Raw genomic sequence first — 72,089 nt, 5'->3', positions numbered from 1 at the left:
ACACACACACACACAGACACACACACACACACACACACACACACACACACACAGACAGACACACACACACACACACACACAGACACACACACACACACACACACACACACACACACACAGACAGACACACACACACACACACAGACAGACAGACACACACACACACACAGACAGACACACACACACACACACACACAGACACACACACACACACACACACACACACAGACAGACAGACACACACACACACACACACACACACACACAGACACACACACACACACACAGACAGACACACACACACACACACACAGACAGACACACACACACACACACACACACACACACACACACTAAAGGGAACAAGCAGTAGAAGATTAATGAATGAATGAATGAGCCTGCCGTGATTGTAGCATGCCTGCTGCACATCGAGGACCTGAGAGAGCTGCAGACCAAGATCAACGAAGCCATCGTCGCCGTCCAGGCCATTATCGCCGACCCCAAGACCGACCACCGGCTGGGCAAAGTGGGCAGATGAGAACAAGCGGCCCAAGCAGGTGTTTGATGTGGCAAAAGGACTCAAAATTAAGCTTGATTGCTTGAAGCTTCCGTTTTTGTTCTCACCAAATTGTTTTGTAAAGGGACTATTTCAATCGAGCATGCTGTAGCACTGTATTTTTGCATTACATTTTTTATATAATAATGTCATGTTGCATGCTTGATATTAATATTAATATCAATTGTTCATGAACAATGAATAATGTGTCCTCCTGTGGCTTTTAGGTTATTTGTATCCCTACCAAAGACATTAACCTGGGAGTCCTCTTCCCAGTATGTGTGCAGTCCACATGAGTGTGACCACGCCACAGACCACAGACCACACCACAGACCACGCCACAGACCACAGACCACACCACAGACCAAAGACCACGCCACAGACCACAGACCACACCACAGACCACAGACCACACCACAGACCAAAGACCACGCCACAGACCACAGACCACACCACAGACCAAAGACCACATCACAGACCAAAGACCACACCACTGACCAAAGACCACACCACAGACCAAAGACCACGCCACAGACCACAGACCACGCCACAGACCACAGACCACACCACAGACCACAGACCACACCACAGACCAAAGACCACGCCACAGACCACAGACCACACCACAGACCAAAGACCACATCACAGACCAAAGACCACACCACTGACCAAAGACCACACCACAGACCAAAGACCACGCCACAGACCACAGACCACACCACAGACCACGCCACAGACCACAGACCACACCACAGACCAAAGACCACGCCACAGACCACAGACCACACCACAGACCACAGACCACACCACAGACCAAAGACCACGCCACAGACCACAGACCACACCACAGACCAAAGACCACATCACAGACCAAAGACCACACCACTGACCAAAGACCACACCACAGACCAAAGACCACGCCACAGACCACAGACCACGCCACAGACCACAGACCACACCACAGACCACAGACCACACCACAGACCAAAGACCACGCCACAGACCACAGACCACACCACAGACCAAAGACCACATCACAGACCAAAGACCACACCACTGACCAAAGACCACGCCACAGACCACAGACCACACCACAGACCACAGACCACACCACAGACCAAAGACCACACCACAGACCAAAGACCACGCCACAGACCACAGACCACACCACAGACCACAGACCACACCACAGACCAAAGACCACGCCACAGACCACAGACCACACCACAGACCACAGACCACACCACAGACCAAAGACCACGCCACAGACCAAAGACCACACCACAGACCAAAGACCACATCACAGACCAAAGACCACACCACAGACCAAAGACCACACCACAGACCAAAGACCACACCACAGACCAAAGACCACATCACAGACCAAAGACCACACCACAGACCACAGACCACACCACAGACCAAAGACCACATCACAGACCAAAGACCACACCACAGACCAAAGACCACGCCACAGACCACAGACCACACCACAGACCACAGACCACACCACAGACCACAGACCACACCACAGACCAAAGACCACATCACAGACCAAAGACCACACCACAGACCACAGACCACACCACAGACCAAAGACCACATCACAGACCAAAGACCACACCACTGACCAAAGACCACACCACAGACCAAAGACCACGCCACAGACCACAGACCACACCACAGACCACAGACCACACCACAGACCACAGACCACACCACAGACCACAGACCACACCACAGACCAAAGACCACATCACAGACCAAAGACCACACCACAGACCACAGACCACACCACAGACCAAAGACCACATCACAGACCAAAGACCACACCACTGACCAAAGACCACACCACAGACCAAAGACCACGCCACAGACCACAGACCACACCACAGACCACAGACCACACCACAGACCACAGACCACACCACAGACCACAGACCACACCACAGACCAAAGACCACACCACAGACCAAAGACCACGCCACAGACCACAGACCACACCACAGACCAAAGACCACATCACAGACCAAAGACCACACCACAGACCACAGACCACACCACAGACCAAAGACCACGCCACAGACCACAGACCACACCACAGACCAAAGACCACATCACAGACCAAAGACCACACCACAGACCAAAGACCACACCACAGACCAAAGACCACACCACAGACCAAAGACCACGCCACAGACCACAGACCACACCACAGACCAAAGACCACATCACAGACCAAAGACCACACCACAGACCACGCCACACACCACAGACCACAGACCACACCACAGACCAAAGACCACACCACAGACAACGCCACACACTACAGACCACAGACCACACCACAGACCAAAGACCACATCACAGACCACAGACCACACCACAGACCAAAGACCACACCACAGACCAAAGACCACACCACAGACCAAAGACCACACCACAGAACACAGACCACACCACAGACCACACCACAGACCACACACCACACCACAGACCAAAGACCACACCACAGACCAAAGACCAAACCACAGACCAAAGACCACATCACAGACCAAAGACCACACCACAGACCAAAGACCACAGACCAAAGACCACACCACAGACCAAAGACCACACCACAGAACACAGACCACACCACAGACCACAGACCACACCACAGAACACAGACCACACCACAGACCACACCACAGACCACAGACCACACCACAGACCAAAGACCACACCACAGACCAAAGACCACATCACAGACCAAAGACCACACCACAGACCAAAGACCACATCACAGAGCAAAGACCACACCACAGACCAAAGACCACACCAAAGACCACACCACAGACCACACCACAGACCAAAGACCACACCACAGACCAAAGGCCAGATCAAAGACCACACCACAGACCAAAGACCACACCACAGACCACAGACCACACCACAGACCAAAGACCACACCACAGACCACAGACCACACCACAGACCAAAGACCACAGACCACACCACAGACCAAAGACCACACCACAGACCACAGACCACACCACAGACCACAGACCACAACACAGACCGCAGACCACACCACAGACCACACCACAGACCACAGACCACACCACAGACCAAAGACCACACCACAGACCAAAGACCACACCACAGACCAAAGACCACATCACAGACCACACCACAGACCACACCACAGACCAAAGACCACATCACAGACGAAAGACCACACCACAGACCAAAGACCACACCACAGACCACACCACAGACCACACCACAGACCACACCACAGACCACAGACCACACCACAGACCAAAGACCACACCACAGACCACAGACCACACCACAGACCAAAGACCACAGACCACACCACAGACCAAAGACCACACCACAGACCACAGACCACACCACAGACCACAGACCACACCACAGACCACACCACAGACCACAGACCACAACACAGACCGCAGACCACACCACAGACCACACCACAGACCACAGACCACACCACAGACCAAAGACCACACCACAGACCAAAGACCACACCACAGACCAAAGACCACATCACAGACCACACCACAGACCACACCACAGACCAAAGACCACACCACAGACCAAAGACCACATCACAGAACACAGACCACACCACAGACCACACCACAGAACACAGACCACACCACAGACCACACCACAGACCACAGACCACACCACAGACCAAAGACCACACCACAGACCAAAGACCACATCACAGACCACAGACCACAGACCACACCACAGACCAAAGACCACACCACAGACCAAAGACCACACCACAGACCAAAGACCACATCACAGACCAAAGACCAGACCAAAGACCACGCCACAGACCAAAGACCACAGACCACACCACAGACCAAAGACCACAGACCAAAGACCACACCACAGACCACACCACAGACCACACCACAGACCAAAGACCACACCACAGACCAAAGACCACAGACCAAAGACCAGACCACAGACCAAAGACCACACCACAGACCACACCACAGACCAAAGACAGGACCACAGACCACACCACAGACCAAAGACCAGACCACAGACCACAGACCAAAGACCAGACCACAGACCACACCACAGACCAAAGACCACACAACAGACCACGCCACAGACCAAAGACCACATCACAGACCACAGACCACACCACAGACCACAGACCACACCACAGACCAAAGACCACATCACAGACCACAGACCACACCACAGACCACAGACCACACCACAGACCAAAGACCACACCACAGACCAAAGACCACACCACAGACCAAAGACCACATCACAGACCAAAGACCAGACCAAAGACCACACCACAGACCACACCACAGACCAAAGACCACAGACCACACCACAGACCAAAGACCACACCACAGACCAAAGACCACACCACAGACTAAAGACCACAGACCAAAGACCAGACCACAGACCAAAGACCACACCACAGACCACACCACAGACCAAAGACCACACCACAGACCAAAGACCACAGACCAAAGACCAGACCACAGACCAAAGACCACACCACAGACCACACCACAGACCAAAGACCAGACCACAGACCACACCACAGACCAAAGACCACACCACAGACCACACCACAGACCACAGACCACAACACAGACCGCAGACCACACCACAGACCACACCACAGACCACAGACCACACCACAGACCAAAGACCACACCACAGACCAAAGACCACACCACAGACCAAAGACCACATCACAGACCACACCACAGACCACACCACAGACCAAAGACCACATCACAGACCAAAGACCACACCACAGACCAAAGACCACATCACAGAACACAGACCACACCACAGACCACACCACAGACCAAAGACCACATCACAGAACACAGACCACACCACAGACCACACCACAGACCACAGACCACACCACAGACCAAAGACCACACCACAGACCAAAGACCACACCACAGACCAAAGACCACATCACAGACCAAAGACCAGACCAAAGACCACACCAAAGACCACACCACAGAACAAAGACCACAGACCACACCACAGACCAAAGACCACACCACAGACCAAAGACCACACCACAGACCACGCCACACACCACAGACCACAGACCACAGACCACACCACAGACCAAAGACCACACCACAGACCACGCCACACACCACAGACCACAGACCACACCACAGACCAAAGACCACACCACAGACCACGCCACACACTACAGACCACAGACCACACCACAGACCAAAGACCACACCACAGACCAAAGACCACGCCACAGACCACAGACCACACCACAGACCAAAGACCACGCCACAGACCACAGACCACACCACAGACCAAAGACCACATCACAGACCAAAGACCACACCACAGACCAAAGACCACGCCACAGACCACAGACCACACCACAGACCAAAGACCACACCACAGACCAAAGACCACACCACAGACCAAAGACCACACCACAGACCAAAGACCACATCACAGACCAAAGACCACACCACAGACCAAAGACCACACCACAGACCACAGACCACACCACAGACCACAGACCACACCACAGACCACACCACAGACCACACCACAGACCACAGACCACACCACAGACCAAAGACCACACCACAGACCAAAGACCACACCACAGACCAAAGACCACATCACAGACCACACCACAGACCACACCACAGACCAAAGACCACACCACAGACCAAAGACCACATCACAGAACACAGACCACACCACAGACCACACCACAGAACACAGACCACACCACAGACCACACCACAGACCACAGACCACAACACAGACCGCAGACCACACCACAGACCACACCACAGACCACAGACCACACCACAGACCAAAGACCACACCACAGACCAAAGACCACACCACAGACCAAAGACCACATCACAGACCACACCACAGACCACACCACAGACCAAAGACCACATCACAGAACACAGACCACACCACAGACCACACCACAGAACACAGACCACACCACAGACCACACCACAGACCACAGACCACACCACAGACCAAAGACCACACCACAGACCAAAGACCACATCACAGACCACAGACCACAGACCACACCACAGACCAAAGACCACACCACAGACCAAAGACCACACCACAGACCAAAGACCACATCACAGACCAAAGACCAGACCAAAGACCACGCCACAGACCAAAGACCACAGACCACACCACAGACCAAAGACCACAGACCAAAGACCAGACCACAGACCAAAGACCACACCACAGACCACACCACAGACCAAAGACCACACCACAGACCAAAGACCACAGACCAAAGACCAGACCACAGACCAAAGACCACACCACAGACCACACCACAGACCAAAGACCAGACCACAGACCACACCACAGACCAAAGACCAGACCACAGACCACAGACCAAAGACCAGACCACAGACCACACCACAGACCAAAGACCACACAACAGACCACGCCACAGACCAAAGACCACATCACAGACCACAGACCACACCACAGACCACAGACCACACCACAGACCAAAGACCACATCACAGACCACAGACCACACCACAGACCACAGACCACACCACAGACCAAAGACCACACCACAGACCAAAGACCACACCACAGACCAAAGACCACATCACAGACCAAAGACCAGACCAAAGACCACACCAAAGACCACACCACAGACCACACCACAGACCAAAGACCACAGACCACACCACAGACCAAAGACCACACCACAGACCAAAGACCACACCACAGACCAAAGACCACAGACCAAAGACCAGACCACAGACCAAAGACCACACCACAGACCACACCACAGACCAAAGACCACACCACAGACCAAAGACCACAGACCAAAGACCAGACCACAGACCAAAGACCACACCACAGACCACACCACAGACCAAAGACCAGACCACAGACCACACCACAGACCAAAGACCACACCACAGACCACAGACCACACCACAGACCACAGACCACAACACAGACCGCAGACCACACCACAGACCACACCACAGACCACAGACCACACCACAGACCAAAGACCACACCACAGACCAAAGACCACACCACAGACCAAAGACCATATCACAGACCACACCACAGACCACACCACAGACCACAGACCACACCACAGACCAAAGACCACATCACAGACCAAAGACCACACCACAGACCAAAGACCACATCACAGAACACAGACCACACCACAGACCACACCACAGACCAAAGACCACACCACAGACCAAAGACCACACCACAGACCAAAGACCACATCACAGACCAAAGACCAGACCAAAGACCACACCAAAGACCACACCACAGACCACACCACAGACCAAAGACCACAGACCACACCACAGACCAAAGACCACACCACAGACCAAAGACCACACCACAGACCACGCCACACACCACAGACCACAGACCACAGACCACACCACAGACCAAAGACCACACCACACCACAGACCACGCCACACACCACAGACCACAGACCACACCACAGACCAAAGACCACACCACAGACCACGCCACACACTACAGACCACAGACCACACCACAGACCAAAGACCACACCACAGACCAAAGACCACGCCACAGACCACAGACCACACCACAGACCAAAAACCACGCCACAGACCACAGACCACACCACAGACCAAAGACCACATCACAGACCAAAGACCACACCACAGACCAAAGACCACGCCACAGACCACAGACCACACCACAGACCAAAGACCACACCACAGACCAAAGACCACACCACAGACCAAAGACCACACCACAGACCAAAGACCACATCACAGACCAAAGACCACACCACAGACCAAAGACCACACCACAGACCAAAGACCACACCACAGAACACAGACCACACCACAGACCACAGACCACACCACAGAACACAGACCACACCACAGACCACACCACAGACCACAGACCACACCACAGACCAAAGACCACACCACAGACCAAAGACCACATCACAGACCAAAGACCACACCACAGACCAAAGACCACATCACAGAGCAAAGACCACACCACAGACCAAAGACCACACCAAAGACCACACCACAGACCACACCACAGACCAAAGACCACACCACAGACCAAAGGCCAGATCAAAGACCACACCACAGACCAAAGACCACACCACAGACCACAGACCACACCACAGACCAAAGACCACACCACAGACCACAGACCACACCACAGACCAAAGACCACAGACCACACCACAGACCAAAGACCACACCACAGACCACAGACCACACCACAGACCACAGACCACAACACAGACCGCAGACCACACCACAGACCACACCACAGACCAAAGACCACACCACAGACCAAAGACCACACCACAGACCAAAGACCACACCACAGACCAAAGACCACATCACAGACCAAAGACCACACCACAGACCACGCCACACACCACAGACCACAGACCACACCACAGACCAAAGACCACACCACAGACCAAAGACCACACCACAGACCAAAGACCACACCACAGACCAAAGACCACACCACAGAACACAGACCACACCACAGACCACAGACCACACCACAGAACACAGACCACACCACAGACCACACCACAGACCACAGACCACACCACAGACCAAAGACCACACCACAGACCAAAGACCACATCACAGACCAAAGACCACACCACAGACCAAAGACCACATCACAGAGCAAAGACCACACCACAGACCAAAGACCACACCAAAGACCACACCACAGACCACACCACAGACCAAAGACCACACCACAGACCAAAGGCCAGATCAAAGACCACACCACAGACCAAAGACCACACCACAGACCACAGACCACACCACAGACCAAAGACCACACCACAGACCACAGACCACACCACAGACCAAAGACCACAGACCACACCACAGACCAAAGACCACACCACAGACCACAGACCACACCACAGACCACAGACCACAACACAGACCGCAGACCACACCACAGACCACACCACAGACCACAGACCACACCACAGACCAAAGACCACACCACAGACCAAAGACCACACCACAGACCAAAGACCACATCACAGAACACAGACCACACCACAGACCACACCACAGAACACAGACCACACCACAGACCACACCACAGACCACAGACCACACCACAGACCAAAGACCACACCACAGACCACAGACCACACCACAGACCAAAGACCACAGACCACACCACAGACCAAAGACCACACCACAGACCACAGACCACACCACAGACCACAGACCACACCACAGACCACACCACAGACCACAGACCACAACACAGACCGCAGACCACACCACAGACCACACCACAGACCACAGACCACACCACAGACCAAAGACCACACCACAGACCAAAGACCACACCACAGACCAAAGACCACATCACAGACCACACCACAGACCAAAGACCACACCACAGACCAAAGACCACATCACAGAACACAGACCACACCACAGACCACACCACAGAACACAGACCACACCACAGACCACACCACAGACCACAGACCACACCACAGACCAAAGACCACACCACAGACCAAAGACCACATCACAGACCACAGACCACAGACCACACCACAGACCAAAGACCACACCACAGACCAAAGACCACACCACAGACCAAAGACCACATCACAGACCAAAGACCAGACCAAAGACCACGCCACAGACCAAAGACCACAGACCACACCACAGACCAAAGACCACAGACCAAAGACCACACCACAGACCACACCACAGACCAAAGACCACACCACAGACCAAAGACCACAGACCAAAGACCAGACCACAGACCAAAGACCACACCACAGACCACACCACAGACCAAAGACCAGACCACAGACCACACCACAGACCAAAGACCAGACCACAGACCACAGACCAAAGACCAGACCACAGACCACACCACAGACCAAAGACCACACAACAGACCACGCCACAGACCAAAGACCACATCACAGACCACAGACCACACCACAGACCACAGACCACACCACAGACCAAAGACCACATCACAGACCACAGACCACACCACAGACCACAGACCACACCACAGACCAAAGACCACACCACAGACCAAAGACCACACCACAGACCAAAGACCACATCACAGACCAAAGACCACAGACCACACCACAGACCAAAGACCACACCACAGACCAAAGACCACACCACAGACCAAAGACCACAGACGAAAGACCAGACCACAGACCAAAGACCACACCACAGACCACACCACAGACCAAAGACCACACCACAGACCAAAGACCACAGACCAAAGACCAGACCACAGACCAAAGACCACACCACAGACCACACCACAGACCAAAGACCAGACCACAGACCACACCACAGACCAAAGACCACACCACAGACCAAAGACCAGACCACAGACCACACCACAGACCTGTGATGGAAAAATGTCATGTCATTAGGTTGTTGCGATGCTAAGTAACCATCTGGTAACTTGGTAACTTACCATCAGTAAGTTACCGTCCACCTATTTTGCCCTGTGCCCAATGGTTGGACCCAAATGGCATTGCTTATTAAAAGAGGATCTTACAACCCACATGCAAGTGTGATGCATCATTAGAAAGCTTAGGCCTTCTAGTTTCTGCAGATGTTCATATGAACAAACATAAACAAAACATATTTTTTTTAGTCTCGCCTGAATATTGTCAATTTGTAATGGTCCTGAGCATGACATACTTCATTGTACATGCTTTTTATCTTATTGACAACAACTGTGTAAAGTTTCAGATCTCTAGGAACAGGCATTTTGGTGCTGTTGACCTTTTTGCATCAAAAAGTATATTCGGAACAAGTGATCCAAATATGTGCCAACTGTGCCAAACTGTTTTATAACAATTTTAGCTCCTCTATGATCATAAAACATACATGTTGATGTTTTGTAGGCCACTAATACCTATTATAACTGCTAAAAACAATGTATATGAAAATGCAGTGGTGGGCCGTCAGGGCAAGCAAGGCCTTCTCTGCTAGCCTAAACAAAATCAGAATATAATTTTAAAAAATATATATTTTCCCACAAATATTTATTACATTATTCCCCAGAGTAAGAGTTTTACTCTTCATTTCATGGCTTTCCTCTTGTTGCACTGCTTCTGCCTCAGGTTGAGATTTGGAGGGCTGGTCTTTATGTTAGATCTTTTATCCAATCATATTCAGCCATCATGTGTTGCCAGGGTCTAAAATCTGCCCTCAGGCCTTCAGACTCAACAGTGAGGGTGCTTATGGCTTAAAGTGAATGGAAATGAAAATGATGTGTCAACCAATCAGCTTCAGAGTTGGCTCTTGTACGTCTGCTGCTGTTGCTCAGGAGCCAGCAGCAGGTGCATCACATGCACGTCTTTTGATTGGATCACCAATATTGAGAGGCAGGTCCTATGGGCGGAGCTATGGAACCTCAGAAACTCTGAATGAGGGAACTGCATTTGACAGACACATTCATCCGCTTACTACTAAGTTGTTTTTTCAACCCACAACGGGCGGAAGGAGGAAAATATATCGATTTGGTCGAGGATATAATTATAACGCCTTTCTCAAGACAAACTTTTCAAGAAAAGTTAGACATTGTAAGAAGAGGTTGTCTAACACCGACGCTGTAAAGCCTTTTACAGGCGGGTTAGTTCCCCACTTTCAAAGCTTGGACATCGGCGCGTTGAAAACGCGTTTTCAAAGAGTGGAGAACGGCGTGGAGAACGCGCGGACATCTGCTGGAAAACGCACGGACACCGGCGTGAAGAACGCATGGAGCGGACACCGGAGCGGAGAACATCATAATGATGGTAATATGATGGTAATAAGAGGTGGATTCATTCGGGTGGGACTGTTTATGACCTCACTGAAGGCCAAAGCCCTAGACCCACGGCCCGCCACTGTGAAAATGTGTAAATATGAGTTTACCCATGAATTTCCTATATGGAGGTGAAAGAAAATAATATAATAATACATATATCTAACAAACTAAGCGTCCAAAAGGCTAATAAAATCAGAAAACGTGATGCGTAAAATCTAGTCGCCTCCTGCCAAAAAATCAGTTTTTTGACTGCTTTACGCATCTGAATAGAGACGATTCTGTGTGAAGAAGCCCTATGTCCCACCCAGCGTTCGAAAGCTATACTCATTGGTTAGAATAATATGTCAATCAAAGTCATCGTTAGCTCGCCCATTCTCAATGTAAACAAAGAAACCGCGTGCGTCGGAAGCGGAGCATTTTTTTTTAGCAGAGGCTGTAAAAAAACAAACCTGTGGACAGAACAATTCGTGGAGGATCTCTGTAGCTAACAGTCTGAAGAAAAGATCGATGCCAAACACCATCTTATAAGTCAAACAGGTCATTTGTTATGGACGGAGAAATGCGCCGGACGAGCTTTCATCGAAAATATTTTCACAGAAGAAAACTTTGTTTACTTGACAATATCTCAAAATCGGATAACTTCAGGAAAAATATAAGTAGATATTGTTTTTCTATGGATTCTTACGGACAGACTGAGCACAAGAATGTACAGATTGAAAGCCGTTTCATCCGTCATAAACAGCAAACAGGTAGGACATGCGTTTGTAAAAGTTGAGACTTTCTCACAAACTATTGGCAATTGATTCTTGGGGCATATTATTCACTGTAAATCAATGACATATTCGTTTTGTTGAGACAATAAGCTTTAAAATGATGTATAACTTGCTGGTATTGACCACGAAAATGAAAGTGATGATGTAACTTTTGTAATTTGGTAAATGCGCGCCGGCGCGCAGGTGCATGGTAACAGGTTAACATGGTCAGCTTAGTAACCTTTGTCCTGTGCTTTGGTCAGTTGACACTTGCCAAGGTGAAGGACAGAAAGCTCTGCCATAAACTGCTAATGTGTGTGGAGGATTAGGAAGGTGCCTTTGTGAGGGCCCCGATAACTCACACCCAGGGATGAAACAATGGCCTCTACTAATCATTACATTCTGACACCATGTTTTGACTGTTGTGCCTTTTTAAGCTGGAGTTTGTGAGATTCATTCAGTCAGACCAGGGAGGGAGAGACAACTCTATCAGGGAAAGCATTTTGGCTTGTGCACGGCTGAAATAAAGACCCACATTTGAACAAGACAACTTAGTTCTATTCTGCCTCATTTCTCTGGCACCATGTGTATAGTATATTGTATATAGTATATATATAACTGGTATATATATAACCGGTGCTTCGTCTTCGTGGGCCGTGACGTGGTGTTTTGGCCACCTGGAACAACACGTTTTCAGCCATATTCCTCATCAGTTCAGAGGAGAGAGGACCGTCACATTTGACATTTTAAACACTAAAAGACGGAGTTGGGATTATTTCGAAGTAGTACCATGCACCTTTAAATTTTAGCCAAAAATAGAACCTTTAATTTATTTAAATTAAAAGTCTTTCTTTACAAATGGTAAAATTACTGTCTAGACATAATCACAATTGAATGTGTAAATAATTCTGCTGGACACAAAAGCCCATTGTGCTGGTGTCCAAGCACAATGGGGTCAGCAGAGTCAGATAATATAATAGGAACAGGCCTTAGTGCCGATTGTCAGTCGGCACTAAGGCCACTGTAAAGGTCCAGGAAGAGCCTGGTGCGCCTACCCCAGGGGTGGGCAATTATTTTCCTCCGAGGGCCATATTCGAATCCAGGCAAGTAGCGGAGGGCCGGCCCGCGATCATTCGTGTGGAAAAAAAAATCAAAAAAATTAAATATCAAATAAAATATCGCTTTTCTGTCAAATATAGGCTATTGAATCTATTATTTAATTCATTTCAAGTCATATGTATTAAGGATACAAGTGCAGACAGATGCCTGAGGGCAAAAAAGGAAAAAAATAAAATAAAATTTAAAGGCCCGGCGGGCCGGAGTTTGCCCACCCCTGGCCTACCCACTGATCAAGAGCAAGTTTTGAAGACGAGAAGCTTTGGTACAGTTTTGTCCGGAACAATTAGTGTGGCGCAGACGAGAGAACGTGGTTAAAGATAGAAAAAGCGTCACCATGCATACAAGGTGGAGGCGTCGACAAGAGAGTTGTCGTAAAAGATACATATGCACTGCGTATGTAAATGTAAATGTGAGAGAAACGTGAAACATGTGAGAGGAAGAGATTGTGTATGGCTCCTGCCAGTGTGTGTGAGAAACAGAGAGTAACTATGTGCAAAAGAGAGAATGAGAAACTTCCCGCTTACTCAAACATTTTGATTAACACACGCTGACATACGCACAGGGACGCAGGCCCCCAGTGTGCACGCACATGCACCCGCACCACCAAGCAAACAGACACCTTTAAATGAACAATTTACCTCTCCACACAGATCGAACCTGCCTTTCTGCGGCGCGGCTGCACCCAGACCTTGACTCGTGCCCGCCCCGTCAGCTGGTACCAAAGTAATAAATTATATTGCTATTGCATTGGATAATATGCGGAAAATATACTATACACACGGTGCCAGAGAGATAAGGCAGAATAGAACGAAGTTGTCTTGTTCAAATGTGTGTCTTTATTTCAGCCGTGCACAAGCCAACCCCTCTTATGATCATTATAAAACCTTGTTTTATCATTAATCATACCATTAAGCAAAAATGTCAGCAATAGAGAGTGAAACAGAATTCTACAGTCCAGTAGTAGATCTCCTGTCGATGAGACACCATCCCGTGGTCTTAGGCTCCGGAGAACTCCTCTCTCGAATAAGAAGAACCTGGTATGACTTTGGAGCCATGAAGACTGTGTTCATGTAGATGTGATTATCAAACAGTGCCAATGCTTTTATCTGCACTGGGTTTTAGAGGAGTGCCTCGTGCTCGGAGCACGGATCAGTGGGCTCTAGTGAGGCTTTACGATCTTCTCTCACACGTTTGAGATTGCTGCAATTCAATGGTCCCTCGATGTCAAAATTGAAGTGTAGGGACTTGTAGGGACTTTCACTGCAGTCTGTTGTTGTTGTTTACCCTGTGAAGATAAAGAAAACACATACACAAAGAACAACTCTGGATCCAATCTCCAGTCCACTAGTTCCTGAAAATGAAAAATTATAAAACATGTCCCAATGTTTTTTGACAATTCAGAAAACATAAATAAACGAGTCCATAGACATAGACAAGACAATTTCATTCATTCACATTCACACACAACATATAGACAGTAACAGGTTAAGTCCAAAAAGATAGGTTTGTCAAGTCCAAAAATAAAACAAAAAATAAAATAAGAATAAAATTCAAAATATAGCTTTTGGCGTGTGCACACACAAAAAGACAATCCTGTATAAACACATCTTTTGTGACTATGTTGGGAACAGGAAGTGTCCTGTCTGTGATCACATTCCCCAAAATATTGACCATATTTAAAAATCTGAATTAATCTTTGTTAGCAAGTTTAATAAAATCTTTAGATATTTGATTGTTGTCAATCAAAACAGAAACTCTTCATTTTTGTTCTACTGAGCTCTCAAAGATAAAATTTAAACCAGCTGGGTTTAGTTAGCCTGATTCATTTTTCATCAGTGTCTTTTATGTTAGGTGAAACCTTCACGATGTCCTCCTTCTTCGGCCTTCTTGACCTCCTCATCTCCCCCCTCTGCCACGTCCTCTGAGCATACTGGACAAGTTTCCATCCACATCCTCTCTGACCACAATGGCACGTTAGATTCTTTCTGAAAAGATCTCAGGACAAAATGCACAAAACTTTAAAATAATTTGAAAGTATATTCGATACTTCCCATTGTTCCGTGGTCAGAGGCAGTGGCAGAATGTGGGAGAGAGGTCAAGTATGGGAGCAGCAGGAGCCTGTACAGGTGACAGTACTTTCAAACAGAATCAATTGATTTGATTTGATGAAACAGAATTAGTTCTACAGGCTGAGAAATAGTTGGAGGTTTAAGTTTTTTTTAACATCCCAAAATCTTTTCTTTTCAGAGTGACATGGCACAGCAGAGAACAGATTTTTACAAATAAATGTAGTCTGTAGGCAATAAGCCCTCACAACTTTCACACCATTGCATATCATTTTTGTGTTCTCTTTCTGTGGACAAACAAGGAATGTTTTGCAGCTCTCCTGCATCTCTAAAAAACAGTATCAGTTTGCTTTACTTTTTCCTGAGCTAAAGAAATCAATTCATTTGAGGAGTTATGAAGCCTGCGTAAATTCAGCCTGGAAGACCTAACTCCTTCCTACATCAAGGCCACCATGGAAGGACCCTGCTCCCCAGCGCCATCATCGCACTCAAGCGGGCGTGGCCTGTCCGTCTGTGAGAGTCAGATCCCTCCTTCACCATGGACTCTCCCAGGTTTCTGCGTCGGGACGTCTCCTTCACGTGGCTCCTCCCGCGCACAGCGTCTCTCCACCGGATCACGCTGACACCGGGTCCAGCTTCATCGCTCAGCAGCTCCAGAACACGCTCCTCTCCACGTCAGGCTCCAACACGCAGCAGCGCTCTGTCCTCGACTCCAGGGGGCCTGTCCCAGGCCCGCCGCTGGCCTTACGGGGCCCCCAGGCCGAACGCCCAGCAATGTCCCCAGTCGAAATTAAGTATTTTTTAAATTGTCTTCATCTCGTGAATATTGCTTGAATCACAATCTTAAGCAAGTTTCTCAACTACGGTGTCTCCAACAATGTAACTTTTCGTCTTTTCATTCCTAACATCCTTGCCCCGCCCTCTCACCTCACGCAGGCTGCTCCTGTGGAGCAGATCGAGGCAGCTCCATGCATTGTACATATCGTGCCATTCATTCCTTTTAGGGCTTTTATTCAGCTCGGTCCAATCTCATTCATCGGAAAAGGTATCCGCTCCTCAGCTTTCCCAAACACTCTGTGGGTTTATTAATAAATAAATATATAATCAAACAATAAAATAAAATGCGCTGCATGTCTCAGACTCATATTCACGAGAAATGGGTCCATGCGCCCAGTCCGCGGGCACAGCACAATCCCCGGTCCAAAGACAACCGTTACGTCGCATCTTGTACTATATATTCACGTTTAAAATATCCCACGTTACACCGTGGGCTCATGACGGCGCGGCCAGCTATGTACAAACTTCCCAAATTTCAGGGCAGCTTCCATTCTGGAGCACCGTTCTATAGCCCGAAAGTACGGTAATTCTAGTCATGCTACACTCACTGTCGCTAAGTGATCAGCGCAAGCACTGCACAAAAAGGCACGCTTCCAGACGGCGCTTCCAGGTCTACGCTCCGCCGCCTGCCGGCGCTTCCAGGTCTACGCTCCGCCGCCTGCCGGCGCTTCCAGGTCTACGCTCCGCCGCCTGCCGGCGCTTCCAGGTCTACGCTCCGCCGCCTGCCGGCGCTTCCAGGTCTACGCTCCGCCGCCTGCCGGCACTTCCAGGTCTACGCTCTGCCGCCTGCCGGCGCTTCCACGTCTACGCTCTGCCGGCGTTTCCAGGTCTACGCTCTGCCGCCTGCCGGCGCTTCCCGGTCTACGCTCTGCCGGCGCTTCTAGGTCTACGCTCTGCCGCCTCCCGGCGCTTTCAGGTCTACGCCCTGCCGCCTCCCGGCGCTTTCAGGTCTACGCCCTGCCGTCTGCCGCCTGCCGGCGCTTCCAGGTCTACGCCCTGCCGCCTGCTGGCACTCTCCTGTCCACTCTCTGCCGCCTGCTGGCGCTCGCCTGCTGGCGCTCTCCCGTCCACGCTCTGCCGCCTGCCGGCGCTCTCAGGTCCACACTCTGTCGCCTGCCGGCGCTCTCAGTCCACGCTCTGCCGTCTACCGGCACTCTCAGTCCACGTTCTGCCGTCTACCGGCACTGTCAGTCCACGTTCTCCCGTCTACCCCGGCTCTTCCCCGGCGCACTGCGTGCACGCTTCGCCGTCTGCCCCGGCGCACTGCATGAACGCTCCGCCGTCTGCCCCGGCGCACTGCGTGCACGCTCCGCCGTCTGCCCCGGCGCACTGCGTGCACGCTCCGCCGTCTGCCCCGGCGCACTGCGTGCACGCTCCGCCATCTGCCCCGGCGCACTGCGTGCACGCTCCGCCATCTGCCCCGGCGCACTGCGTGCGGGCTTCGCCGTCTGCTCCGGCGCACTGCGTGCATGCTCTGCCGTTCTGCCGGCGCTTTCAGGTCTACATCCTGCCGTTCTTTCCAGGTTTTCGTTCTGCCGGCGCTTTCAGGTCTACGTTCTGCCGTTGGAGCCGTGGAGCTGTCTGCCTGTCGGCAGACAGCTCCACAACCTCCACTCTCTGTCATCTGCCGCCTCCTTTGCTTTTGCGGGGAATCAGAATTCTATTATAATTTAACTTTCAAGGTAAAGCCCCTGCATCATCACAGCACACACACGTGGCTCTCAGGGCATCGGTTAAATTCCCAATCGGGTCAAACCACGTCGCACTTCATTCCCCGCTGTTCCTAACTCCAGAGGCAGCCCATGACAGCAGCCCCCTGGTTTCGGAAATACCCGAGGGTAACATCGATCCTATGCAATCCGCCCCCTCGTTGTCTCACCGGGCACCGGTTTAGAATAGCAGCCGCTATATCCGTGGCCACTCAGGGCATATCCTCCACAGCCCTCTAACAACTCGGGCGACAGTCCCTTTCGCCCATGCCCGTACGTTCGTCCCTACCTGCCTCCAATCTTGGTGGCTCAACGCTCCTCGCATCTCTAGTAAGTCTCGTCTCGCAACAAATACTGGTGGTGGTTCATATTTCCTCATTACCTGTTCCTTAGCAGCATCCTCTAGCTCTCCCCTGACCAGTCTACTCTATATTAAGTATCTGCTGTCATGTTCTTTCTGAGTATCAGTAATAACCTTGGCAACGCCCGAGGGCCAACGAACGCCCGAGGGCCAACCTGCATGCTTCGGTGCGCACCGCCTTAAAACACAGCGTTTTAAGCAATTGGAGTAAAAGTACCTCAGTTCCGTTGCAATGTAGTCCAGGTAATCATCTCTGGAGAAAGTCTGGAGAGTAAATAATGTCTCTGAGAGGAGAGAACAAGGTCTCTCCCCAACCGCATGTGAAGAGGCACGTAGCTGTAGCCATGGGGTTAGCAACTGATTGGTCGAAATATGTAAACAGTACGTGGCTGAAAAAAGGGTAACGCCCCCCGCCCGGCACACGAAAACTACCCATTTTTAACAGCTTAATGTGTACTTTTAAGGTAATGAATACTGATATCTGAAGCACGGAGGGGCTCCTTTATAACTTCAACTTTCACATAATGCAAAAAAACGAAAATCACAAATTTGGGGGGAAAAAACTAAAACACAGTTTTTCTTAGTTTCACTGAGGCCGACATGTGCCGGAAATTAGCCTGCTCCGACACAAATGATGAATAATGTGTAGTTTGAAGGTAGCATGAGAGCAGCCTGAGCTCCGTCTGTGGCAAAGACAAACTACAATCAGAACTGAGATTCCAGCGCCGAAAACAACCGGCACAAAGGTCTCAACCAAACAGTCATTTTGGTCAATAAGACGAGCAGATGAACCCACATCTCCTCCTGAGACGCTCCTTCTCTGTGAGGAAAAGCTACAAAACCCAGTGGGAAAACGTAGAAACCTGGAGGACAAGCAGAGTGAAGAGAGCTTTCCTCCCACAGACTTCACATGTGACAGAGACCGTTTCATCAAACTCTCTCTTTGTGAACTCGGCTCTTCAAACGGCCAAGGTTTTAGATCAGATGAATGGAATTTAAACTTTATTTGCCGACATGATTATAATTGTCAGTTTTGTTGGTTTATTACAGTAATACATAATAATAGTAAGTATACAACATGCACATGGGCCTGTGTTTTTCACCACAGACATCTTACTTTAGTCATTCATCGTTCAATTCATGAAGTTTAGTTTCTTTGGTCCAAAAAGAACCAAAACACTAATATTAGAATAAAAACTTTCCAATGATTAAAAAACAGATAAGTCATGATTATTGAATTTTTTGAAGTAAGCAAATGCCGATAAAACTAGGGACCGACTTTTCTCGTGTCAGAGCAGATCAGAAACGCTCGATCGTCCAAAACTTTCTTTGAAATCGGTGGAAAACGAACAAAGTCGCGCGACGTGGACACGATCTCTGCTGTGAATTGCTTGCGTTTTCTTTGCGACCTTCACGTTTTGAAACTTTCGGCTTCCGTTGTTTTTCTGCACAAACTCCAAGAAGTTGTTGGTGTGGATCCAGCCGCCCGTCGGCGAGCTGATGACGCCGCTCTTCATGACGGAGAACGAGTTCTGGTGAGAACAAACCCGTACGAGTCCTTTCTGCTCTGGGCCTTTCCATCAGCACCAGCTCTGCAGCGTTACCGGGGCGACGATGTACGCGACGTGACTCGTGAGGGCTCCAGGAACCGCTGACTTCAAATGAAAGAAGAGTTAAACGTAACTTGTATTAATCCAACAGGAAGTTGAAGTGCGTGTGACAGGTGTTTAAGATTGACTAATTTTGACTTTATGTGATGTATTTATACTTGTTGTACATATATATTATAGTTTTACACTGTTCGAGCTGGTATTTGTGGAGAAAATGTTGAAAAATCTGTAGAAAATGACAGGAAGTGACATCACACCAGGGACACTCATTCCAGTCAAAGTTTATGCAGATTTTACACAAAGACAAACAACTTTTTTGACTCTCTAAACATTAATTCAACAAAATAAAGTCACTCTCATGTATTTTTATTCATCAAATTTAAAGAAATTGTGACATTAGATGATTTCCTAGTGTGATGTCATCAATTACAAACAGGAAGTGGAAGTATAAACCTAAAACATGTTCTATTCTGTGATAACATTTTAATAATTTTTAGCTACATTTAAATAAATAAAACGTAAGTGTATTTGAGTTCAATGAGTGCTCCGACCTGTAGGGGGCGCTTTAAACACGGGCTGTATTTACACGCAGGCAACAGAAGATCCTTGTCTGATTTCCGGCGTAATCTGATTATTGCGTTTCCACGTGAACAGCTGATGCGAGTGATTTGTCTGGATATAATATGTGAAACAAAGTGTAAAAGACATAAATGTCAGAGAAAATGTTACAGATTGAAAAGGTTTTGTTAGAATCTGTTGTGCTTTGTCTTCTGCACAAAAGTCACTGGAAACGTCCACAAACGAGGCGTTGCCGAGCGCTTTGGATGATCACAAACCAGAGCAACTGACGACCAAACAAAGGTGCAAATATAAGGACTTATGTCAGTTATTGATGAAAAGTTTCAATGCTTTAGTATTTTTTTGACATAATGCCACTGTTTTTGTGATAAAATGGTCTTTTCATGCGTGTTTATCAGAATCAGAAAAGGTTTATTGTCGTTGTCAATGAATTCACAAACATAAAACTTGTCCTGGTGATCGATGCAACATAAAACAATGAATAAGTCAAAAGAGAAACAATTTAAATCTGTTATGGGATAAGAATAACAATAAGCTATAGATAAAAAATAAGAATAAAAATAAAAAGAGTGGCCTCCTGCCTGAGGGGAGTGGCCTCCTGCCTGAGGGGAGTGGCCTCCTGCCTGAGGGGAGTGGCCTCCTGCATGAGGGGAGTGGCCTCCTGCATGAGGGGAGTGGCCTCCTGCCTGAGGGGAGTGGCCTCTCAGCCGATCATGGGATAGAAAGAGCAGTGACACTTTCAGAGCCGTTTGAGGTTTGTCAAGACGAGAGATTATTTACTGTGTTGCCATGGACATGTCAGTTATTTTAGATGGAATAACTTCATTTGCACAGATAAATCTTTTAACCTTAAACAATATTCCTCTTCAAATACACACATAGTCATGCAGTACTACAAAGTATTTGGCTCAACATTGGATTAAACTAATGATTATTGGTCTGAACCCCAGAGTCACTTCTTCACTGTGGTGAGGACCAGAGGAGCAGAGTTAAGATCATAAGAGTTATGACGAGGATTTAAAAATGGAAACAGTTTCTCTTTGAAGCAGCAGCCGGTGAAGGAGTAGATGAGATCTGCAGAATCAGCATCATAAAAGGAGACCAGACCTTTGTCATAGTCCACAAACACACCGACCTTCTGAGGAGGACACTTCAGAGACAGAGGGACTGGAGGATCAGTACAGGCCTCGTACTTATCTGTGTTCTTCATAAAAAGGCACCAGTATCCATATTTACTGTTCAGAGCCTTATAGTTCTTTCTTTCTACAGACTCTTTGGCCACTCCTAAAGTCCATGCAGTCTTCCTTTTGACTTGAACCTCAAAGTAGAACTTCCCTGAAGAAAAACTTGGTTTTGTTAAAACATTGAAAAAAGAAAATCTCTGAGGACTGTCTGTGAAGATTCTGTCATCCGTGTGATGAACCTGCTTCAAATCTCTGGACACAAACAGTTTAACATGTGCAGTGTCTGGATCCAGAGTGAGATCCACAGCAAACTGTTTGATTGTCTTCAGTTTGGCCTTAGACACCTTCTTACGTTCTTCAGTGAAAGTCTCCTTTAGACTCTCCTCCAGCTCAGACAGAGCTCGGGCTGCAGTTCCCTCATACGTCTCTGTCTTCAGTGTCACACTGCTCCAGTCCTTCAGGCCTGTAGGGGGCGTCAGTTTAGTGCAGTGGTGGAGGAAGTGCAGGTGGTCTTCAGAGCGTTGGAGCTGCTCTGCCTCAGTGCTTCTCTGCTCCAGCTCACAGATCTCCTGCTGCAGCTGTAGGACCAGAGCTTCAGCCTGTTTCTGGCTCTGTCTCTGTCTCTCCTGGAGCTCTTGTATGAAGCGCTCTCGGCTCCTCTGAACAGACTCTTATCAGAGCGGTGAAGGCCTGCAGCCCTGTGGCCGTCTCTGTGTCGACTGCTCTCTGACTGAGCTGCACTGAGCTCTGGACCTCCTGGATCTTCAGCCTCCTCTGCTCCACCATGTCCCTGCTCTGCTCCTGAGTCTGCTGCAGCGAGGCCTTTTTCCGGTCGAACTCTTCCTTCAGAGACACAAACTTATGAGACTGGTGCTCTAAAACAGTGCACATGGTACAGACGCAGCTGCGGTCGGTGCTGCAGAAGAGCTCCAGAGGTTTGTGGTGTTGGGGACACATCCTCTCCTCTATGTTCTCCACAGGCTGGGTCAGCTGGTGGCTCCTCAGCCTGGGCACGCTCAGATGAGGCTGAAGGTGCGTCTCACAGTACGAGGACAGACAGACCAGGCAGGACTTCAGAGCCTTCAGTTTGGGACTGGTGCAGTAATCACAGGACACTTCTCCAGGTCTGGACTCTGGTTCAGACCTACTTCCTGCTTCCTGTTTGAACTGAGAGACCATCTCTGAGAACAGCGTGTTCACTTTGAACTCTGGTTCGATGTGGAACAGCTCTTTACACAGAGGACACCTGCAGGGGGCGCTGGTGTCCCAGTGCTGGGAGAGGCAGCGTTTGCAGAAGTTGTGTCCACATGGAGTGGACACTGGTTCAGTGAAGAGATCCAGACAGATGGAGCACAGGAACTGGTCCTCAGACCTCAGAGCCGCCATTCTGACCCTGAGGACAGAGACATATTGGGTGAAAAAGTCATATGAAGCTGATAAACCTGTAAAACAGTCACTCAGTACGTTTACATGCAAAGGAAAAAACTGAATAGTTGCTTTTATCCGATACAATCCGACATCTTCGTGTCATGTAAACACCTTCAAATTCTCCGATTGAGAAACCCAGATCATGCGATTGCGTAATCGCAATGAAACTACACAAGGCTTGTGCGCATGCTCCACGACCCACGCTGAGGTATGACCTCGGAACAAAATCATTACAAGGAAGAACACAACACCAGGGTTAGCGTGAAATTTATCTGCACAATAACTAACGCGGACGTTACATACAAGATGAACAAAACTATCCATCTTGCTGTTCGAAAAATGTGCATGATAGTTATATATAGTAGTAGTTTCGTCAAGATGTCAAAGCCGAATGTTATAATAGATGTTTTTTTCGTAATCATGTAAACGCATGAGTGTCTCGGAGCAGCTCAGATAATGAACAGAACGTAATGATGAGGGTTTGTAGTAAAAAGAAGGATGAATCCAAGAGTTCGATGATGGAACTCTCCACCTGTTTGTAGTCGGTTTGAGCTGACAGAGAAGTGGGCGGGGCCACTGTTCTGACCCTGGAAAAGCCAAAGTGAAACTAAACTCAACATGTTTTATGGACTGAACAGAACTTTTAGGTGCTGCCTGTGATTTACTCATGTCCTTAAAGTAAATACAGCGACACAAATGCATAACTCAGTAAAGAGTCGTAAGGGAAAAATCTATAAGATTTATTTGAAACAACTAAACATTTCTAACACAATTCTATCTTGATGATTGAAAACGTCACTTTAAAACTCCTGCATGTTGTTTCCAGTGTCAGTGTGAAACTGGCAAAGTGACGAGACCAGCAGAGCCTTAAAGTGACAGCGCCTGATATAAGAAAATGTCATGGAATCAGACATACACCGATGCTATTTCTTAACACATCGAGAACACAATTCAACTTAGAACATGAAACGACACAGAAATATCAGACATTTGTATGGCATGCATGGGAGAAAACGCCGGGACTGATCACACAGGCTGCGTAATCCTCCTGCGTCTCACCTCGTTTTTTCCCATGCTGGTTGGTTTTATTAGATATTCTGGAATAGGCGGGTCACATTTCTCATTGGTCAGCTTCACATCAAGGCACTTGTTTTACAGCTGGTATTTTTCCTAGAGATCAAGCCTTGGGTAAACATTACCCAAACTCCTCTGGGCTGTCACACCCCCCGTGGGGCAATTCTTTGCGACACCTTCACAAACAAATGCTGTCACACACCCGTTTTTCTCTGAGACTAATGATGTAGATAAAATATCACTATTATGCAGATAAAATACATCACAGAAATATAATCATATATTCACATTTTATCACAGAGAGAGAGAAAGGAAAGCTGTACTTTCAAAAGACTGACAAAAGAAGTATCATATTCTATCTTTGCATTGATAAAGTGGAGACACTTTTTACACCTGCATACAGTATGTGAGTGTAAAGACAGTAGCCTCCTCCATGTTCATGCATGTTTGAGAATGTCCTGACACTGAAGTCTTAACCTAATACAAGAATCATTTCAGAACGTGTAGAAAAAGGTTCAGTTGCATCATCTGGACTCAGTTTAGAAAAAGGCAGTGTCTACAGAGCCGCGAAACTGCCATGTTATTTTGTGCGGCGGCTCCTCCTCCTCCTCCTCGCTGGGTTAAGGTTAGGTCTTGGGGTTAGGGTTAGCCATGAGGCTATATGGTCATGTCGCGGCTCCTGAAACTGCTGGGCTATGTGACCGCGCTGCGGCTCTGCAGCCACTGCCTTAAGAGGCCGAAGCCGCCAGTTTACATTCAAAGTCTAACGCGTCGAGCGCGTAGTGCGTTTCACGCGGCGCGATTTCTTCGTTTTCTTCGCTCTCGCATGTGAGGCAGCCGAGGCGACGAAAGCGGCTAGCGTGACGTGCTCAGATATGTTCTCTGCAGCAGATGCGCAGCAGCCAATCAGAGCTGACGCTCCAGTGACGTACGTAAATGGTAAATGGTCACATTTATATACTCAAAGCGCTTTACATCAAGGAACCAGTCACCCATTCACACACACATTCACACCCCAGATGTTCGCAGACACTGGGGGGCGAGTTGGGTTAAGTGTCTTGCAACGGCAGTATTTACATGAGGCAGCTGCGCCAACCTGCGGGCCAGTGGATCTGACCGCTCTGACCGAGCGGGGAGTCGAACCGCCGACCTTTGGATCAGAGGACGAGCACTCTACCACTGAGCTACTGCCGCCCCCGACGTACGTGCCCCCCGTACGTACGTGCGTATTTCCCCTCGGATTTTCAGTATTCCCCGTGGAATTCCCCAAGAAGAGCCACTTCTTCGTCAACAATGGCAGACGAAAGACTGATTGTGGCCGTGTGTGGGAGAAAGCAGCTGTACGATGTATTCACGGTGGAAAACAGAGACAGAAACAAACCAAAAATGCGAAAACAACACTCTCGATATCCGCCATTTTACACAATGAAAGGCCACACCATCAACAACTCCACTGCTCATGCGACAACACCTCTACTGCACATGTGCGCAGACAGCTCGAGCACGTCGTGCGCGCGCCTGTGTATAGTGCCCGGGGCGTCGAGAGCGCGTGTCCAGTGCGTAAACCTTTCAAATGTACACGCGCTCAAATTCTGCGTCGGGCGCCATTAGGCCGCAGCGGTCTGTACGTAGCTTAAGGAAAAAACTAGACGTTTCGACTCTCATCCAAGAGTCGTTGTCAATAGGCGAATTTAGGCCGGGAACTCAGATATTTATTCTATTCTATGGTAAGTCCAGCCCATGGGGCGGGCCCTTCTGAAGTAGAAAAAGTTGTTTGTTTCAACAGAAACTTACCCTCTTTGTTTACTATCAGCCCTTTAATGGGCTATTAGTCCCCCCTTTTTTCTAAACTGAGTCCAGATGAAACAACTGAACCTTTTTCTACAATGGAACACTCCTGGACGAATGAGGGATTACACCGACACATTTCAGAACATGTTTGTGGAGGTTTGAACTAAACAGAAAGCAGTTTGATTTATTATTTCATGGTTTTACACTAAAGGGCAGCAAGCATGCCCAGTGTTGGGAAAGTTCACTTTTTACATGAACTAGTTCAGTTCATAGTTCATAATTCAAATTTTGAACTAAGTTCACTGCTCCAAAAAATGAACTAGTTCAGTTATTTTTTTCAATATTATGCAATAATTGTTCTGAATTATTTCCACAGCCCAAATACAACCACAGGCAGCAATTATTGTATTAGTTTATTACTGAAAATATGTGTCAGATTTCATCTTCATATCCCATTTTTAATCCTTACACAACCAGGATACGTTCACATTGAGGGGACAGACTTCCCCCATGTGTTGCTGTCCATTCAACACCACACTAGCAGCAGCAGCAGCTTTCAGCCCCACAGAATATTCTCAACAACATGAGGGAAAACTTGCTGGGCAAAGTTTGCACATAAACGTTAGATTGTTCCCATCCTCACCGACCTTATCATAAACTCACGTAACTGGTCGTAGGGCGACTCCTGCTGCTCTGTTGACCACACGCTGCTGTCACGTCAATGTTGCTTTTTGTTTTGATGTGCATGCGCAGTGTGGTGCAACACGCGAAATCTCTGTCTCTGCGATCTATCGCCTCTACAACTGGAGCTCTCACTCTTGCCAGACATCGGCTCTTTTTGGGCAACTTATCGGTGTTTTTCGCCCGGAAGTCTCTAGAAATCTGACACTTTATTGAACGAAAATAAAAAGAACGAAGGTGCCGTTCACGGACACCAGAATGAACGCGTTCATATTATCGTTCGTCGGCAGTAATAGTGCGTTCAGTTCACGTTCACCAAAATTATGAACGTTCAGGTACAACACTGAGCATGCCTTTCTCTAACGCTCATACGCACTAATGGATCATAGAAATGTAGAAGAACGACATCATCTAAACACTTTTGTGACTTTCTTGCGCTCATTCATGTTGTGTCCATGACGACGGCTGTACTCACCACAGTCACTGCACTCGTGAGGGTCCAGTCTGTTCTGAGCCGCTCGTGTGTCGACCTCTTGAGCTGACACGTCGTCTGTGTTTGAGGAAGTGTCGACACAGGATGTGGTGCAGTGGAAAGATCAGAGTTTAAAAAGCCAGAGCAAAGCTAGTGTTACTTTCTTCCCCTGCCTAAGGCTGAGCAGACATACTTGTTGCAACACGATTTTATTTGGATTCATCAAAAGGCGCTGGTACAGCTGGCAGCCCGGTGTAAACGCTCTCTCTTCTTTCTCACACTTATTGTGCTTTATCTCCTATATTTTGTAAATATAGTTAGTATATTTTTTCTATTTTACTGTACGATAGGGACACGCGCTGGAATAGTTTTTTAATTCAACTGTTTTTGACTTTTTTCGGCTGGATTTGAGCGTTTTTCGTTGCGTTCGTTGTGTTGTTGTGACGTGAGCTAGCTCCGAGCGAGCCCACCAGCCCCTCCCCGCGCCCTCCGGCCGCGCTAAAGTACGGCGTGTCGTCGGTACACGTTTATATACACGTTTATATACACGTTTATATACACGTTTATATGAAAGAGGAACTCCACGAACGATCGGGACACGCACTGGAATCGCTTTAAATTAACTTGTTTTGACTTTATTCGGCTGGATTGAGTTGTTGTTGTTGTTGTTGTTGTTTTATGGCGGTTGGCATCCGAGTGTTGCATTACCGCCAGACTTTATTCCTCAGACGTTTCGTAGTCCTCAGACTCTGTCGTAGTCCGTAAAAGTACTCCTCCCATTGCTTTGGTGTTACAAAGCCCATGAGGTCATGATGTGTTTTTGTGACTAGAATAGTTGTTGTGTCAGAGACCAACCGGCTTTATTCCAGGGAGACTCTTCTTCACCTTCCTCGCCCTCTTTGACGTTCGGTGCTTTGGAAGTACAAAGCCCATGAGGTCATGGGACGTCTTTGTCGTTTTATCCTTTAGAAGTCCTTCTTCCATCACTTTGGCGTTTCTAGGCCCATGAAGTCCAAGCGCGTTAGAACATCCTCTTGCTCCTCATCCTCGGCTCAGTCTCCAACACCCCCCACCTCTATAAACGTTTACCCAGCCCTGTGCTACATAAGTAAGCAACCACAGCCTGACACAAACCCTGTGACTGGATCGCCAGAACGTTCCGCAGATTGAACTCCCGCCCATTATTCCGAAACCACAAGGCCAACCCGGCCCTTTCCCTATCATAAGCCTCACAGCAAATCAGCACATGCTCGACAGTCTCTGGCACCCGACAGTGACCACACAGACCGGTCGGATGTTTGCCTATCCTACTTAGTGACCAATTGAGTCCAGTATGGCCAATCCTCATGCGGGCGAAGGCCCTTTCCTCCCACGCGTTCCTGCCCATAGACCCGCAAGGACCCACACTACCCTGTATGTGATAGAAATGCCGTCCAGTAACACAGTGGCTCCAAAATTCCTGCCAAAGGCCGACCACATGACTCTTGATAACAGGCTTGATTTCAGATTTGCTTAACTCAACCGCCACATCAATTGATGGCCGCCGAAGGGAACGTTTAGCCAGTGCATCAGCCATTTCGTTACCATCCACCCCCACATGCGCAGGGACCCAAATGAAGGAAACCCTCACATCCTTCCTGGACAGGGAGAGCATCAGACAGAAGATGCCATTCAACACATCCTGTCTGCAATCCGATTTCCCAGATTTAATGCTTTGCAATGCAGAAAGGCTGTCAGAGGCCACCACAATGCCGCAACACTGCAAAGCAGATTCCGCCCATTCCAACGCTAACCGTATCGCTATAAGTTCCGACGTGAAAACAGAAAGGCGATCTGTTAACCTCTTCTTGACCGCTAGCCCCAGGTCAGGCACAAAATAAGCGGCGCCAGTACGCCCACTCTCAGGATCCCTAGACCCGTCGGTATAAATAAACACATCACCTGAGTGCTTATCGATGAGCGCTTGAACGGCAAACTGCGGTGCCCTCCCAGCGACTCCTCTAAGCTTGCCATGCAAGCTAACATAAACAGGAGCCGGGACAAACTTCCACGGAGCTATAGCAGACAAAGCCACCGACGGGCTCACACGCAGATCACCAACCCCCGCAAGCCGCGCCTTCGCATTTCCTACCTGGCTGAAAATCATACCGCCAGCCTCACTCTGCCCCCCATCAACCCTGAGAAAGTCCCTCACCGGGTGAGAGCTCGTATGACCTTGCACATTCACCCAGTAAGCCAACAGAAGTTCTAGCCTCCGGAGCCGTAACGGCAATTCCCCCAACTCAACCTGCAGCGCCGAGACAGGGGAGGTCCTAAAAGCCCTACAGCAGATGCGCAAGGCCTGGGCTTGCTCCACATAAAGCTTCTTTAAGTTAGTCTCAGCCGCAGACATGTAGGCTATACAGCCATAATCAATAGCCGCCCTCATGACGGCCCGATAAATACCCAGGAGCGACCTTCTGCTGGCCCCCCAGTCCTGGCCGGATAGACAACGAAGCAAGTTATTCACCCTTTTGCATTTACCACTGACCTCATCAATGTGCCGACGCCAACTAAGCCTCTCGTCAAAGGTGACCCCCAAGAACCTCACCTCCCTGACCTGTTCGAGCACCTGCCCATGCAGTCGAAGGGAGACGTCCCTATGTCCATTGAAGAAACAGATCACTTGAGACTTCCGTACGGACAGTTTAAACCCCCACTTCAGGGTCCACTGCTCCACCTGCTGTATTGCCCTTTGCAGTTTCGCCTCGTAAAACCGGAGATTCCTCCCTCTCACCCATAGAGCGCCATCGTCAGCATAAAGGCTCCTCCCAACAGACCCATCCACGTCGTCAAAGATGTCCTTAATCATAACATTGAACAAGATAGGGCTACACACACTCCCCTGCGGGATCTCATTCTCCACCCCATAGACCCCAGAGTAAGCAGCGCCCACTCTGGTTTGGATACGCCGGCCAGACAGAAAGCTCCGGACCCAGTTAAACAGTTTACCCTTCACACCACACTTCCGCAGCTTAATGAGGAGCCCATCCTTCCAAACCATATCGTACGCCTTCTCCACATCGAAGAGCACCGCAATAACCTTTTCTTTCTGAGCCCTGGCCAGCTGGATATCAGATTCCAAACACAACACGGAATCCATGGTGTTCCTGCCCCTACGGAAACCACTCTGGTGCGCGGGAAGCAAACCCTGACTCTCCAAGAAGTAATCCAACCGCTCGGTAACCATGCGCTCCATCGTTTTCCCGAGCTGCGACGTCAAGGCAATCGGCCTATAACTTGAAGGGTCAGACGCTGGCCTACCCGGCTTCAGAACCGGCACCACCGTAGACTGTTTCCACGCAGATGGAACACAACTTGAATCCCAAACACGGTTGAAAAGACCCAGGACTAGCCCAAGCGTGTCATCAGTCAAATGAGAGAGCATGTCATAGCACACCTCATCTTTACCCGGGGCTGTCTGTTTCGCCTTAGAAAGTGCTCTCCTTAGCTCAAACAAACTAAACGGAAGGTCAAGGTCATCTTGAGTCGAAGGCTGGTGCCCAATCAGCTCAGAATTCTGGGCCAAAGTACTCTCCCTGTAGTGCCTTTCCGCAGGTGAGAGATTGTCAGAGCTGTGCACCGACACAAAGGTGCTGGCCAACAGTTCAGCTTTGTCAACGTCGCTGACTGCTTCAACACCATTCAGTATTAGGACCGGGGTCCCACGACGGCGCTCAACCCCATGCATCCGCTTAATCATCCCCCAAACATCCCCGAGACGCGTTTCTCTCCCAATTTTGGAACAATACCGCCTCCAATAGGCACTCTTGGCCGTTCTCACAGTTTTCCGCACAACAGCGCGGGCCCTCTTGTAGTCAATGAGGGCACCCTCAGTGTGGGCAACCCTTAGCCGGCGAAACGCCGCATTTCTCGCCCTAACAGCATGACCACATGCTTCAGTCCACCACGGCACCCGCTTCCTATGTCCACTACCACCACTCTTAGGAATCGTGCCTACCGCTGACTGCGTGATGAGCGAGACAATTGCACTATTGAGATCATCCACCTGAGTCAATCCTCCTTCCTGCAGAACCCTAGAACCATCATCAGCTTTCCTCAGGAAAGCCCCCCAGTTCGCCCTTGCCAACTGCCACCTCTGGATCCTCGTCCCCCTGACCACACAGCTCCCAAAGCCAATCACGGTGCGGACTAGATAGTGATCGCTACCAAAAGAAAGATTACCAAGAACCTCCCAACTACAAACACCAGCTAACTCCTTGGACACAAGTGTAAGATCTATTGCACTTTCCGCACCGGTCCCCATATCATAGCGGGTCCCACCCCCATCATTCAGACAAACCAACTCCCTTTGATTGATAAAACCCTCTACCACCTGCCCATACCTATCGGTACCACTACCGCCCCACAAAGCGCTATGCGCATTAAAATCCCCACACCACACGGCCTTTCCCCGAACATCCTTACCGATACTATGTAAGGACTCTAGCGTTAACTCACCACACGGATTATAAAGGTTAACCACAGTAACAGCTTCACCACCCAGCCAGACCCTCACCGCCAGGGCCTCCGGCGCTTTACTCACACTGACAACAACGTAATTTAGGTCATCTCGGACAAACACAGCCACACCTCCGCCTCTACCCTGCTCCCTATCATTCCTAACACACACATACCCTTGTATCCCAAAACCCCACCTAGGTCGTAACCAAGTCTCCTGCACGCACATAACGTGAGGCTTGTTCAACAAGGTAGAGACAAAATGCTTAAATTCCTGGCCATTAGCACGAAGACTACGCGCATTCCATTGCAAGACAACCACCGCCATTATGAGCCCCCGGAACCTGACGGCGCATCGGGAGCCCCCCCACTCCCACTGCCAGAATGGGGCAGGGCGCCCTCCCGCAGCGCATCCTCTATCTCCGTCCACTCGGGGCCCCCAGCTCCAAAGTACTTCCCTGCAGCCTTAGCGATGATCTTAGTCTTTTCGGATCTCTTCTTGGTTTGCCCAGTACAGTTAATCACTTCCACTATAAAGAGGAAGAAATCTTTCCTCTTCACAACCAGTACATCCTCCGCACCCACAGGGCCTCTGCCCGTGGAAGCCACACTCACGGGCATCCCAGTGGGGACCTCCCCCTGGCTGCGGGCAACGCTGCCCCCTCCCCTGTCGCCTAGGACACCAGCAGCACTGGCAGCCCCCACTGCATCCACCGTCACCTGACTACCAGACACCTTCTTGACCGCATCCGCGTAGGATATGCCTTGAGAGGCTCTAACTTTTTGCACCTCCGCAGCCCTCTTGCTGAACACGCATCCCCCGTAGGCAGAGCTATGCTCTCCCCCACAGTTACAGCACTTGAGTTTTGCTCCGTCGTCACACTTCCCATACTCGTGGTCTCCTGCACATTTACCACACTTCTGCTTCCCTCTACAGACCGCTGCAATATGCCCAAAGCGCTGGCACTTGAAGCAACGCAGGGGCGGCAGAACATATGGGCGTACGCCATAGCGCATGTACCCAACGCACACCACACGAGGCAGGATCCCACCTTCAAATCTAATCATTATCGACAGGCTGTCACACCTTACCCCATCCCGGGTCATCTTCAACCGCCTAGCATCCACCACCTTAGCTCCAGTCAAATTCTCCTTTATGTCATCCACAGATGTCGTCGTAGGGACGCCTACTATAACTCCCCTGACCGTGCCTCTTACAGCATCAGACACAAGAATGTCCTTCCCCCCCAGACACTTAGCTTCAATCGCCTTCCTTTGCTGAGCCACGTCCTTGCACACAACCAGCAGCGAGCCATCCCTAAGGACACTCGCATGCTTGACCACTCCCACAGCTACAGTCAGGCTCCTTGTCAACGCCATCGGATCCCACCCCTTAAAGGACGCATTATCCTGCGCGAGCTTTATGAACACCTTACACTCTGAACTCACATCCCCGACATCTGCAACCCCCCCGCCCTGCTCCTCACTGAGAGAGCCCTCCATAGACGAGCAAGAAGACGCCCTACGCTGCACAGGATCAGTGGCTCCAGGGGAGTCCTCCCCGCTGTTCATATCGTCACCGACCAGGTCACGCTTCCTCTTCTTCTTCCCCGTCATACGGACCGAGGCGTTGTTTTCGTCGTGTCGTTGCGATGTGTCTTGGCTCCGCCCCCCGGCTCCGGCCCCGCCCCCCGGCTCCGGCCCCGCCCCCCGGCTCCGGCCCCGCCCCCCGGCCGGCGCCGTACCGCGTTTCCACAAAGGAGGAACTCATGAAACTGCGGAGAACAGTCGTCTTACCCGGAGATCGTCACGTTATCCCGGCGCAATACTGACCTAACCTAATACTGATGTGCAATTCTGTCATATGTGCAATTACTGTGAAATTCATGTGCAATTCATGTGCAATTACTGTGAAATTCATGTGCAATCTATGTGCTGTCGTGACACATATTCATGTGCAATTACCGTCGGGATCACATGCAATGGTATTTATTTATTTATTTGTCTATGGGAGTTTTTATTTATTTATAGGAGATCTTCTACTGAAAGTGTTTTTCAGACTTCCTATAAGTGATCTGTTCTTCTGTATCTACCTCTGTATCTACCTGCGTTGCACCAATGAAATTTCCCCATGTGGGACAATAAAGGAATATCTTATCTTATCTTAAAACTGAAGAATGCAGGACGTACGTCAGGCAGGCTAAATATCCAGCATAATATTAAGTATACAAATAGTTTAAGGTGCACTTTATTGTCCCCGTACTGTACCTTTGTTGTCTACATCTGTCGGTGCAACATAAAACAATGAACAATAATTAAGCAAATATATATCAAATAAGGCATGCATTAAAGAAAAACAATTTAAATTGGCTAATAAGATAAAAATAGACTTAGTGTGTACCAGGGATGTCACAATTATTAGGTTAATCGATAAATGTGACAATATAATCGGGAAAAACGTGATATCGTGACGTTCCTAGTATGTACACAATATTCTAGTATGTACACAATATTATGTACACAATATTCTCCAGGGCTTGAGCTCGTCTCAGGACCACTTTAGCTGGAGGATTTGACCTGTTGAGCATGTTCTGAGTTGACAACCACAGGGACGACGCCCAACACTAAGGGCCGGTCTGGCTTGGACTCCCGACTTTCTCGCTGCACCCTAAATGTTTGAATGTATGTCATTAATACTTAAATCACACTGACCTTGACGAAGTGAATGAACGCAGCCAGTCCCAGGCAGCAGGGGTTCCAGCCGTAGAACATATTGGAGAGCGACCAGATGATGTGGTCCTTGGGCATCTCCCTGGTCACTTGTACTGTTTAGAGGCTGGGCTGAGAGAAAGTACAGGAAACGTTCCTAGCATCTATAGTGTAGACGCCCAGCTTCCTTCTTCTTTGAAAGGGCTGGGTTCTGGCTGTATAAATATTTAATATGAGCAATCAAATACATTATGAAATACAGTCCCAAATATGCAATGGAAAAAAATTACATTCAGCAGCGCCACTGTTTCTGAGATAACGTCACCCGTTCCTAATGTTTTGGCCAAAAGTCGAGGAGCTAAACAGCTGATTGTGCACGTGGGTGCAGTGGACGTGCGGCGAGAACAGACTGAAGTTTTGAAGAGAGACTTCTTGAAGTTATTCGACGTGCTTGATAAAATGGAAATCAAAACATTCATAAGTGGACCTCTTCCAAACATCGACAGGAGGATAAACAAGTTTAGCCGGCTTCTTCAGCTGAACACATGGCTGTCCAAAGAGTGTCCCCCGAGAGGACTACACTACATTGAGAACTTCTATCTATTCTGGAAACGAGAGGACCTGTTTAAGAGAAATGGCCCCCACCTATGCAGAGGTGGAGTGAGGGTGCAGAGGTGGAGTGAGGGTGCAGAGGTGGAGTGAGGATGCAGAGGTGGGGTGAGGATGCAGAGGTGGAGTGAGGGTGCAGAGGTGGAGTGAGGATGCAGAGGTGGAGTGAGGGTGCAGAGGTGGAGTGAGGGTGCAGAGGTGGAGTGAGGGTGCAGAGGTGGAGTGAGGGTGCTGACAGAGAACCTGCTCCACGCTCTGAGGCATTGGACTGGGCCTGGACAGGGTCCTGAGCAGATAGTTAGAGAAGAGAGGAATGAGAGAAGAATTCCTGCTCCATCAGCCAGAGACCGAGCCAATGTTTCAACATCAAAAGCACCACAACCTCAGCCTCCACCAAAGGATTCATCAGCAGCTGCTCCACCACCACCACCACCACCAGAAAATAATTCAGCTCCAGCTGCTCCACAACCCTAACCCTCAACAACATCCCCGTCATCGCCTCTGCCTTCAGAGCAGCCCAGGGTCCCGCCAGCAACGTCTCCTCCCACATCCTCACTCTCCATCGCACCCTCACCCTCATTCAGGGGCCTTCCCAACCATCTTGAATGACTGATCAAATCAGGCCTTAAGATGGCTCCACTCACGCCCAATATAGCATCAAGATAAAGAGTTCTGATGTCAACACTTGAACTCTTCCCTGCACAAGACAAAAGCCCCACCACCCATCCCCCCTCGTCTTTCACCTGGTATCTCCCATAGATAGGATGCACTGGGTCTCAGCGTTGCCGGGACTTATTGTCATATTAAAAATCAAGCCAACCGGGGGCCCTATGTAAAAATAGCCCCCCCTAGTGCTATTTCTGTAGTCACATCACACAGATGGGAAAACAAAATGCGGGTCAGGCTGTCCAATCTGACTTGTGAAAAGATAAATCCCAATCCCACTGAAACTGGTCTGAAACTTGCTGTGCTAAATGTCAGATCGTTATGTAACAAATCACTCTTAATTAATCATTTTATTTCTTCTTATAATCTTGATTTTATGTTTTTAACTGAAACATGGCTTGACAAAAACACAGGAAATGTAGTTCTGATAGAATCTGAAACACGAGAAAACAAAAAAGGGGGCGAAGTCTGTGCAGTTTTTTTAGAGATTAAATAATTACCAGGTTGTCCTTTGGGGTGTTTTCATCATTTGAGTATGTATCCTTTAAAATGGAGCTAAAACAGTCTCCATCCATTCTCTTCATTGTTTTATACAAGCTTCTCCAGCACTGCCAAAGTTGTATTGATGATTTTACAGAGATGTTTCAGTCGTATGCACAGACTTTGATGATTTGGATTTTCTTTGCGTTCTTCTTTTAGGTCTTAAACCGTTTTGTGATTTCTGTCATGTCTTTGTGATTTGAATATCTTTTTTCCTGTTGTGTGAAGAACTTTGAATTGCCTTGTGTATGAATTGTGCTCTACAAATAAACGTGCCTTGCCTAAAGGCCAGTTGCTATATTAACTTATGAAAGCACAAAAGAAAAGCTGAAAGCCTTTATTAGAAACGATCGGGCAGAGGCACTAGAATCATCTCATTTTCAGTATAAAACATTAGCAACAACAAGAACGGAAGCAAAAAACCTCAATACACATTTGTGGCAAAGACGTTTTACAGACCAAACCTTCATCTCGATGTGGTGAAAGCGTGATTGGGATCTTCTCACTTTTGCGGACAATATTTACTTTCAAAATCCTTTTTTTTATTATACATTGTGGTTAATCATTTAGAGGAACTGAAAGTACAATAAATTAAACCTAGAAATGCTACTGTGGCACAATGAGTCGAGGCGTCGCACGTCGTATAATGTTGAAATAATTGCATTAAGTCACGAGAGAAGGGCAAAACCAGGGCTGAAGCGGCGTCTGAATCGACCACAAATCTCTCTGGTATTTTGACTGCAATATTAGTTTGTCAGGATGTCATGGAATGAGTTATAGTCTTGTCTTAGTCGATGAAAAGTCTGCCAGAACATTCCACATTTCATGGACGTCGAGGCTGTGGCAGTGTCAATAAGCTTCTGCAACATTCAAAATACTTATTTCCCTCCAGTGCATCATCCTGCTTCTCCTTTAGCCATTTTCTCTGCTCTATGCCACCGCCCTCTCGTCTATGACCACGGGATTCGTCTTTCCACACGCTCGTTTCAGAAATGAGATCACTCGGGCAGCTGTAGTTTTTCGTTTTTGGACTGGCAGCGTATCTTATTTGTAGTAGTTTATTCATCACTGGTGACAATTCAGTTTTAGCAAAGACGTGACAAAAAGTGAACTGAAAAGCGAGAAGCAGCAAACCAGAAATGCTCAGATAAAAAACACAATTTCTAAAGTAATTTTCTACACAATAATCTTTTCATTCGCGCATCAGAGGTCACGGCGCAACACCGTTAACGGACTGACCGCCAAATGCTTTGTTGTAGTAGTGATTTAAGAAGCTTTGTCGACACTAAAACGGCTGCATTTGCGTTTCGTTCAGCGGCGTTAAGAGCGGCGTTAAGAGCACTTGTAGAGATGGTGTCGAGTCTTCACATCTTTGAGGAGGCGGCGATGGCTCCGGGACGGCTGTAGATGTGGACGGCGTTGGTCTGAAGAAGGAAAACAACCAAACAACAATTGGTGGTTAGCTACAGGGACCGGGTTGGATGTGAATATGAATATAGTCAATGTAAACAGCTTCTTTATATCGTCATGTGCCGCTTCTGCTTCTATTGAAGTTGCAGAAAAAGGCTGCAAAAAGGCTAGGGGGGAAGGAGAGGGGGGAATGGTGTCGCAGGTCTGTGATTATGACGCGCCCTTGTGGGTACCCCCCGTCAATTTGCAGATCCGAGGAAATAGTCTGTTCTCTAGCTAAAAACTGCGGGAATCAATCAAAAAAACACTTTGGGGACACATATGGAGGCACAAATAACACGGTAAGAAGGTTAAAAGCTCTGAAAAGTCGATTTTGCATGTTATGGGATCTTTAAATGCGTCTTCATTGTCTTGGTTTAGGCTTGACGTACCTTTTTGGGCTCCTGGTTGAACTTGTTGAGGTGAGACTGGACTCTGTTGGCGTAGTCGGGATGAACAGCCCTGAGAGTCTCCACCTACAGTTAGAAAACACATTTAAGAAGTGCCATTCGATTCATTCATCTTTATTTAAACATATTCAACACCTTAAGGTTATAAACAAAGAGCTGAGAGAAAGAGGAAAGTGTGTGAAGCATTTGTTCTAAATTACAGCATTAAAATATATTCTGTACGGATTAAAATCAGAGTCAGATGATCAATCAATTTGATTTAGTTAAGTTTGTAGAATTGGATCACAGACACTGAGATAAATAGACTAAGAACTTGTAATTATTCTTTATACACTGCTGGACAATTTAGTTTTTTTTTTCCCTACAAATATTGAATCACCATTTGTCGAAGTTATAATGTGATGTCATTATGTCATTATGTCATCACCCGGCCACTTTGAAATGTCCTATTCATCGTCCCATTTCTCTCTAGTCGACTTCTTTTTGCTTTATGTGGGCCCAGACCACGATCCTGACCCCGGCCCAGACCCGGGCCCATGGGCCAGGCCCAGACCCAGGCCCAGAGCACAGTAGAGAGTGCGCTTGGATCAGGTATGTCCAAACTACGGCCCGGGGGCCAAAAAGGCCCTCAGACAAACTTTTGTTGGCCCTCCTGTTTACTGCCAAGTTGATCCAAACAACAAAATGTAGTAGGTTTTACTGTAAAATTGGAAAGATTTAAGCATTTTGATTACATTAATTATTACTAATTAATTAGGTTGTTATACCAACCTAATATTGATGATCAAGGTCTTATTAAAACAATGTCAAATGCAACATTTCGAATGATTCTCTTCGTCATTCAACAAATTCGATATCATCGGGTTGTTTGTGGTCCTCTGCCCCGTATGAGTTTCAAAATGCGGCCCTCAGTGAAAAGGGTTTGGACACCCCTGGTTTAGATCGTGGGCAGGGTTCTCAGAGATGTTCAGCCACCACACAGGTGTTTACAGCCGAGAGGGAAAAACACTGAAACAACGTGGGTCTTTGGGTTGGTAGAAAAACGTTCAAACCACAGAAACATTGTGGCTGCGGCTTCAAAGCATCAACGCTTCAGAGTGAGAACTTTGTAAAGGATGAACCACTCTTTGTATTTTAAACATATTTAATCAAGTATCATTATCTCTTTATTTGACCATAATGTCTCACCATCGACAAGTCCTGAACCGCAGCTCTTTTTTTTATAAACTTTAAGACATAAGGCTGCCCCAAATAAATTGTCTGTTTGCTGTAACTCTACCAACATTTTTCAAGTGGGTAGGTAGGAAGGTAATTTTTATTTTATTTTTTACTTTAAAGCATAAAAAAAAAATCCAAATTTGTATATAGAATTTAATGATATTTTGCCTATAAAATTAAGTTAATATGATCATTTATCAAAAGAGATGCTACCGTAAATGTACAAAACAAAAAAATGAATAAGTCCAGCTAATAAACTATTTTTGTACTGGACAAATTATTTTATTTTTTTGGCCATTTTCATGTCGTAGAATTACATGTCGACGTCTTGGTCAACATATATGACAAATTCTGCACATTTCAGCCACTGGCAAATCCAGTTTTTTCTATTCTGCCAGTGACACGCAGTGACCGCTAGGGGTCAGTGACCGCCAGGGGTCAGGCTTCAACAGACAATGACTTGAACGTTCTCCGCTCGTGTTAAGTTTCATTTTCATTTCTTTTTTGTAATATTTTTAGCGAGTTCCAGTGATACAAAATTATTCAACACGGCACTTTTTTGAAAAAACGGTCGGTGAGTCGGCGAAATATAAGAAAAATAAAAGAATTTGGCATAATTTTGACAAAATGCAGATTTTTTTTTTTCAGCTATAATTTTGACGGCTCGGTCGGGTTACGGCAAACAGACATTATTTTGCTCTGCCTAAGAAAAAAACAACATTTGCGTCTTTTCACAAGCGACCTGCAGGGGGAGCTCTATCGTCTAGAGTTACTTGGTTCTGCTTTAATTATTGCATACGAGATAGTGTTGCCCTAATTCATGCGCTTTCTGCTTCTCCTTCTCCGTCTCCGTCTTCGTGACAGAACCACACGTTGGTGGTTTGGTTGGAAACGTTTGTCAGTTCGTGCCGACCGCGTAGTTTCACTCCAGCGGTCAAAGTATTTAGAACTTCAGTGACTCTTAAAAGGAATTAAAAGTAAAGAACGTCTGAACCTTACGGACGAGGCAGGATCTGTTTTTTCCCAGTTTGCGACGTTTTTAATTTGACTTTTTTGTGCGTCAATAACAATTTAACACTCTAACATTTTGTATTTCCTGCTTCCGAAGAGTCCACACGCTTTTTCGCTCGCTCCGCTTGCTATCGCTGCTTTCCTTATTCGTTTTGCTTTTTAATCAGTTTTTGTCTTCCAAACATTTTTGCTTTAGACTTTTTCAAGTAAACTAAGGATTTTAAGAATTTTTTTCCAGTTTTAACGACATATCTGACGCCAGCGACATGTCCGTGAGAAGAAGGGAGAAGACTGTGAACGCTGTCGGAAATAAACAAGAAATTAATGAGCTGAAAACACGGATATTTGTTTTGGAATCTGAAAAAGTTCTTCACGATACCATTCCTATGTCAACCATAGTAAGAAGAGCACACTTTTTACAAGAAAAACTGCTACTTTCAACCTAAACCGCAGTGACTCTGTGTCGTTTCCAAAACTGTCTAAAAACCAGAAAGACCAGGCTGTTTCTTGGAACAAACTTGGAGCAAAGCCTAAACGATACAAAGATAACGTGAAGTTACCTAAAATACAGCTCACAGATTTTTACCACTTTCAGAGATGGAATTAAATGAAAAAAGGAAAGATGACGTGGCCAAAATACAGCGAGGAGGAACTGTGCCACAAGCCAAGGTCACGCAGATTGTTTTGATTGGAGACGGAGCGATAAGTCACGTGATGCGTGAAAAGATAAACACACATTCTTTTCCAAGCGCCACTGTTTCTGAGATAACGTCACTCCTTTCAAATATTATGGCTAAGCATGGAGGAGCTAAACAGCTGATTGTGCATGTGGGTGCAGTGGACATGCGGCGGGAACAGACTGAAGTTTTGAAAAAAGACTTCTTGAAGTTATTCGACGTGCTTGATAAAATGGAAATCAAAACATTCATAAGTGGACCTCTTCCAAACATCGACAGGAGGATAAACAAGTTTAGCCGGCTTCTTCAGCTGAACACAAGGCTGTCCAAAGAGTGTGCACCAAGAGGACTACACTACATTGAGAACTTCTATCTATTCTGGAAACGAGAGGACCTGTTTAAGAGAAATGGCCCCCACCTATGCAGAGGTGGAGTGAGGGTGCTGACAGAGAACCTGCTCCACGCTCTGAGGCATTGGACTGGGCCTGGACAGGGTCCTGAGCAGATAGTTAGAGAAGAGAGGAATGAGAGAAGAATTCCTGCTCCATCAGCCAGAGACCGAGCCAATGTTTCAACATCAAAAAGCACCACAACCTCAGCCTCCACCAAAGGATTCATCAGCAGTCGTATGCACAGACTTTGAGGGTTTGGTCATTACAGGTGATTTCAATGTGCATGTTGATAATATTTGTGACAGAAACGCTAAAGAGCTTGATGCTGTCCTTGAAACCTTCAGTCTTAAAGGACACACTCTAGATCTCATAATTACAAAGGGGGTAAATATTTCAAATGTTAATGTGATCGATGCTGCTCTGTCTGATCATTTCTGTGTCTTCTTTGACCTGTCTGTTTCTCCCAAACCACCGGTTGGTCCTGCAGTTGTTCAGAGGAGACACATAAGTGATGGCACAGGTGCACTGTTTATGGAAATGATAAACTTTGAAAATGTCTCATGTTCTAATGTAAATGATTTGTTGAACTCTGTGACATCTAGTTTTTTGAATGTTCTGAAGGCTAAAATGGTTAAAAATAAGCAGAAGGCGCCGTGGTGAAATGATGATTGGGTCAGGGCACAGAAAAGGGAGTGCCGTAGGGCCGAACGGAAATGGCGCAAGTCAAAGCTCCAGGTTCAAAAAGAGATTTACAAAGAGAAGCTGAACATGTACAACCTAATCTTATGTAGAACTAGGGAAAGATATTTCTCTGAAATTGTTGAAAGCTGCAGTAACAACTCGCGTGTCCTGTTGCCACAGTAACAGATTAACAAACCCTCCAGCTCAGCTGCCGTTAGAACTCATTTCCACATCCAAGTGTAATGAGTTTGCATTATTCTTTAATGACAAAGTTCAGGGCATTAAAAATGCTATAAATCCCACAACGCAAAAAATTACCCTAAAACCACCAAGACACTTAGAGCTGGCTCACTTTGCACCAGTAACTGACAAAACTGTCCATGAGATCATCACCAGTCTGAGTTCATCTACATGCCGCCTCGATGTGTTACCCACCAGATTTCTGAAGTCTAAGTCTATGCTGAACAGTTTGTTAGCACCACTCACTCACATAGTTAACATGTCGCTTCAATCTGGAACATTCCCAAGGTCTTTGAAAACTGCGGTCATAAAGCCTCTCCTAAAGAAGAGCAGTCTTGATGCCGCAGTACTGAGTCATGACCGGCCCATCTCTAATCTGCCATTTTCGGGCAAAGTCCTTGAAAAGGTTGTTTACCAACAGCTCACAGATTTTCTCTTAATAAACAACTCATTTGATGTTTTTCAGTCAGGTTTTAGACCTCATCACAGCACTGAGACTGCTATTGTCAAGGTGACAAATGACATCCGCCTGAACACTGACACGGGCAAAGCCTCCGTCTTAATTCTGTTGGATCTGAGTGCTGCTTTTGACACTGTCGATCATGGGATCCTCTTACAGAGACTAGAGGACTGGGTGGGCATCACCGGCCCCGCCCTAAACTGGTTAAGGTCCTATCTGGAAGACAGGAAGTACTTTGTTGAAATTGGTAGCTGTGTCTCAGACCACATGACTCTGACCTGTGGAGTGCCCCAAGGGTCAGTCCTGGGTCCCCTTCTGTTCAACCTCTACATGCTGCCGTTGGGTCAGTTGATACGCAGTGAAAATGTGTCCTATCACAATTATGCAGACGACACTCAGATCTATGTTTCACTATCGGCAGGTGACTATGGACCAGTAGATTCACTCTGTCACTGCATCCAACAGATCAGTGTGTGGATGCAAAACAACTTTCTCCAGCTGAACTCAGACAAGACTGAAATCATCGTTTTTGGCCACAGAAACAAAGAGAAAGTGTTAGCGGTCACCTCCAGAGTCTCGCTCTAAAACCTACAAACCAAGTTAGAAATCTGGGGGTAATAATGGACTCAGACTTGAACTTTAATAGCCACGTCAAATCAATAACATCAGCAGCTTTTTACCATCTAAAAAACATTGCCAAAATCAAAAATATAGTGTCAAAACCAGATTTAGAGAGACTTATCCATGCGTTTGTCTCCAGTAGATTAGACTACTGTAATGGCCTGCTCACTGGCCTCTCCAAACGAGCTGTAAAACAGCTGCAGTACATCCAGAACGCTGCTGCTCGGGTCCTGACTAGAACCAGGAAGTACCATCACATTAGTCCTGTTCTCAGGTCTCTGCACTGCCCCCTGTGGCTCAGAGAATAGACTTTAAAGCAGCTCTGCTTGTGTACAAGTCTCTCCCTGATCTAGCACCAAAGTACATCTTGGATATGTTAGTGCCATGTGAACCATCTCGGACTCTGAGGACCTCAGGGACCGGCCTCCTGCTGGTGCCCAGAGTCAGGACAAAACATGGGGAATCTGCGTTTCAGTTTTATGCAGCTGAAATCTGGAACAGTCTTCCTGAACATGTGAGACAGGCTTCTACTCTGACAATGTTCAAATCTAAGTTAAAAACTGTTTTGTTTAGCTGCGCATATGATTGAAAGGATTTTCTCTTTGCACTCTTCTTTTGTTTGTGATTTTATTAGTTTAATCAGTTGGATTGATAATTTTTAATTTAGTTAATTTTATTATATTTCTGTTTCTGTAATTTCTTTGTGATTTTAATGCATTTTTCTTGCTGTGTGAAGCACTTTGAATTGCCTTGTGTATGAAATGTGCTCTACAAATAAACTTGCCTTGCCTCTGTACCTTTAAAACCAGAGGTGGACAGTAGCTAAAACAAGTAAAAGTATGGTTACTTCAAAGGCTTCAAGGCTCTAGGAGTAAAAAACGACTCAAATGAGACTAATTCCAAGTGCAAGTCGACGTGACATGTGACAGAATGTTTGTTTGAGCGATGAGAGAAACTGTCGGCACAAAATACAAATGAAACAGAAGGATATTCAGATAAAATGCCAATCAAAACGATCAAAGACATAAGAAGGCGCTAAGCACTAAATGAGTCGAGGATTATCCCCGTCGATTAAGCCGTTTCAGCTCCGTTAGACGTTACTTTCAATAGAAAAGTGCATTCTGACTTTCTGTAGTTGTACGTCTTCAAAGTATGTGTTTTATACAGCAAAAAAGAGAACGAGAGAGAGAGAGAGAAAGAGAAAGCAATAGAGAAAGAGAGAGAAAGCGATAGAGAGAAAGCAATAGAGAAAGAGAGAGAAAGCGATAGAGAGAGAGAGAAAGCGATAGAGAGAGAGAAAGCGATATAGAAAGAAAGAAATAGAGAGGGAGAGAAAGAGAAAGCAGTAGCGAAAGCAATAGAAAAAGAGAGAGAGAAAGAAATAGAGAGAGAGAGGTAAAGCAATAGAGAAAGAGAGGAAAGAGCGATAAGACTTGTGCAGCGGTGAGTTTCCGTACGTATCGTTTCTGGATGAAGAGCTGAGCTCCTTTCAAGGCGCCCGCCATGTTCTGACACAGTCTCTGTCGCTCGTCCTCGTTCAGCACTTGAGTGTAGAAAATACGGACCTGCGGAAATCCAAACATTTTCATGTTAAACCAGCTGAATATTAATGTTCAGAGAATTATGAGTGTTAAGTGTCATTATTCACAGAGGAAACAACGGTCAACAAATTCAACATGTTCAGGTTGTTTGTGGCCCTCTGCTGCATATAAGTATCAAAGTAAAGTAAACTAATATAAAGTAATATAAAGTAAACAAAAAGTAAAGTTAAGTAAACTAATACAAACTAAAGGGCATGTAAAGTAGAGTAAAGTACAGTAAAGTAAAGTACTGTAAAGTAGAGTAAAGTTGAGTAAAGTACCTGTGTGACGTTGTCATCGTCAGAGCTGTTGTATCGAGCCACATCTGGGGAAACACTGAACTTGGACTCAACAAACTGAGGCTGTGTCTCTGGAGCGCTGAAGCTGTTGGGAAAATAGTTTGGAGCGCCACCTGTAGGACACAAGCAACATATGTACCAATGAGACGCGCCACCTGTAGGACACAAGCAACATATGTACCAATGAGACGCGCCACCTGTAGGACACAAGCAACATATGTACCAATGAGACGCGCCACCTGTAGGACACAAGCAACATATGTACCAATGAGACGCGTCACCTGTAGGACACAAGCAACATATGTACCAATGAGACGCGCCACCTGTAGGACACAAGCAACATATGTACCAATGAGACGCGTCACCTGTAGGACACAAGCAACATATGTACCAATGAGACGCGCCCTCTGCACCCCTGCGCCCGGGACACGCGCCCTCTGCACCCCTGCGCCCGGGACACGCGCCCTCTGCACCCCTGCGCCCGGGACACGCGCCCTCTGCACCCCTGCGCCCGGGACACGCGCCCTCTGCACCCCTGCGCCCGGGACACGCGCCCTCTGCACCCCTGCGCCCGGGACACGCGCCCTCTGCACCCCTGCGCCCGACACACGACCCCTCTGCGCCCGACACACGACCCCTCTGCGCCCGACACACGCCCCCTCTGCGCCCGACACACGCCCCCTCTGCGCCCGACACACGCCCCCTCTGCGCCCGACACACGCCCCCTCTGCGCCAGACACGCCCTCTGCACCAGACACGCCCTCTGCACCAGACACGCCCTCTGCACCAGACACGCCCTCTGCACCAGACACGCCCTCTGCACCAGACACGCCCTCTGCACCAGACACGCCCTCTGCACCAGACACGCCCCCAAAGCTTTTAAGAGCACGCACTTTGTGTCTGATCCTAAAATATAACACCTGGACAGTTGGAAACGTGGCTCGTCACAACTATCTGCGAGTAGGCTAACGTTTATTAGCATAGCCGCGCAACAACATGTAAACTAGCTCAGCGTCAGAGTGATATCTGTAAGTCCACTGGCCCCTCCTGACGTCATTATCAGCGAAGGAATAAACTAATGAAGGAGTCAAGTGGAAATGATTGCGACGCGGCCATTAGATAAAATGCAGAGGTGTGTTTTGTAGAATTTGGGACTTGCCTTGGTTGTCAAACATGCACATGGGGCCGTCCCGTTGGTAGTTGGCCACTCGGGCCCTGTAGGGACAGTTCACCGGCAGCTGAAGGTAGTTTGCCCCAAGTCTGTGTCGATGTGTGTCCGGATACGAGAAGAGTCGGCCCTGTGCAAAAGAATGTAGTTTAGGATATTGAAACGTACTTTTAGAATTAACTTTACAGCAGCTTTCAGAGTCTCTCCATGACCAAGCAGGGGTCCAAAGTACAAGCCTCCTGCTGGTGCCAGAGTCAGGACTAAACATGGAGCGGCCTCCTGCTGGTGCCAGAGTCAGGACTAAACATGGACCGGCCTCCTGCTGGTGCCCAGAGTCAGGACTAAACATGGAGCGGCCTCCTGCTGGTGCCAGAGTCAGGACTAAACATGGACCGGCCTCCTGCTGGTGCCAGAGTCAAGACTAAACATGGACCGGCCTCCTGCTGGTGCCAGAGTCAGGACTAAACATGGACCGGCCTCCTGCTGGTGCCAGAGTCAGGACTAAACATGGACCGGCCTCCTGCTGGTGCCAGAGTCAGGACTAAACATGGACCGGCCTCCTGCTGGTGCCAGAGTCAAGACTAAACATGGACCGGCCTCCTGCTGGTGCCAGAGGTAGGACTAAACATGGACCGGCCTCCTGCTGGTGCCAGAGGTAGGACTAAACATGGACCGGCCTCCTGCTGGTGCCAGAGGTAGGACTAAACATGGACCGGCCTCCTGCTGGTGCCAGAGTCAGGACTAAACATGGAGCGAACTCCTGCTGGTGCCAGAGTCAGGACTAAACATGGACCGGCCTCCTGCTGGTGCCAGAGTCAGGACTAAACATGGACCGGCCTCCTGCTGGTGCCAGAGTCAGGACTAAACATGGAGCGAACTCCTGCTGGTGCCAGAGTCAGGACTAAACATGGACCGGCCTCCTGCTGGTGCCAGAGTCAGGACTAAACATGGACCGGCCTCCTGCTGGTGCCAGAGTCAGGACTAAACATGGAGCGAACTCCTGCTGGTGCCAGAGTCAGGACTAAACATGGACCGGCCTCCTGCTGGTGCCAGAGTCAGGACTAAACATGGACCGGCCTCCTGCTGGTGCCAGAGTCAGGACTAAACATGGACCGGCCTCCTGCTGGTGCCAGAGTCAGGACTAAACATGGAGCGAACTCCTGCTGGTGCCAGAGTCAGGACTAAACATGGACCGGCCTCCTGCTGGTGCCAGAGTCAGGACTAAACATGGACCGGCCTCCTGCTGGTGCCAGAGTCAGGACTAAACATGGAGCGAACTCCTGCTGGTGCCAGAGTCAGGACTAAACATGGAGCGAACTCCTGCTGGTGCCCAGAGTCAGGATGTTTAGCGCGTCTCACCTGCAGCATCTTGTCGGGGCTGGCCTCGATCCCTGGGGGCATGTTACTCGGGTCGTAGGCGCTCTGCTCCACTTCAGCAAAGTAGTTGACCGGGTTTCTGTTCAGGACCATCTTCCCCACCGGGATCAGCGGGTACTCCTTATGGGACCACACCTGAGGACGAGCGCAGCAACCATTTAACGGCATTCAAAACAGAACAAAACTGTCAAAATGCACCTTTTACTTTACAATTGGATAATAACACAGCCATAATACTGACACTTTTGAACAGTCGATGCGTTTCATTGATTCTAGTTTCATTTTACTTGAAGTTGAGTTGAAGACGACGAGTTTTAGCACAAATTTGGCCTTTAATTTACGCTCTAAAAACTGCAGGCACCACTATCGAAAAACAAGTATCGTTAAAGTACAGTACCAAGCGCTAGTCTAGGCCGTGCTTAGGATACTTCGTACATCTTTGGTCCGTTTTCATAAGACACGAGAGAGATTTACGCGTCATCTCGGGCTGTTTCACCTTTGTGAGGTCGAAGGGGTTGAACTGGAACCTCTCGGCCTCCTCGAAGGTCATGACCTGGATGCAAAAAGTCCAGGAGGGGAAGTTTCCGTTGGCGATGGCGTTGTACAGATCCCCGATGGCGTAGTCGGGGTTTGAGGCGGCCAAGCGCTCCGCCTCCTCCACCGTCAGATTCTTGATCCCCTGGTCGGTCTGAAACGGCCACAAAAACGTCTTAGGACACATATTATGCATGATCCGTGTTGTTATTGGGCTTTAAACGTGCTCGAGCGCTCGTTTCAGGTGTACTTAAGAAACACAGTAGTCCGTTTCCTCATCAGGATTTGGTGTTAGCGCTCCCCCTCTGGCAGCAAGGGGAATTACAACAGGGAAATGAGTAAAAGACCCCTAAATACAACTCCAGGAAAGTTTTTCGATGAGGGAATGAAGTTATAAAACCGATAAAAGCTAAAAAAAAAAAAAAACATTTAAAAAAAATTGCATTTTTCTAAAAGTTGCACAAAAATACACTAATATATGAATAACTAGACGTAAGGAGCGCTGCGTGGGTACTACACACAAAAAAACAGTTTATTCCGGTATAAATTGTAGCAAAAATATATATAAACATTTGTTGAGTATTCCTAAAGACAAGAAAAACCAAGGCACGCTGTTAATTTACAACAAAAATAATTAAAAATCCTTTATTTTAGCATGGCTTTTAGCTTAAAATATGCACCAACGCATTTCAGCTTTACGTGGCCTTCCTCAGGGTGAAAACTTTGTAATATAATGACAATATACTTTAATGTATCAGGGGGTAAAGCTGCTAGGCCTCACATTTATTTGTGGGAAACGAACAACAGATTCAAATAATTATTTAATGTGATCAAATTGCCTTTTTTGAACGCCCTGAGCAAACGTCTGAACCAGAAAAGGCAAAAGCAACACCTATTGCAACATCCGAAGTTACATATACATACACATACATATAGTGCACGTTTACGCTTTAAAAGTTGACTATACCAGAGATCTTTTTGTCTTACCCCATGAAGGTTAATTAAATCGTCCATTGAGACTTCTTTACACATTTAACAGTGTCTCGGCTCGTCAGAAACCTGGTTATTGTGTGGAAAAAAGGTGAAACGCGTGTGAAATCGGGGCTTATCCAGGATCAAACAGACCTTGAAGTGGAACTTGCAGTAGAATCTCTCCCCCGCCGCGTTCACCAGTTTGAACGTGTGCGAGCCGTATCCGTTCATGTGTCGATATCCGTCCGGAATCCCGCGATCGCTGAACAAAAAGGTGACCTGCCCCCGGGCGAGAGAACAACATCAGGAGTAGGGCAGGGGCTCGCACGGTCACCCATGGTTAGACACAAAATACAGCTCATATGTGAATGTAGAATGTACTTATCTGGCATATATAATAATGTGTTACACATATTTTGTACACATATTTTAGCCTAATTGCTCATCTCGGACTGTTAAAAAATAAAATAAAAAATCAATACAATCTTGGCGCCAACGTTGAAGTTGAATTAGTCAGTTGAGGTGTAATTATCAGACAAATGTGAAATGTCTGTAATATTGATTTAAAAAAAAAAAAAAAAACAGAAATACCACTGTATATCCTTATTTTAACCTAATTTTTCATCGTTAATAAGCACTTTTTGTAGCATTTTTCACAATAAACCATGTACCGGTGATTGCTCTTCTCTGTCTGTGTCTGTTAAAAAAAATAAAATCAATACAATCTCGGCGCCAAAGTTGAGGTTTAATTAGTCAGTTGAGCAGTAATTAACAAACAAATGTGAAATTGCCGTAATATTAATCAAAAGAATGCAGAACTATCACCTTATCCCCCTTATTTTAACCTAATTTTCCATAGTTTACTAGCGCTTTTTGTAGAATTTTTCACAATAAACCATTTACCGGTTATTGCTCTTCTCTGTCTGTTAAAAAAAAAAACAATACAATCCCTGCACCAGAGCTGAGGTTTATAGTCAGTCGAGGTGAAATTATTATTATGTGAAATGTCTGTAATATTGATCAAAATAATGCAGAAATATCACTGTATACCCTTATTTTGACCTAATTTTTCACGATTTATCAGCACTTTTTGTAGCATTTTTCACAATAAACCATGTGCTTCAATTCAAATTTCATACATTTTCAAAACAAAATTCACGACCTCATCTGAATTTGGATACATTGTACAGATAAACCCCACACGTGCGTTTACCTGGTGCAGACTCTCCGGCCTCAGGCTCCAGAAGTCCCAGACCATATCGGGGTCCTTCATGTGGGTTTGGGGGTTCCTCTTCTGAGAGTGGATGAACGACGGGAACTGCAACGTGGAAAAACAAAACGAAGATTTACAACTGAAAGGGCGTTTTACCGCTGTGCCAGTGGTTCTCAAGCAGCGGTTCCATTTCAGGGGTACAGGTACATTTGTAAAAGGATTAGGCGTAAACCGAGCTCGACGGTCATTTTACCAGTTTTATTCTTGGACAACTCAAACTGACGAACCACACAACACTTCAGGTCGATACTTTTCTCCCGAGCCCCGCCCCCTGAGCGTTACCATGGCGCTCATCTCACCAACAACTGATATTATACTTAAAAGAGCTACAATGGATGTGCCGATAAGCCCCATTGTATATTATTTATTCCATTTGTGGCAATTATATTTCATTTTCTGTTTAGTTTGAACTCAAAAATACGATATGATCTTCCCATCTTTTTCCTGATAATCGTGATTACCGTATTTTCTGGACTATAAGTCGCACCTTTTTTCATAGTTTTGGCCGGGGTGCGACTTATACTTACATTCATACTTGTACTTCGGAGCGACTTATGTGATATTATTTGTTATTTTCACACTTGCAACCGCATTTCATACTCCAGTGCGACTTATATATGTTTTTTTCTTCTCTATTATGCATTTTTTTGCTGGTGCGACTTATACTCCGGAAAATACAGTAATCATAAAATCACTAGTTGTGTCTTTACTTTGTGCAATTCGGCTGCAACGGTCTTCAGCTAGAGATGACCGGGACTGACCAGGCACGAGTCCAACTCTGAGGAAAATGGCGCCCCCTTGTGGAGCGCAGCGCTGACCGATGAGGGTTTGCCGCGCCGCACTTTAGAGGGGAACGTAAAGGTTGTAGCGCGCGCGTCCTCACCAGCAGGGCGTCCCGGATGAAGAAGATGGGGGTGTTGTTTCCCGTCAGGTCCCAGTTGCCCTCCTCGGTGTAAAATTTCACGGCGAAACCTCGGGGGTCTCTCACCGTGTCCGCTGAACCCGATTCCCCAGCTGAAACAACAACGACAAAGAACTTTGAACATTTGCGTTACATAATCGCTCCTTAAACACGTTTTTCAAAAAAGGCATAAAAGTGAAAGGAAAAAAAAAACATATAAGTCGCACTGGAGTATAAGTCACATGTTTTGGGGGAAATGTATTTGATAAAATCCAAGACCAAGAACAGACATTTCATCTTGAAATGCAGTTTAAAATAATAACAGATGAGAGAACATGGTGAATAGGTGTACGTATGCTAACGCTAACACCTTCAGCTACATGACGTATGCTAACGCTAACACCTTCAGCTACATGAGGCACAGACAGAACTGTGGTAAGTGTCTGGTATGTTAGCGTAACATATGAACAGTTATTCAGATAACTATAGCATAAAGAACATGCTAACAAGTTTACCAAAGCATCAGTTTTACCCCAAATCACTAAATCCATTGAATTCTTCTAAACAACTAGACAAACTCCAGAGGAAGAGGAAGTGCAGATTATTCTTCTGCGTCGCTTAGAGCCTAGAGCGCCCTCTTGTGGTTGCCAGTGTGAAAATAAGGAATAATATCACATATAAGTCGCTCTGGAGTATAAGTCGGCCAAAACTATGTAAAAAGGTGCGACTTATAATACGGTACATCAACTTCAAATTATAAATCAGACGTTACGCCGAGACAATGACTTACTTAGTAGTAGTAAAGTTCTACCAAATACTTCCTTGGAGCAATATACACTTGGGATTACACTGCACATGCTGGACACTAGGGATGCGTACCGCTACGACGGACCAGATCCGGACTTGTAAAAACATTTAGGTTCAGGTCCAAAAAAAACGAAACCCCGGTGATTCGGTTCTGGACTCATTAAAAATCTACCACTCACATTCTATATCCTTTACGTTCTAGAATCTAAACCATCTTAAACCTTCCATAGATTGCGAAATTCGCGCTGGAAAAGACGTAAACACTGACATCGCTGTCAATGGCGCGCCCGGAGCATCAGCGACGCACACGTCTTCCCCGCGGCAGAAGTTGAAGCCGGCGCAATGAGTTTAAAGACACGAGAGACCGAACATTCGGGAAGATCACTGGCTTAATTGAAGCGTTTTAAGCCGCCGCGTGCGTCGCCGCTTGTGCCGCTCCGTGAGTTAGTTTAAGATGTTAAAGGAGCGGGTTGTGCTTTGGTTTGGGTGTAAATATTGTAACTTCTCGCTCAGGTCAGTAATGCTGGTTTAGTGCTCACAAGTTGTCACTTTATTTCTTGAACAGAGTTGGTTACTGTTGGCCGTAACCATGGTGATGGAACAGGAACATAAAAAACCACCTCGTCTCCTGAGCCCGCTCTTAGCTCCGCCCCAGAGACCGCGCACGCGCACGCGCACTAGAGACTAGGGTCGCTACAATATGAATGAAATAACTGTTATGTTGTGGTGTGATGTAGCATTTATTTAGGTGGGTTAATGTGCAATATACATATTTATACATCCAAGTAAATACTAAGTCAAAGTAATATTGTTTAATTGCTGGATTCATTAATTGGAACTTACATTTTGTAATAGTATTTGTATTCTACAGTTGTTAAATATGGTCTGGTGTTTAATGCTGTTAATATGATGTATTGTGTGTAATGTAAAATATTTTCATATTCTATTTTTGATACTGCCAAGTTGATTGATTTATAGTGGTTCTAGTTGACTGTCATGCTAGTTTTTGAAGGTTTTTACATGACTTTGATGCCAATGGATCTGCAAAATTAAAGAGTGGAAATGTTTCTAAAGGCATTAAACTTCAAGTGTGGAGAACAGCCCAGTCAAACCAGTAATACACTTGACAAACATAGTATCAGCAGAAACAGCTGCTCCAATACCAATACTCAACATGCTCTTGTTCGGGAGTTGTTCCTCAAGTAAAACACATGAATGTGTGTTAGCTAGCTCGTAGCTTGTGATTTGTAAGTTGTAACTTCTGTTAATAAACAGTGAATAAACCAGATAAATTGAGTTTATTTCAGTCTGCAGTTAAGCCTTGTGTTTGATAGAAGTCCTTGTTCTTCAACTTAATTGAGCCAAGTAGCTTGTGTTACGTTGTTATAACGTTATGCAAAAATGGCATGAATTCAGCCGGACTCATTAGGTCCGGACCTGAACCTAAACCTCTGGATTCGAATCCGGACTTGAACCTGAACGTGGGTTTAGGTATGCATCCCTACTGGACACACGTGGATATTAAAACATAAAAGCGTATCTTACCCACAGTGGAGAAGCGGGCGGCCATGGGCGTGGTTTTGCCCACATGTTCAAACACTTTGGCCTTGCAGTAGCGGGTGATGTCGTGAGTCACCTCGAAGTACCCGAAAGCACCTGGAAAAATAATGTATTACTTTATTACATTTAAAAGCGTAAAAGCATTTAATACTAATAAAAAAAATACTAATAATAAAAACACTAATACTACTAATAAAAAAATACTAATACTACTAATAGAAATAGTAATACTACTAATACTAATTAAAATACTAATACTACTACTAATAAAAATACTAATACTACTAATAAAAATACTAACACTACTAAAAATACTAATACTAATAATAAAACGTTTTTTATCAAAAGCCCGGACCTCCTCCTTTGGCGTGCACCACTCTCTCGGGGATCCTCTCGCGGTCGAAGTGGGCCATCTCGTCGGTGAAGACCACGTCCTGGACGAGGAGCGGCCCGCGCGGTCCCGCCGTCAGGCTGTTGAGCTTGTCTCCGATGGGATGCCCCCCTCCGGTGGTCAGAGTGTCGGGCCCCTGCGGGAAAAACAAACGCACAATGGATTCTGGGGGTTTTGACCTGTTGTACTTGGAAGACAAAATGCACTGCCTGTTCCAAACTAAATAAAAGATCATCGTTTCCGCTTCTCCTTTAGACATTTTTACTCGGCTCAATGCCAATGATCTGACCCGTCTCAAACGCACCGACATCTTCTCCATGACCACGGGATTCGTCTTTCCACCCGGCCGTTTCAGAAGTGAGAAGCCGCTCACTGCATCGCTCCGGGTTTCAATACCGTGTCGCACCTTCAGCAGTTCTCCAGCACGAGCAAACCTGCTGAGCTGAATCCAGGTGGACGCTTCTTTTTGGACAGGCAAGTGTATTATTTTAGGCAGCACTCGGTGTGAACAGTTTAAGAAACACTGGTAGAGACTAAATATAATCTGGGACAAGTTTCACATACATGCGTACAGTTTTGGACCTCTTCAACCGTCCCAAACCTGTTCAGACCCATGGGGGACGTGCGCTTTTACAATAGGTCAGAGAGTTCCACGTTTCAGGGTTTGGATCGCGTCGACGGGCCGCCACGCTTCACTTACAACAGCAGGGACCAAAGTGAACCGGTCTAAACACGGTTATTATAGAAAACGGTTGTTGAACGTGTAGAGGCCGTGGAGCGATGGATGAGATGATTTGGTATTATTGCAGTTATTATTTCCAGATTTTAGCAATCTTAAAAACACACACAGATTGGAATAACAATAAGTGTCAAATACTACAATACTGAAGGAAAATACACCCAAAGAGTCTTTCTTTCTTCGCAGGAAATCGTTTCATCATCATGTTTTGTTTGGAAATCTAACCATTCTCTAAACAAGTGGTCTTTGTAGCCACGGAACACTTTTGACATTATTCCGGATCCTACTTAAAAGAGAATGGTACAACAACACTGAATAAACCAATCGCACCAATCGTCTGATCAAGGGTTGATTTTGGTTATGTACCTTCTATTTTTTTTATCTCGTTGTTATGCAAGTATCACGGGTGAAGTCCAAGTCTCGACCGATGGCCTACTTTTGACCGAGGCGGGAGGTTTGGGAGTGACATTGAGCCTTTTCGCTATTTGTTAAGCCTTAGATTAGCATAAAACTATGCTACGGACAAATACAAAGCGAAATATAAAGCCTGGCGTGCATTAACGTCAGGAGAAAGATGACAGGCCCAACTCATTTAACATCTCGGGTCACTTGGTTTGCTCCCATCGAAATATAAACTTTCCCTGGACACAAAAACTGTCCAATGTGCACAAAAATGTTTTATTACGTCATTTAATCCATTTGCAGCCATAGATTTATAAAAAAAAAGCAGTTTGTTCAGTCCGACACACACCAAACTTTACAATCTTGTACTTGAGTTAATACGAGTTTGATTGGACGAAGGATTTAATGATGTTCAATTGGATTTAAGTTTAATTTGAAAAATGAAGCTAAATTGGAATTTCTACACCAATTTTCCGTCAAAAGTAGTTCATGCAAATACTAAATAAGACCTCCAAAATCCCCTTTGTATTTGTATTAATACTTAACATGTCAAACAAAATGAAATAAGAAATGTAAACCTTGCACTGGTCACAAATATGTCAAATTTTTGCCACTTGCCTTCATTTTTAATACGAAATTCACATTAAATGCTGACGTGTAATGGATTATTTCTCATTTGTTTCTATGCAAACAGCAGAATAAGTCTTATATTGATATCTGCACATTTATTTCAGATTGTATTCCTTCTTTTTCATCTGCAGCGTGTATTTCCAGACGCAAACGCTACTTTAGTGTAGTTTAGCTAGCTTTGACGTTAGCATAGCATTTAGCATAACAGTTGGCATCAAAGAAAGCGATCAAAATACAAATAAACGCATGAATATCAGTCCCTTAAAAACTGTTTATGCGTGTATTTCTGAGCAGTTATTGTCAGTGGAATCGCCATTGTTGACAGTCGCGTCCCCACACGATCCGTGACCCCTTTTAAACTTTATGCTTTCGACGCAACTCCGCGCGACGTCACCGTGTTAAATCCACGTTTTACACAAACCTGCGCGGCCCGAGCATCTTTCCACAGCTTCATCTGGTCAGTGGCTTTGTCCCGGCTGTCGGCCATTGCGTGTTCAGCGCGAAAAACACCGCGGCGAACGGAGAAAAGTGGCGTTTCTGTCGCGGACCCTTCGCTGAAATCCTGCACGATCCGTCCCCGGACTTTGGCAGCGCAAGCCCCGCCCCACCAATCCAACGTGTGATTCTCGTTGCTGATTGGCTGATGGGAGGAAACGACTGACCTACATTTTCCACCAACAGATTCGACACTTGAATAATAAATATTAATTCGTCTTTTTGTTTTTAGCATAAAACTGAGAAACGCCAATGAATAAAGAGGAGTTAATATGAGATTGAAATGTCACAACAAACTTAGATGAGGAAGGCTTCAGCAAAAATGTCTACTCATTATTATGTAAGGTTTTGTTTGTGTAGCAGATGAATGGACCTTGCTCTTTATTCAGTGGCAGAGGAAGTACTCCAGTCTGTTACTGCAGTTATAAAAGTACACATACTGGAGTCACTCGAGTGTAAGTGCAAGTATCAGGTTGTTTGATACAACTTTGATAAGGCGTGAAATGTGGTGTTCTTGATAAGGAATTGTCTAGTCACGCCTTCTCAAAGCTTCTAGACTTTTATAAATGTATTTTTGAAAACGATAAACATGCTTAAAACTCAAACTTTACAGACAGGACTTTTGGAGTAGAAAGTACAGACTTAAATGAAGTAAAGTAAAAAATATCTACAGTATAATTTTCTGCTGAAGTAAAGTACATATACCTAAAAATGTTACATTAAGGGCCCTGGGGCGCCGCCCCCCCTGTCAATCAGCCAAGTATGTCAATGTTTTTGTGTCTAAAAACAAAAATGATCTTATATTCTTATTAGTTTAAAAGTGTAAAAGAATAACATATATACATATATCTATCTATATACAGATCTGTTCAGTGGCGCAGCCTCTTTCGTACCCGTGGGGCGGTTTGAAAAGCGCCCTTGAGCCCCATAGAAAAGCAATGGGGATTTTTAGCCAATCAAATCACAATCAAAAGTGACTACGTTGCCATGGAAAAAGCAACAGGAAAATAGCGACTGAGGGGCGCTTTCTCCACCGCCCATTTTAACGTAGTGTTTACGCCATGAAGCTGTTTACGCTGTGACACAAACTACATTCACCTTCTCATTCGACTGCCAACCGCCATAAAAAGCAACACAACAACTACACTGAACATTGATGCCAAAGGCAAAGAAGAAGAAGAATTATATCAATGCAGGTCCATTAACGCCCGTTGGGATGTTTGGGGCATACACTCCAGGGTCCCTCGCCAGCCTGGCTAAGACGAAGAAAAAGAAGAGTCGGGTCCGCGCTGCGAGTGGTCTGGAGGGACAGGAGATGGCGGAGGAGAGTGGATAGATGGTCGGTGGTGTTCTGGACGGCGAGGAGGAGCAGCCGTTTCTGGCTGCTGGTGCCCGGAAACGTAAAAAAGTCTAACGTGTGTGAAGGTTCCAAGTGTGGAGGTTCCAAGTGTGGAGGTTCCAAAATGAATGAGAATACCTTGGTTGTGGATAGAGGATTTTGTGCTCTTTATGGTGGATGTTATAAACTGAGCTGCTCAAACTCAAAGCAGAACAGAAAGGATCAGGATCATTGCTAAAGCTGCAGGAAGATTCTGTGGAACAAAAGAGCTGGATTGGGCAGAAATAGAAAACAGGCTGAAGGCGCTAAGTGAGTGACGGAGGTCTACTTTTGGGGAATCAGTGTGATCAGAGTGAAGAACTGGAGGTGGGGGCAGTCTCCTGTCCTCGCCCAGTCCAGTAGATGCACAGCTGCCAAGCAACGACATCAGTGGAGCTATCAAAGCCTTAAGAATCAAGCCTGAAGAATAAAGCTGTACGGCGGAAGCACCGAACATCAAAGACGGAGAGGAAGATGAAGAAAAGTCAGCCCTGGAATAAAGCCGGTCAGACTCTGGACTACAAAGAAGAACATAGCTCTGCCTACGGGGGATGCAGGTTTAGCAAAAGAGCTGCTGAGGTGCAGAAAATAAAGGTCTCTCAAGGTATATCCTATGCAGATGCAGTCAAGAAAGTTTCAAGTAACGAGTTTAGAGTAAATACAGAGAGAGGAGCCAGCGCTGCTCCCAGCCAGGGCGAAATGAGAGAGGCCAGCGTGGCTCCCAAGAAGTGTGAAGGTTTCAAGAGTGGAGGTCCCATGTGTGCAGGTTCCAGAATTAATGAGAATACCCTGGTTGTGGATAGAGAGGATTTTGTACTCTTTATGGTGGATGTTGTAAACTGTGCTGCTCAGACTCAAAGCAGAACTGAAAGGATCAGGATCATTGCTAAAGCTGCAGGGAGATTCCTTGGAACAAAGGAGCTTGATTGGGCAGATATAGAAAACAGGCTAAAGGTGCTAAATGGGAGTCGGAGTGATGGGGGTCTGCTTGTGGGGAGTCAGAGTGATCAGAGTGACGAGATGGGGGTGGGGGTGGTCTCCTGTCCTCGCCCAGTCTCGTAGACGCACGGCTACCAAGCGGCGACATCAGTGGACATATTAAAGCCTATAGAATGAAGCCTGAAGAATAAAGCTGTACGGTGGAAGCACCGAACGTCAAAGAAGGAGAGGAAGATGAAGAAGAGTCTCCCTGGAATAAAGCCGGTCACAAAGACATATCATGACCTCATGGGCTTTGTAACACCAAAGCAATGGAAGGAGTACTTTTACGGACTACGACAGAGTCTGAGGACTACGACGACAGAGTCTGAGGACTACGACAAAGTCTGAGGAATAAAGTCTGGCGGTAATGCAACACTTGGATGCCAACCGCCATAAAACAACAACAACAACAACAACTACAGCCCCGGTCTGGAGAGACGGGAGATGGCGGAGGAGAGTGGATCGGGGATGGAAGACGTTCTGGACGGCGTGGAGGAGCAGCCTTTTCTGCCTGCACGTGCCCGGAAACGTAAAAAGTCCCTTAGCTCGTCCGAGGGTTCTGGGAATGAGCAGCAGGATGAGGCTGAGGCTATTGATATCCGGGGTGAGAGCAGAGACTGTAAGGTGATCATAAAGCTTGCACAGGATAGTGCATCCTTTAAGGAGTGGAATTCAGTGGCATTGTCAAAGAGCCTAACTGTAGCTGTGGGAGTGATCAAGAGTGCGAGTGTCCTTAGAGATGGCTCGCTGCTGGTCGTGTGCAAGGACGCGGCTCAGCAACGGAAGGCGATTGGAACTAAACGTCTGGGTGGAAAGGACATTCTTGTGTCTGATGCTGAAAGAAACACGGTCAGAGGAGTTATCGTAGGTGTCCCTACGGCGACGTCTGTGGATGAAGTTAAGGAGAATTTGACTGGAGTTACGGTGGTGGACGCTAGGCGTTTGAAGGTGACCCGGTTTGGGGTAAGATGTGACAGCTTGTCGGTGATGGTAACACTTGAAGGGAGGTGCCTGCCTAGTAAGGTGTTCATTGGGTACATGTGCTATAGCGTCAGGCCATATGTTCCGCCGCCCCTGCGTTGCTTTAAGTGCCAGCGCTTTGGGCATATTGCAGCGGTCTGTAGAGGGAAGCAAAGATGTGGTAAATGTGCAGGAGACCACGAGTATGGGAAGTGTGACGTGGGTGCAAAACTGAAGTGCTGTAACTGTGGGGAAGAACATAGCTCTGCCTTCGGGGGATGCAGGTTTAGCAAAAGAGCTGCTGAGGTGCAGAAAATAAAGGTCTCTCAAGGTATATCCTATGCAGATGCAGTCAAGAAAGTTTCAAGTAACGAGTTTAGAGTAAATACAGAGAGGGGAGCCAGCGCTGCTCCCAGCCAGGGCGAAATGAGAAAGGCCAGCGTGGCTCCCAAGAAGTGTGAAGGTTTCAAGAGTGGAGGTCCCAAGTGTGCAGGTTCCAGAATTAATGAGAATACCCTGGTTGTGGATAGAGAGGATTTTGTACTCTTTATGGTGGATGTTGTAAACTGTGCTGCTCAGACTCAAAGCAGAACTGAAAGGATCAGGATCATTGCTAAAGCTGCAGGGAGATTCCTTGGAACAAAGGAGCTTGATTGGGCAGATATAGAAAACAGGCTAAAGGCGCTAAATGGGAGTCGGAGTGATGGGGGTCTGCTTGTGGGGAGTCAGAGTGATCAGAGTGACGAGATGGGGGTGGGGGTGGTCTCCTGTCCTCGCCCAGTCTCGTAGACGCACGGCTACCAAGCAGCGACATCAGTGGACATATTAAAGCCTATAGAATGAAGCCTAAAGAATAAAGCTGTACGGTGGAAGCACCGAACGTCAAAGAAGGAGAGGAAGATGAAGAGTCTCCCTGGAATAAAGCCGGTTGGTCTCTGAAACAACAACAACTATTCTAGTCACAAAGACATATCATGACCTCATGTGGTTTGTAACACCAAAGCAATGGAAGGAGTACTTTTACGGACTACGACAGAGTCTGAGGACTACGACAAAGTCTGAGGAATAAAGTCTGGCGGTAATGCAACACTTGGATGCCAACCGCCATAAAACAACAACAACAACAACAACAACTACAGCCCCGGGTAAAGATGAGGTGTGCTATGACATGCTCTCTCATTTGACTGATGACACGCTTGGGCTAGTCCTGGGTCTTTTCAACCGTGTTTGGGATTCAGGTTGTGTTCCATCTGCGTGGAAACAGTCTACGGTGGTGCCGGTTCTGAAGCCGGGTAGGCCAGCGTCTGACCCTTCAAGTTATAGGCCGATTGCCTTGACGTCGCAGCTCGGGAAAACGATGGAGCGCATGGTTACCGAGCGGTTGGATTACTTCTTGGAGAGTCAGGGTTTGCTTCCCGCGCACCAGAGTGGTTTCCGTAGGGGCAGGAACACCATGGATTCCATGTTGTGTTTGGAATCTGATATCCAGCTGGCCAGGGCTCAGAAAGAAAAGGTTATTGCGGTGCTCTTCGATGTGGAGAAGGCGTACGATATGGTTTGGAAGGATGGGCTCCTCATTAAGCTGCGGAAGTGTGGTGTGAAGGGTAAACTGTTTAACTGGGTCCGGAGCTTTCTGTCTGGCCGGCGTATCCAAACCAGAGTGGGCGCTGCTTACTCTGGGGTCTATGGGTTGGAGAATGGGATCCCGCAGGGGAGTGTGTGTAGCCCTATCTTGTTCAATGTTATGATTAAGGACATCTTTGACGACGTGGATGGGAGGAGCCTTTATGCTGACGATGGCGCTCTATGGGTGAGAGGGAGGAGGAGAGCAGGTGGAGCAGTGGACCCTGAAGTGGGGGTTTAAACTGTCCGTACGGAAGTCTCAAGTGATCTGTTTCTTCAATGGGCATAGGGACGTCTCCCTTCGACTGCATGGGCAGGTGCTCGAACAGGTCAGGGAGGTGAGGTTCTTGGGGGTCACCTTTGACGAGAGGCTTAGTTGGCGTCGGCACATTGATGAGGTCAGTGGTAAATGCAAAAGGGTGAATAACTTGCTTCGTTGTCTATCCGGCCAGGACTGGGGGGCCAGCAGAAGGTCGCTCCTGGGTATTTATCGGGCCGTCATGAGGGCGGCTATTGATTATGGCTGTATAGCCTATATGTCTGCGGCTGAGACTAACTTAAAGAAGCTTGATGTGGAGCAAGCCCAGGCCTTGCGCATCTGCTGTAGGGCTTTTAGGACCTCCCCTGTCTCGGCGCTGCAGGTTGAGTTGGGGGAATTGCCGTTACGGCTCCGGAGGCTAGAACTTCTGTTGGCTTACTGGGTGAATGTGCAAGGTCATACGAGCTCTCACCCGGTGAGGGACTTTCTCAGGGTTGATGGGGGGCAGAGTGTGGCTGGCGGTATGGTTTTCAGCCAGGTAGGAAATGCGAAGGCGCGGCTTGCGGGGGTTGGTGATCTGCGTGTGAGCCCGTCGGTGGCTTTGTCTGCTATAGCTCCGTGGAAGTTTGTCCCGGCTCCTGTTGATGTTAGCTTGCATGGCAAGCTTAGAGGAGTCGCTGGGAGGGCACCGCAGTTTGCCGTTCAAGCGCTCATCGATAAGCACTCAGGTGATGTGTTTATTTATACCGACGGGTCTAGGGATCCTGAGAGTGGGCGTACTGGCGCCGCTTATTTTGTGCCTGACCTGGGGCTAGCGGTCAAGAAGAGGTTGACAGATCGCCTTTCTGTTTTCACGTCGGAACTTATAGCGATACGGTTGGCGTTGGAATGGGCGGAATCTGCTTTGCAGTGTTGCGGCATTGTGGTGGCCTCTGACAGCCTTTCTGCATTGCAAAGCTTTAAATCTGGGAAATCGGATTGCAGACAGGATGTGTTGAATGGCATCTTCTGTCTGATGCTCTCCCTGTCCAGGAAGGATGTGAGGGTTTCCTTCATTTGGGTCCCTGCACATGTGGGGGTGGATGGTAACGAAATGGCTGATGCACTGGCTAAACGTTCCCTTCGGCGGCCATCAATTGATGTGGCGGTTGAGTTGGGCAAGTCTGAAATCAAGCCCGTTATCAAGAGTCATGTGGTCGGCCTTTGGCAGGAATTTTGGAGCCACTGTGTTACTGGACGGCATCTCTATCACATACAGGGTAGTGTGGGTCCTTGCGGGTCTATGGGCAGGAACGCGTGGGAGGAAAGGGCCTTCGCCCGCATGAGGATTGGCCATACTGGACTCAATTGGTCACTGAGTAGGATAGGCAAACATCCGACCGGTCTGTGTGGTCACTGTCGGGTGCCAGAGACTGTCGAGCATGTGCTGATTTGCTGTGAGGCTTATGATAGGGAAAGGGCCGGGTTGGCCTTGTGGTTTCGGAATAATGGGCGGGAGTTCAATCTGCGGAACGTTCTGGCGATCCAGTCACAGGGTTTGTGTCAGGCTGTGGTTGCTTACTTATGTAGCACAGGGCTGGGTAAACGTTTATAGAGGTGGGGGGTGTTGGAGACTGAGCCGAGGATGAGGAGCAAGAGGATGTTCTAACGCGCTTGGGCTTCATGGGCTTAGAAACGCCAAAGTGATGGAAGAAGGACTTCTAAAGGATAAAACGACAAAGACGTCCCATGACCTCATGGGCTTTGTAAAACAACAAAGACGTCCCATGACATCATGGGCTTTGTACTTCCAAAGCACCGAACGTCAAAGAGGGAGAGGAAGATGAAGAAGAGTCGGTCACAAAGACATATCATGACCTCATGGGCTTTGTAACACCAACGCAATGGAAGGAGTACTTTTACGGACTATGACAGTCTGAGGACTACGAAAAGTCTGAGGAATAAAGTCTGGCGGTAATGCAACAATTGGATGCCAACCGCCATAAAACAACAACAACAACAACAACAACAACAACAACAACAACTACGACAGTCTGAGGACTACGAAAAGTCTGAGGAATAAAGTCTGGCGGTAATGCAACAATTGGATGCCAACCGCCATAAAACAACAACAACAACAACAAAATCTGCGGAACGTTCTGTCGATCCAGTCAAAGGGTTTGTGTGAGGCTGTAGTTGCTTATATAGCACAGGGCTGGGTATACATTTATAGAGTTGGGGTGTGTTGGAGACTGAGCCGAGGATGAGGAGCAAGAGGATGTTCTAACGCGCTTTGAACTCATGGGCCTAGAAACGCCAAGTGATGGAAGAAGGTCTTCTAAAGGATATAACAACAAATATGTCCCATAACCTGCCCTGCCCCCCGCCCTGCTCTCAGTGAGGAGCAGGGCGGGGGGGTTGCAGATATCGGGGATGTGAGTTCAGAGTGTAAGGTGTTCATAAAGCTCGCGCAGGATAATGCGTCCTTTAAGGGGTGGGATCCGATGGCGTTGACAAGGAGCCTGACTGTAGCTGTGGGAGTGGTCAAGCATGCGAGTGTCCTTAGGGATGGCTCGCTGCTGGTCGTGTGCAAGGACGTGGCTCAGCAAAGGAAGGCGATTGAAGCTAAGTGTCTGGGGGGGAAGGACATTCTTGTGTCTGATGCTGTAAGAGGCACGATCAGGGGAGTTATAGTAGGCGTCCCTACGACGACATCTGTGGATGACATAAAGGAGAATTTGACTGGAGCTAAGGTGGTGGATGCTAGGCGGTTGAAGATGACCCGGGATGGGGTAAGGTGTGACAGCCTGTCGATAATGATTAGATTTGAAGGTGGGATCCTGCCTCGTGTGGTGTGCGTTGGGTACATGCGCTATGGCGTACGCCCATATGTTCTGCCGCCCCTGCGTTGCTTCAAGTGCCAGCGCTTTGGGCATATTGCAGCGGTCTGTAGAGGGAAGCAGAAGTGTGGTAAATGTGCAGGAGACCACGAGTATGGGAAGTGTGACGACGGAGCAAAACTCAAGTGCTGTAACTGTGGGGGAGAGCATAGCTCTGCCTACGGGGGATGCGTGTTCAGCAAGAGGGCTGCTGAGGTGCAAAGAGTTAGAGCCTCTCAAGGCATATCCTACGCGGATGCGGTCAAGAAGGTGTCTGGTAGTCAGGTGACGGTGGATGCAGTGGGGGCTGCCAGTGCTGCTGGTGTCCTAGGCGACAGGGGAGGGGGCAGCGTTGCCCGCGGCCAGGGGGAGGTCCCCACTGGGATGCCTGTGAGTGTGGCTTCCACGGGCAGAGGCCCTGTGGGTGCGGAGGATGTACTGGTTGTGAAGAGGAAAGATTTCTTCCTCTTTATGGTGGAAGTGATTAACTGTACTGGTCAAACCAAGAAGAGATCCGAAAAGACTAAGATCATCGCTAAGGCTGCAGGGAAGTACTTTGGAGCTGGGGGTCCAGAGTGGACGGAGATAGAGGATGCGCTGCGGGAAGGCACCCTGCCCCATTCTGGCAGTGGGAGTGGGGGGGCTCCCGATGCGCCGTCAGGTTCCGGGGGCTCATAATGGCGGTGGTTGTCTTGCAATGGAATGCGCGTAGTCTTCGTGCTAATGGCCAGGAATTTAAGCATTTTGTCTCTACCTTGTTGAACAAGCCTCACGTTATGTGCGTGCAGGAGACTTGGTTACGACCTAGGTGGGGTTTGGGGATACAAGGGTATGTGTGTGTTAGGAATGATAGGGAGCAGGGTAGAGGCGGAGGTGTGGCTGTGTTTGTCCGAGATGACCTAAATTACGTTGTTGTCAGTGTGAGTAAAGCGCCAGAGGCTCTGGCGGTGAGAGTCTGGCTGGGTGGTGAAGCTGTTACTGTGGTTAACCTTTATAATCCGTGTGGTGAGTTAACGTTAGAGTCCTTACATAGTATCGGTAAGGATGTTCGGGGAAAGGCCGTGTGGTGTGGGGATTTTAATGCACATAGCGCTTTGTGGGGCGGTAGTGGTACCGATAGGTATGGGCAGGTGGTAGAGGGTTTTATCAATCAAAGGGAGTTGGTTTGTCTGAATGATGGGAGTGGGACCCGCTATGATATGGGGACCGGTACGGAAAGTGCAATAGATCTTACGCTTGTGTCCAAGGAGTTAGCTGGTGTTTGTAGTTAGGAGGTTCTTGGTAATCTTTCTTTTGGTAGCGATCACTATCTAGTCCGCACCGAGATTGGCTTTGGGAGCTGTGTGGTCAGGGGGACGAGGATCCAGAGGTGGCAGTTGGCAAGGGCGAACTGGGGGGCTTTCCTGAGGAAAGCTGATGATGGTTCTAGGGTTCTGCAGGAAGGAGGATTGACTCAGGTGGATGATCTCAATAGTGCAATTGTCTCGCTCATCACGCAGTCAGCGCTAGGCACGATTCCTAAGAGTGGTGGTAGTGGACATAGGAAGCGGGTGCCGTGGTGGAATGAAGCATGTGGTAATGCTGTTAGGGCGGGAAATGCGGCGTTTCGCCGGCTAAGGGTTACACACACTGAGGGTGCCCTCATTGACTACAAGAGCTGTTGTGCGGAAAACTGTAAGAACGGCCAAGAGTGCCTATTGGAGGCGGTATTGTTCCAAAATTGGGAGAGAAACGCGTCTCGGGGATGTTTGGGGGATGATTAAGCGGATGCATGGGGTTGAGCGCCGTCATGGGACCCCGGTCCTAATACTGAATGGTGTTGAAGCAGTCAGCGACGTTGACAAAGCTGAACTGTTGGCCAGCACCTTTGTGTCGGTGCACAGCTCTGACAATCTCCCACCTGCGGAAAGGCACTACAGGGAGAGTACTCTGGCCCAGAATTCTGAGCTGATTGGGCACCAGCCTTCGACTCAAGATGACCTTGACCTTCCGTTTAGTTTGTTTGAGCTAAGGAGAGCACTTTCTAAGGCGAAACAGACAGCCCCGGGTAAAGATGAGGAGTGCTATGACATGCTCTCTCATTTGACTGATGACACGCTTGGGCTAGTCCTGGGTCTTTTCAACCGTGTTTGGGATTCAGGTTGTGTTCCATCTGCGTGGAAACAGTCTACGGTGGTGCTGGTTCTGAAGCCGGGTAGGCCAGTGTCTGACCCTTCAAGTTATAGGCCGATTGCCTTGACGTCGCAGCTCGGGAAAACGATGGAGCGCATGGTTACCGAGCGGTTGGATTACTTCTTGGAGAGTCAGGGTTTGCTTCCCGCGCACCAGAGTGGTTTCCGTAGGGGCAGGAACACCATGGATTCCGTGTTGTGTTTGGAATCTGATATCCAGCTGGCCAGGGCTCAGAAAGAAAAGGTTATTGCGGTGCTCTTTGATGTGGAGAAGGCGTACGATATGGTTTGGAAGGATGGGCTCCTCATTAAGCTGCGGAAGTGTGGTGTGAAGGGTAAACTGTTTAACTGGGTCCGGAGCTTTCTGTCTGGCCGGCGTATCCAAACCAGAGTGGGCGCTGCTTACTCTGGGGTCTATGGGGTGGAGAATGGGATCCCGCAGGGGAGTGTGTGTAGCCCTATCTTGTTCAATGTTATGATTAAGGACATCTTTGACGACGTGGATGGGTCTGTTGGGAGGAGCCTTTATGCTGACGATGGCGCTCTATGGGTGAGAGGGAGGAATCTCCGGTTTTACGAGGCGAAACTGCAAAGGGCAATACAGCAGGTGGAGCAGTGGACCCTGAAGTGGGGGTTTAAACTGTCCGTACGGAAGTCTCAAGTGATCTGTTTCTTCAATGGGCATAGGGACGTCTCCCTTCGACTGCATGGGCAGGTGCTCGAACAGGTCAGGGAGGTGAGGTTCTTGGGGGTCACCTTTGACGAGAGGCTTAGTTGGCGTCGGCACATTGATGAGGTCAGTGGTAAATGCAAAAGGGTGAATAACTTGCTTCGTTGTCTATCCGGCCAGGACTGGGGGGCCAGCAGAAGGTCGCCCCTGGGTATTTATCGGGCCGTCATGAGGGCGGCTATTGATTATGGCTGTATAGCCTACATGTCTGCGGCTGAGACTAACTTAAAGAAGCTTGATGTGGAGCAAGCCCAGGCCTTGCGCATCTGCTGTAGGGCTTTTAGGACCTCCCCTGTCTCGGCGCTGCAGGTTGAGTTGGGGGAATTGCCGTTACGGCTCCGGAGGCTAGAACTTCTGTTGGCTTACTGGGTGAATGTGCAAGGTCATACGAGCTCTCACCCGGTGAGGGACTTTCTCAGGGTTGATGGGGGGCAGAGTGAGGCTGGCGGTATGGTTTTTAGCCAGGTAGGAAATGCGAAGGCGCGGCTTGCGGGGGTTGGTGATCTGCGTGTGAGCCCGTCGGTGGCTTTGTCTGCTATAGCTCCGTGGAAGTTTGTCCCGGCTCCTGTTGATGTTAGCTTGCATGGCAAGCTTAGAGGAGTCGCTGGGAGGGCACCGCAGTTTGCCGTTCAAGCGCTCATCGATAAGCACTCAGGTGATGTGTTTATTTATACCGACGGGTCTAGGGATCCTGAGAGTGGGCGTACTGGCGCCGCTTATTTTGTGCCTGACCTGGGGCTGGCGGTCAAAAGAGGTTGACAGATCGCCTTTCTGTTTTCACGTCGGAGCTCATAGCGATACGGTTGGCATTGGAATGGGCGGAGTCTGCTTTGCAGTGTTGCGGCATTGTGGTGGCCTCTGACAGCCTTTCTGCATCGCAAAGCATTAAATCTGGGAAATCGGATTGCACACAGGATGTGTTGAATGGCATCTTCTGTCTGATGCTCTCCCTGTCCAGGAAGGATGTGAGGGTTTCCTTCTTTTGGGTCCCTGCGCATGTGGGGGTGGATGGTAACGAAATGGCTGATGCACTGGCTAAACGTTCCCTTAGGCGGCCATCAATTGATGTGGCGGTTGAGTTAAGCAAATCTGAAATCAAGCCCGTTATCAAGAGTCATGTGGTCGGCCTTTGGCAGGAATTTTGGAGCCACTGTGTTACTGGACGGCATCTCTACCACGTACAGGGTAGTGTGGGTCCTTGCGGGTCTATGGGCAGGAACGCGTGGGAGGAAAGGGCCTTCGCCCGCATGAGGATTGGCCATACTGGACTCAATTGGTCACTGAGTAGGATAGGCAAACACCCGACCGGTCTGTGTGGTCACTGTCGGGTGCCAGAGACTGTCGAGCATGTGCTGATTTGCTGTGAGGCTTATGATAGAGAAAGGGCCGGGTTGGCCTTGTGGTTTCGGAATAATGGGCGGGAGTTCAATCTGCGGAACGTTCTGGCGATTCAGTCACAGGGTTTGTGTCAGGCTGTGGTTGCTTACTTATGTAGCACAGGGCTGGGTAAACGTTTATAGAGGTGGGGGGTGTTGGAGACTGAGCCGAGGATGAGGAGCAAGAGGATGTTCTAACGCGCTTTGACTTCATGGGCCTAGAAACACCAAAGTGATGGAAGAAGGACTTCTAAAGGATAAAACGACAAAGACGTCCCATGACCTCATGGGCTTTGTAAAACAACAAAGACGTCCCATGACCTCATGGGCTTTGTACTTCCAAAGCACCGAACGTCAAAGAGGGAGAGGAAGATGAAGAAGAGTCTCCCTGGAATAAAGCCGGTTGGTCTCTGACACAACAACTATTCTAGTCACAAAGACATATCATGACCTCATGGGCTTTGTAACACCAAAGCAATGGGAGGAGTACTTTTACGGACTACGACAGAGTCTGAGGACTACGAAACGTCTGAGGAATGAAGTCTGGCGGTAATGCAACACTCGGATGCCAACCGCCATAAAACAACAACAACAACAACAACAGCTTTGTAACACCAAAGCAATGGAATAAGAACTTTTAAGGGCTACGACAAAGTCTGAGGGGAAGAAGAACTTCTATAGGATACAATAACAAAGACATCTCATGACCTCTTGGGCTTTGTCAAAGCACTGTAAGTCAAAGCACGGGAAGAAGAACTATTAGGACTACGACAAAGTCTAAGGAATAAAGTCTGGCGGTAATGCAACACTCGGATGCCAACCGCCATGAAACAACAACAACAAAATGAAACCTGGGGCTGGCGGTCAAGAAGAGGTTAACAGATCGCCTTTCTGTTTTCACATCGGAACTCATAGCGATACGGTTGGCATTGGAATGGGCGGAATCTGCTTTAATGTGTTGCGGCATTGTGGTGGCCTCTGACAGCCTTTCTGCGTTGCAAAGCTTTAAATCTGGGAAGTTGGATTGCAGACAGGATGTGTCTGGCTAAACGTCCCTTAGGCGGCCATCAATGGATGTGGCGGTTGAGTTAAGCAAATTTGAAATCAAGCCCATTATCAAGAGTCACGTGTTAGGCCTTTGGCAGAAATTTTGGAGCCATTGAGATACTGGACGGCATCTCTATCACATACATGGTAGTGTGGGTCCTTGCGGGTCCATGGGCAGGAACGCGTGGGAGGAAAGGGCCTTTGCCTGCATGAGGATTGGCCACACCGGACTCAATTGGTCACTGAGTAGGATAGGCAAACATCCGACCGGCCTGTGTGGTCACTTTCGGGTGCCAGAGACTGTCGAGCACGTGTTGTTGTTGTTGTTTTATGGCGGTTGGCATCCGAGTGTTGTATTACTGCCAGACTTTATTCCTTAGACTGTTGTTGCTGTTGTTATTGTTTTATGGCAGTCGACAGCCGAGTGTCGCATTACCGCCAGACTTTATTCCCCAGACTTTGTCGTAGTCCTAAAAGTTGTTCTTCCAGTGCTTTGACCTCCAGTGCTTTGACAAAGCCCAAGAGGTCATGAGATGCCTTTGTCATTGTATCCTATAGAAGTTCTTCCTCCCCTCAGACTTTGTCGTAGTCCTTAAAAATTCTTATTCCATTGCTTTGGAAGTACAAAGCCCATGAGGTCATGGGACGTCTTTGTTGTTTTACAAAGCCCATGAGGTCATGGGACGTCTTTGTCGTTTTATCCTTTAGAAGTCCTTCTTCCATCACTTTGGCGTTTCTAGGCCCATGAAGTCAAAGCGCGTTAGAACATCCTCTTGCTCCTCATCCTCGGCTCGCGCACGTGCTGATTCGCTGCGGCTTATGAAAGAGAAAGGACCGGGTTGGCCTTGTGGTTTCGGAATAATGGGCGGGAGTTCCATCTGCGGAACGTTCTTGCAATCCAGCCACAGGGTTTGTGTGAGGCTGTAGTTGCTCACTTGTTGTTGTTGTTGTTGTTGTTGTTGTTGTTTTATGGCGGTTGACATCCGAGTGTTGCATTACCGCCAGACTTTATTCCTCAGACTTTTCGTAGCCCTCAGACTGTCGTAGTCCGTAAAAGTACTCCTTCCATTGCTTTGGTGTTACAAAGCCCATGAGGTCATGATATGTCTTTGTGACTAGAATAGTTGTTGTTGTTTCAGAGACCAGGTAATGCAACACTCGGACGCCAACCGCCACAAAACAACAACGACAATTGTTGTTGTTGTTGTTGTCTTATGGCGGCTGACATCCGAGTGCTGCACTACCGCCAGACTTTATTCCTAGCTTGCATGGCAAGCTT

At 47.6% G+C, this 72,089-nt stretch overlaps 1 protein-coding gene and 1 pseudogene across 1 annotated transcript; both read right to left on the bottom strand.

Annotated features, from left to right (window-relative positions):
- Positions 1 to 22,438: 22,438 nt before the first annotated feature.
- On the bottom strand, positions 22,439 to 28,194 carry LOC140348905 (E3 ubiquitin-protein ligase TRIM39-like; annotated as a pseudogene).
- A 9,268-nt stretch (positions 28,195 to 37,462) lies between these two features.
- Positions 37,463 to 57,512, bottom strand: cat (catalase). Its single transcript, XM_072434808.1, has 13 exons — positions 57,354 to 57,512; positions 55,126 to 55,297; positions 54,756 to 54,866; positions 52,386 to 52,516; positions 51,443 to 51,547; positions 50,383 to 50,508; positions 49,220 to 49,411; positions 48,706 to 48,858; positions 47,338 to 47,476; positions 46,161 to 46,291; positions 45,757 to 45,864; positions 38,982 to 39,065; positions 37,463 to 38,564 (listed from the first exon to the last, which is right to left on the bottom strand). The coding sequence occupies exons 1-13, from the start codon at positions 57,417 to 57,419 to the stop codon at positions 38,505 to 38,507; spliced, it is 1,578 nt and encodes a 525-aa protein (XP_072290909.1). The 5' UTR covers positions 57,420 to 57,512; the 3' UTR covers positions 37,463 to 38,504.
- Positions 57,513 to 72,089: the final 14,577 nt, after the last annotated feature.

The sequence above is a fragment of the Eucyclogobius newberryi genome, unplaced genomic scaffold, assembly GCF_026437365.1.
Source record: "Eucyclogobius newberryi isolate DKJ021-1_F unplaced genomic scaffold, fEucNew1.0.hap1 SCAF_7, whole genome shotgun sequence".
Classification (NCBI taxonomy): domain Eukaryota; kingdom Metazoa; phylum Chordata; class Actinopteri; order Gobiiformes; family Gobiidae; genus Eucyclogobius; species Eucyclogobius newberryi.
The sequence above is the reverse complement of the archived record's forward strand: the minus strand, read 5'-3'. Positions and strand labels throughout refer to the sequence as shown.

Bases quoted from the DNA above. Each gene is read 5' to 3' on its own strand.
- cat (XM_072434808.1), bottom strand. From the start codon at position 57,419: ATGGCCGACAGCCGGGACAAAGCCACTGACCAGATGAAGCTGTGGAAA. The intron at 55,298-57,353 runs GTTTGTGTAAAA...TTTTTCCCGCAG, and splicing joins AAGATGCTCGGGCCGCGCAG to GGGCCCGACACTCTGACCAC. The intron at 47,477-48,705 runs GTGAGACGCGCT...TCTTTTGCACAG, and splicing joins GCCCCGACAAGATGCTGCAG to GGCCGACTCTTCTCGTATCC.